Source organism: Perna viridis, chromosome 10, assembly GCF_037379345.1.
Source record: "Perna viridis isolate PV_CMFRI_1.1 ecotype Kerala chromosome 10, ASM3737934v1, whole genome shotgun sequence".
In the NCBI taxonomy this organism is placed as follows: domain Eukaryota; kingdom Metazoa; phylum Mollusca; class Bivalvia; order Mytilida; family Mytilidae; genus Perna; species Perna viridis.
In genome coordinates this window covers 4,848,592-4,910,976 of record NC_142454.1, presented here as the reverse complement: position 1 = coordinate 4,910,976, position 62,385 = coordinate 4,848,592, and the positions used below count along the sequence as shown (strand labels likewise).

At 33.5% G+C, this 62,385-nt stretch overlaps 4 protein-coding genes across 12 annotated transcripts; 3 read left to right on the top strand and 1 right to left on the bottom strand.

Annotated features, from left to right (window-relative positions):
- Positions 1–6,170: 6,170 nt before the first annotated feature.
- LOC148604238 (uncharacterized) lies at positions 6,171–20,543 on the top strand. 8 transcript variants are annotated; one of them, XM_088548217.1, is made up of 9 exons: positions 6,193–6,320; positions 6,907–7,032; positions 7,668–7,936; positions 8,809–8,898; positions 17,214–17,393; positions 17,932–18,066; positions 18,329–18,463; positions 19,133–19,306; positions 19,560–20,543. In XM_088548217.1, the coding sequence occupies exons 3-9, from the start codon at positions 7,704–7,706 to the stop codon at positions 19,678–19,680; spliced, it is 1,068 nt and encodes a 355-aa protein (XP_088404343.1). In that variant the 5' UTR covers positions 6,193–6,320; positions 6,907–7,032; positions 7,668–7,703; the 3' UTR covers positions 19,681–20,543. The 8 variants fall into 8 exon arrangements, with proteins under 8 accessions (XP_088404348.1, XP_088404341.1, XP_088404343.1 ...); XM_088548219.1 differs by having other exon boundaries at positions 6,907–7,054; positions 7,687–7,936; XM_088548216.1 differs by having other exon boundaries at positions 6,907–7,054.
- A 5,784-nt stretch (positions 20,544–26,327) lies between these two features.
- LOC148604237 (uncharacterized) lies at positions 26,328–40,209 on the top strand. The gene is made up of 16 exons (XM_088548214.1): positions 26,328–26,723; positions 28,841–28,911; positions 29,406–29,592; positions 29,952–30,026; positions 30,504–30,595; positions 31,375–31,448; positions 33,133–33,194; positions 33,905–33,988; positions 35,432–35,496; positions 35,946–36,023; positions 36,570–36,630; positions 37,085–37,229; positions 37,532–38,112; positions 38,611–38,661; positions 39,451–39,540; positions 39,969–40,209. The coding sequence occupies exons 1-16, from the start codon at positions 26,592–26,594 to the stop codon at positions 40,098–40,100; spliced, it is 1,980 nt and encodes a 659-aa protein (XP_088404340.1). The 5' UTR covers positions 26,328–26,591; the 3' UTR covers positions 40,101–40,209.
- LOC148604236 (uncharacterized) lies at positions 39,145–54,378 on the bottom strand. Of its 2 annotated transcripts, none has more exons than XM_088548212.1 (9): positions 53,624–54,378; positions 52,060–52,191; positions 51,315–51,503; positions 49,100–49,243; positions 47,418–47,522; positions 45,475–45,691; positions 42,988–43,098; positions 41,664–41,765; positions 39,145–40,622 (listed from the first exon to the last, which is right to left on the bottom strand). In XM_088548212.1, the coding sequence occupies exons 1-9, from the start codon at positions 54,334–54,336 to the stop codon at positions 40,311–40,313; spliced, it is 2,025 nt and encodes a 674-aa protein (XP_088404338.1). In that variant the 5' UTR covers positions 54,337–54,378; the 3' UTR covers positions 39,145–40,310. The 2 variants fall into 2 exon arrangements, with proteins under 2 accessions (XP_088404338.1, XP_088404339.1); XM_088548213.1 differs by having other exon boundaries at positions 52,060–52,193; positions 53,629–54,378.
- A 1,000-nt stretch (positions 54,379–55,378) lies between these two features.
- LOC148604235 (uncharacterized) lies at positions 55,379–56,541 on the top strand. Its single transcript, XM_088550137.1, has 2 exons — positions 55,379–55,734; positions 56,110–56,541. Exons 1-2 carry the CDS (start codon positions 55,429–55,431, stop codon positions 56,539–56,541), a joined length of 738 nt encoding a protein of 245 aa, XP_088406263.1. The 5' UTR covers positions 55,379–55,428.
- Positions 56,542–62,385: the final 5,844 nt, after the last annotated feature.

The window sequence follows — 62,385 nt, the reverse complement described above, 5'->3', positions numbered from 1 at the left end:
ATGATGAAATGAAAAGAGGGATGAGACACAAGAATAATAGAGTCGACAAATTTTGATTGCCACTAGAAAAAAGGAGGGATGGGTAGGGTCGGACAATTTAGCCACCTGTGCAAAGGTTCCTACTCCTATCGAATACCACAGCAGGGTTCTTTAACGAGCGAGGAACGTGGCATATTTCCCAACACGGTTCACCACAATGGTTTGCGGTCAGGTTTTTCGTATTAAAGCCTGACAACCCCAGCATGTAAGACGCCAGGGGTACCCCATTCCACCGCCTGGGGCACACATCCCAGTTGCTCTGTGGGCAGAACGCCTAGCCCCCGGCTAAGTTTCTGAGCACTATTTAGTCGCCTTTTACGACAAGCTTAGCGCTGCTGCAGGCCTATTCTTTTGACACCCGGAGCTGCACGGGGCCGATTTTTTTTTTTCAGAAAGCCATGCAAATCGTGTTTCTGGTACGAGACCACAATTATCTGCCCTTAGCTTTTCGTTGTATATAGTTCCTATAATAATTTGGGATTTTTCAAAATTTTTTTAGAAACACTTCCTTTCAGAATTTCTCATACTTTTTGTGCTCAAATGGAAGAGGAATAATGAAATTATTTTAGTAGATGTGTTGAAATGAGAAATTTGACATTTAGGTTGTGATTTGGTGAGGTCAAAAAGGTCAAGTTTGTGACATCCAGAAGCCATTTTGGGTCATTTTTTAGGGTATCTCTGTGTTTATGCATAAAATTTGAAAAAATAATGGTAATTTTTTAAATATTTTTTATATAAGTTGTTGGAAGGTTCAAATTAACATCCCTGAAAATCTGAATTGAATTGCGCCGGTGGAATTTTTTTAAATTACAGAAAGGCTATAAAGAAGACAGTGGGAAAATTAATTGTGGTTTCGTGCCTTCTGCATATCTATATTGACAACTGCTTGATCACGAATGCGTTTTAATAAGAGGATGCAACTCTAAATTCGTAACCGGGCATTATCACATTATGATATCGACTGGTAAAACTTTATACTGCAGATTAGTTAATACCACGTGTAAAAGTTTTATCCAATTGAAATTACTGATTTTGTACTGATATGAAATAAATATGAATGAGTGATGTCAGCGGGTTTAGGGAGCGAAGCTGGACTCAAAATCCTGAGTTAGGAGGATGACGTAATACATGTCTCTGTCTTTAAGTTTTCACGTTCTACTTTAGTCTATATTAAAATACTTATCGGTCTGGTGGTAGCAAACAACCATATTATCGATGGTTCGTTACTCAGTCTTTTCCTCAATTTGGTGAATATTGGAAGTCTACAATAATCAAACAGTAGAAAAATGCATTCCTTAATCCTGGTGGTGTAAAGCAAAATTACAAGCTGGTGTTATTTTTTTTTTCTTATCTTAACGACACTGACACTTAAACAGTTACTTAATATCCACAGCAATAAGACTTACTTGATAAAATACTTAAAATTTCTTTTGTCATATATACCCTCATTTTAAAAAAAGTGGGTGTTGGATGTCGTTTGTCCGTCCTCCGTTTACATCCTCATCCCCTCTAAAATCTATTGGATGGAAATCAATGAAACTTGCATCATCTTTATCACACGATGCCATTGCGCACCTCCTGTTCTTATATTGCATTTCAATCTAAACTGACTATATTGGGGTTTTCAAATATAGAACGTGGACTTCAGCATTCTTCGACCTAGAGGTAACCAATATTCAGAAACCGTTAAAAGAAGTTCTATAAAATTTTACAACTTCATCATAAAATGTCATTGCGTACCTCCTGTTTTGGTTTTATATCTGAATGACGTTTAGCGTTTCCTAGTACTGAACTTTGACTATGGCATTTGAATACAAAAAAAGTGAATTTTCCCTTCGTAAGAATCATACAAAATCTGAAAAATGATATACCTCCTCCCCCCCCAAAAAAAAGGCGACATATTTTTATTTTTGAAATTAAGTTGTTTATGGGTCTATATAATGAAATGTGTAATTATTCATTCCAATCTGTCTGCCCTTTGACGATAATCAATACTGAAAATTCAATAGATTCTATTGTATTTGAGTGTCATATACAAAATTATTTTCTTCAATTTTGAAATCTACAGTGCATTCTATGTAATTTTTATCTCCAAAAAGACGGGTTATATGAAAAATTGAATGTCAATTTCTGTTTACTATGGCAATTTAAACAAAATATCAAAAATAAAAATATGTAGGCGTTTCACATTTTGCATGATTCTTCCCTGGAGTGCTACTTAATTAGTTAGACTAGATTAGACTTGCACACCGTGAGGTCTTTAATTTTGAAACGAATGACAGTTTTAAGTAGGTCAATGCGTGTCAATGCTACATTAGTATTCAAAGACCCAGATGTAGCAAAAACATTGTCTACTATACATGACAAATATGTTGTCGTACCAGCAGACAAAGCCCAAAACCACATTGTTTGTCTACAAAACGTATTATATCCAATGTTTATTATCAGAGGTAGACGTAGGAAATAATAGCAGTGATAAGACCTATATGCTGCCACTACACTCTCCAAAGAAGAGATAGTAGAAAACCATAAATCCTGCTTTCCTCTTTGGGTTTCTCTACTAAAGACGATGATTGTAATTTACCGTCTATGTACTGGATTCCTAAACTCCACAAGAAACCGTACAAACAAGTTATATAGCTGGATCTACAAAATGTACCACCAAACCTCTTTCAAAACTTATAACTTGTATACTCACAGCTGTCAAAGAGGATCTGCAATCCTACCACAACACTTGTTACTCCCGTAGTGGTATTAATCCAATGTGGTTCCTGAAAAAAAAATCGGAAGCTCTTCTGGAGACCCTTTATTCAAGGTTATTGTCAGAATATAATATCATTAAAACCTATGATTTTCCAATACTATACTTTTATTTCCCATACTCACTTAAAATACATACTTAAAAACATTATACATGTATATTGTTGTTTCTCCACCAAGGTACAAATATATAGTTCTTGATAGAGATTCCCCATACTTTGTCGAAAAATAATTCCAAATCATCTCCAAAATAAACAGCAGGAGATGTTTTCAAAATGCTGGAATTTTTTATCTACAACATACTTGTCGAGTGTGGTAGACCCGTTTTTCAACAAACGGTCGGCATTCCAATGGGAACAAGTCGTGCTCCTCTGCTTGCTGACCTATTCCTTTACTCTTATGTGGCCGACTTCATAGCTGATCTGGCCCCAAAGAAAGAATATCATTTACCTAGATCCTTTAACCTCAGTTTCTGATATATAGATGACGTATTATCTTTAAATAATCCTAGTTTCGGGGATTTGATACATCGCATCTACCCAAAAGAACTTGAGATAAAGGATACTACAGACACTGTGAAGTCAGCCTCATATCTTGACCTACACTTACAGGTCACTGGTAAAGGAAAAATATTATCCAAACTTTACGAAAAACGTGATGACTTTTCGTTCAGAATTGTCAACTTTCCTTTCATCTGTGGAAACATCCCTTCAACACTTGCCTATTGAATTTTCATATCACAAATCATACGTTATGCCAGAGCTTGCCGTAACTACACAGACTTTTTGTATCGCGCTAGACCTCTTACAATTAGGCTTCTGGATCAGGGTTATGTTGCTACAAGATTGAAGTCATTACTACAGAAGTTTTATGGTCGTCATCATTACCTCGTTGGTCGTTACGGTGTATCCATCTGCTCCATGAAAATTGATTTGTTCAACGTGTCATATTTTTCCTATCCTCTTTTGTCTACCCCAGCTCGTCGGGTGTTTCCAAAAGAGCAGAGGACGCTTAACCTACCGATGCACCTGGTCCATTCTCACAGTTTTTAGTGAATTCCGAGTTGCTCATTTACTTTTGCTACTTTGTATGTATTATTTTAGTTACTTTATGCTTTTCGCTGTGATTGTCTGTTTTCCATGTCTGGTCTTTGTCCCTGGATTGCATTCTTTTATTTCCGCTAGAATCTTGGTTCTCTTGATTACTCTTCTATACATATTTCTTTTTTATCACTGTTTTATGACATGCAACAAGATTTATACACATGGTACCTTTGTGCACTTCATATTTTGCATTTCCATTCAATCACCTGTCGGAATCCCTGATTGAAATCATGGATTTAGTCATCGAGGACCAAGGGCGGACATTTTTCTCTGCAACTACATATCACAGCCACATGATATTTCGACAGAAATATCATTTATGTATATTATATCCGTAGGATTAGATTTCGGACTCCTGCTTGACGCCGATGTTTATATTTTGATCAAATGGGTTTTAGGGAGGAGAGTTTGGTGTCGGTGTACTATTACGTAAAAATAAGTCGTTAATTGGTGTTACAGTACAGTATTCTTTCTTGGTCATGTTACACCAAACTAAGGCCACTTGAACTGTAGTGACCGATCCTTTTCCTGGTAGTTTTGATGGTTTCGTCACTCTTTAATATGCTCTGAGCTTGATTTTAGTAACTGCGAACAAACTTAACTGGATATCTCATTCTGTCTATATGTTGTATGTTGAGGTTCAATGAAGGAGAATTGAAAGTAGTATTGGGTAAATTGTACTGTGTGTTTGTTGTTTCGATTCATTTTTAACCTCATACGTATTAAAGGGGTAGGTTATTGCTTTATAAAACAAGATTAACCCCACCACAAATTTCCTTGTGTTGGCCATTACTATTTGTTTGATTACGAGGCATTGTCATTGATCTGTTACCATGGATTTATAACACTTGTACGGATATGGCTTAGGACTTCCCGTTAAACAAGTAAGCTGTTTTTTTTCTTTATATGCTAGTATTCATTACACAACTGAATAAATATAGTTTTTATCGAGGCGACTAGATAAGGGTGGGCGTTGGAAAAAAATACGGATCGGCGTCAGGATTATCTAAACTAAACTTAAACATGTGCGAGATAGTCACGACTAAAATACGTGTATGGTCTATTATAGAAAAAAATGTTGCACAGAACCCTTTTCTGAAATCTCTTGAATAGCATTTCTAAGTGTTGCCGGTAACTCTAATTTTTCGGACGTGTTACGTTTTTGCGGACAGCCAATACAACCAACCAATAGGTAGACATGTCGTATTTAAAGTTGGTCTACACTGGACACGAGGAGGAATGCAATGTCGTAGTATGATTCTGACGAATGATTCATATCCTAGAACCGTCCCTTGATGTCCTCTGTAGACCGTAAATACTCAATGTCATATACCTTTAACAACATACGTTTACAGTTCTATGTTGTTTTGTATTATTACTGGTCGACATAGGACACGAGGAGGAATGTGATGGTTCTAGTGACTCATGTATATCCTTGAGCCCCACCCATGATGTCCATTGTGGACCGACAACACTCTCACAAAAGTCCTTTGATTAAACCAGAAAAGAAAAATAAGAAAACTATTATGACTATCCAAGACAGCTAGAATTCTGCACCTTGTCACTGGACAAATTTAATGTTAGAATTTTCACAACTTAAAACACCCAATTTTCTTAATTGTAAGATATCTCATCTCGCCTAGACTGCATGTATTGAGCTACATGAATAATATACAACGCGTTATATCTACCTATTGTATTATTGTGTAATTTCATCTGATAGATATTAATGTTGAATGTAAATGTTCCCTGAATAACCATAATTGGATTAATAAAAAATGAATTTGAATTTGAATTTAAGTTCTTTGCAATTTACTTTTCTCACCGCCTTGTGCATGGAAGGACAAGAAGTAGCGATCGTGTCAGAGGCGGATACAGGATCTCAATTTGGGGGGGGGGGGGGCGTACATACAATTTTTAGAAATTAGAAAATTTTGTGGGTACAAATTGTTAAAAACCAAGATTTTACGCACATTTTTTTTCAATTCTTGGGGGCGTATGTCCGGCACGTCCGTCCTTGGATCCGCGCCTGCGTGCACGAAAAAGTAACAGTATTAAGGGAGAATACTCTGTTTATATTAATATGTTCAAGTACAAATGGACAATCTAAGCGTGAACATAGTAACAAAGCTGCAGTCCTTTATACCAGATAAGCAAAATGTTTACATGTAAGAACATACTCCAGAAAACGGAAACACAATGGCTGCAATTCTTTATACCAGATATAATTCAGAATAAAATATTTTTACTTGTAAACACTGTATGTCAAAAAGGTACCCCAGAAGACTTTAACACAGTATAAACTATTTTTAGTTTTAAAAGGACTACATAGTTTTTTTAGTAGTAATGAGTCACTGGGATTTCCAATGGAACGAGGAAATTTAAATTTACATGTAGAATTATTTTCTTGATCAAAAGGTAAGAAGTCATAATCACCTAAACATTATGCGAATAAATGTATGATGTCACTTGATACGTTTAATTATACGCATTTGGTACACGTTTACACGTAAAACACATAGTTTTGAATAGTAACTAGATGTCGGTCATCCATATGCACTAGGAACGATGAAATGTAGAAAGTTAAAAGAGACGACATGAGCGAAACTTGTGGTCAAATACCGCACATTATACATTAGAAACAAACAACATGAGCGGATGCATATCTTGAAGTGTGTAATATATTTTACATACTTCAGATCATTTGTCAAATAAGCAAAATGATAAAAAAAAGTGGAAAATGAGTGAAATTTCATTATTGGTATTGTGTTTCGTATATATATTAATTTTTACTCAAATTTGTGACCCTCACTTTCTGACATGAAACACTGGAAGAACTTTCTGATATATCAGTCTGTAATGTTGCATCGTCACCTGATGTCTCTTCTCCTGAATTCATGAAAATTATTTATTTTATTTTATTTTATTTCATCGATGTGTAAATCTCATGTACACCATGCAAAGGCGGCCTGTCAACATTTTGTTCAGTATTTGTATTGGACAGGTGCTGACTGGACCATTTGCATCGTCACCTGGTGCATTCAGCAGGGAAGATACTTCAGATGACATTCAGACCGAAACTTATGAAACGCGAAATAAAACCAAAATCCCGTTATCTACAGGTGATATTGTGAGTTACAGTCTGTTAACAGGTAGATAACTGGGTATTGTTTAATTTGGCATGCCATACTAATAGATCATCACTAATATGAATTGAAAACAAGAACTTTCCTTCTTTAAAAAGAACAAAGGACTTTTCATTCGGAGGCTGTGTCTGTCAAACCATTATGAATTACTGTATATACAATACGTTCTGTGTGTGCATTAGTAGTCTGTATTCTTCATAGGTACTTGCCGTCAGTTTTTTTTGTTTTTGTTTTTTTTGTTTTGATAAAGAAAAAAAAACCCGAAATTATGTGTTATAACAGCAAATATTACACTTATACTATCCATATGAAGTTTTCTGATATATGGGGGGTCGACTGGTTTATTGGACGTAGCAGTTGACCCCACCCCATACATCAGAACACTTCATATGAATAGTATAGGTACAATACTTGCTGTTATAACAAAGAGAAAAAGAAATGCCGACCCCAAGTACCCGTGGCAATCTTTGAATCGACTATTTTCTTGTTGTAACCGTTGTATTTTGATGTTCACTCTGTACAATGACCCCCAGTGGACCACTGTTCGTGTTACATTGTTGTTTTTGTCTGTTAAATGCTGTCTATGTTTTTAGTTACCGAACGTTGATTCTAACTGCAGATTGTGACCTTATGTTTAGCGTTATGTTGAAGAAGGATGAATATTTCCAAGCCAAAAGATTTTAAACACAATCTACATGCTAGACCTGATAGATACTCTAGATCTGGTGATGTTCTCTGTGTAACTGAAAATCAGGCAGATACAACAAAAAGTGCAGCTGAGCTACAAATTTCATCTCCAACTAGTTTCCGACATAATCTGCATGCAACTCGGGATTCCAAAACAGGAGAGGTTGTACTACGAACACCGGTGGATGCAAACAAGTCCATGTAAAAATCTTTTCTATTTTGGTCTTTAAAATTTTTTGTATAACATCTTGCCGTCATTTCTATTATCTGTTACACATACATGTATGCTCGAATGAGATAGAGATACATGTACATTTGTATGATCCAGTTTTCATCAGATTGTGACCGGGGATCATTACAATATATTTTCCTTTACATAGAAAATGACATAGTAATGAACAAAGTAAGGAGTGTTATACGAAAATTATTACTTCAACTTGCTATCACATTCATATCATAAAATGACTTCAATATCGGTATCTGTAATTCAACGAGTATTATATTTGTTAGCCATCAAAACGATTACAGATCATCAAATATTCTTCCATGATTATTACTGGATTTCGTACACTATTGCCGTCACTTGGCGCCCGTCGTCGTCGACATTTTTTTCCCTAACTTCTCCTCTGAAACTACTGGACAGAATTGAATGAATCTTGGTACTAGGATTGTCCCTCTGAGAATCTCGCAAAAGGGTTATGTTTAGATTTTCGACCTGTCAAAAACATGGAAATATGTTCGTAAAAATCTGTTGACCATTATTACAAATGTGGGTGTTATTGCCCTTGTTATATTTTCTTTGCTATTTTGGTATTGGTGATTTTATTTTAAAGTTCAAATTATCTGAAATCACAAGTGTCAATATATGAAACTAGATTATGCAATGACTTCTTATATGTACAAACATTGTTTTTGTGTGTATGGCTCAGTGGGTAGCAAGGATGAAGTAAGTATTAGGCACTTCATTAAATAATAAACTTTTTTTCCAATAGATCAAATGATACGACTACACGATTTCAAAATCTCCAGGTGAGCGATTCAGTCTCTTAAGAGCCTCTAGTTTTATATTCCAGTGACAGTGATGGTAACGACGATACAAGTTATGAATGTAACAACTGTAACGGTCTGTATCAACTATGGAGACAGGATCAAATCAAAATCAAGTATCATCTTTAATTATAAATTTTATTTCACAGTTAAACCTAGTACATTTCACTGGCTACTTCATCTATTTATTAATAATAACCCTAGGCAAATACTAGTACTTCAGCGCACTGCTAAGGATTTTTATAATTTTAATTTGACAATGGAATGATAAATCAATATAAATTATGAATATCATTCTTTTCTAACTGAAAAGCAGTACAATTTTCTGCTATTTTCGATTGATTAGAGAAGGGGTCAAAGATCCATGGACCCCAGTACACCTCGATAAGTAATTTTAGGAGGTAGACTTAGGGTAAGGGACATAACTCTTGAAATCAGTGAAATGTTTGTATCACATTCAATTTCACTAAAACCTTTCAAGCTTTCATTTGAAACATATTGGAATATATCCAAGTTAACTTTCATGCTTACATGAAATTGATGTAAAATGCCGAATACAAACTTTCCAATGATTTGTAAGAGTTATATCCCTTACCTTAGGTCTACCTCCTTAACTGAAATCGTGCGTTGTAGGGATCGAGAAACAGATAACATGTAAAGGTCACATGTATAGAATTAAAAAAAAATGTAGAAAGAACTTTTTTTCTGGCAAAAGCTGACTATTTTATCATTGAATAAAAAATGACCCTAAAAGTGGTTGCATTTTAGTGCATTTTCAATGATTTAGAGATAATAAGACGCCGTAGAATATAAAAATATATCATATCTAAATATTCTGACGAGTGTACTGAATAACAAATAAAATCAACACAACGTTCTCGATTCGATCTGTAACATGAGTTTTGCAAAATGAATTTGAAGTTAAAATTTTTCACATATTTGAACTACTGATTGTAATATATCAATATTGTATAATACGGAATGTTTTTCCGGACAATTTGTCCAGTTTTCGGGCTGTTTTATGAACAGAGACACATGTTTAAAAGCATCGAAAGTACATGTATCTTACGTTCCCTTACGTTTTGGCGAAAGGACTTAAGGTTTTGTGATTTATTTTTGAACATTCAAAAACCATAATTTCCGGGAATTTGTCTTTATATGATTGAATTTCAGATTCAACCATGAATAAGAGATTCTCAAACAAGTAATGCGACTTGGGGGTTAATGAAAGGGATGAATTTCATAATAAATTTGATGATACATGTACTGTGAACTTGAAGCATGTGCATACATGTACATGTCGTCACAACATTAATGTCTTATGATGTCGTTCGGCATTATTTTAACTGAGTGACTGGCTAATAGCTGTAATGCAATATTCTCTAAATGAAATATACTAAACGAGTTAATAAAAACAAACCAGATTCCTTCTAAAGATTTCGACGCACAAAACTGTCGTTAAGGAACTTTTAAGAATTTTGTTTACTTTCAAAAAGACTCTATCTTCAATCGCCAAATGATTAGGACACATACATGTAATTGTTCTAGAATATAAGTTTATAGGAAATATTACTGTCCAGGGCAGGGGCGGATCAAGAATATTAGAAAAAGAAATGATGTCTAATAAAGACGTTTATCAGGTGTACAATCTGTCATTTGCTAATTATTGTCTATAAGTTGTCATAAACTAACTTTTTTCGGTGTTAACATACTTACATGTACACAGAGCAGATTTGGAAATTGGTTTAAGCTTTGAATTGATTAGTATATTAAGAAATATCGTCACTTCTGTCTTTTTTTTTGACAAGGTACAATACAATGTCATAATTGTAATTTTCGGACAGCCAATTAATCTGATTGGTTATATGCTACAAATATCAACCAAAATTATGCTTAATCTGGGATTTACCACATACAATTGTTAATGCATCTTCGCTAGCCAAGGTTTACGGTTCTGCACCCTCCATAGCTTCACGCAAAGGGGAAGCAGGACTGTAATCCTTGCTTAGCGAAGATGCTGTAAAGGCTATGGATTGGTAATAAGCCACTCATATATTAGAAACTTTTGATCGGTGTATATGATATTAAAGATCGATTTTATTTGAAATAATCCATTTACCAAAAAAAAAAAATCTTTGTATCGATTTTTCCATCGTCATATACAAGATGATTTTTTAAGAAATGTCAGAGTTGTCTTCAGTCGTTTAAATCCGGAATGACATCATATGTATGTATATAAGAACAGATCGACGGGCACATGTGGAAAACAGACAAAAGCGTTAAAACTATTTTGGCATCAAGACCGGGTTGCTCATTAATATTTTAATGTTATTCTTATGAATATTTTGTTTGTAATTTATGGTGCTTTGTCTTGGTTAAGGAAATCCTGTTCTTCGTTCCAATCTTCTCCCTGTTTTTTTTCCTCAAAATGAATATTATTGGATACTCAATTATTGAATAACTGAAAAAATTATGTCAAACTATTATTTATCAACTTTAAAATCTTTTTAAAATATTGATCATGTAAAAAAAAAGTTAGTTTAGATAATATTTGTGCTTGTCTGTTGTACCAACAGTTCGGAAACAGGACAGGTTGTCCGAAAAGTGGTTTCGTATTTTACAATTTTAGTATAATTAGTAGTTAAAATATGCGAATATTGGCAACTTCAAACTCATTTTGCAATGCCCATTTTGCAGATCGAATCGAGAAATGTGATATTCAAAAAAACTATATTGATTTATCTTTCCATTGACATATGATATAGCCGTATACCCTCTATGCCCACTAAACTCGAAAACTAAGGCACATTTTGCTACCTATCCGCAGCACTGAAGATACAATGTACATATATTTGGACAAATGTCAAGTACTAGAATCATATTATAAAACAACACGGAAATATCATCTAGCTTTCAGAAAATAGAATTCGACTAATATAACAAACAATGACAAATTCTCAAGAAAATTATTAAATAGCATAATTGTTCAAAATCAAAGTGCTGAGGCACTGAGTCAAGGAAGACTTCATAAACATTCATGTAACCAAATTGCAAGCTATATAAACCGATCAAAAACTTAGTCATTTTAAAGAGTAATCATCTGTTTTAATAAAATGCATAATATTATCAATACTACTTTGTTTCATGCTCAAGTAGTGTCCCAGCACAAAAAATAGTCCATTTTGCGTTTGCTTTCTTCTCACTACATCTAGTGAAACTTTATAAATGCAATATGTTACAATGTAAATGCATAAAAATATACATGTATTGTAACTACATGATATGGAAGTACAGAAACCTACTCTTGATGAGAAATATTCTTTCATGTACATATAATTGTGTACAAAATCAGGCAAAAATAGAGTTTGGGCGGTAATCATTGTCCCAGATTTTTACTGGTTTTTAAGCCACCCGGTCAATACTGGTCGATTGAAATTTTGGAAACAGTATTTCTGTTACATTATAATTTCTGTCTTACATTATAAAATAATAATACAATAAATATATACTACATTTTAATATTCTGAAATGTTATCCTTAAAATATCTCTATCAGCTATATTAACTAAGAAAAAACAAACACTTCTTTCTCTAAAATAATTCAAATTAATCTTAAATAAAACATAACAAACTTTACAAAAAAATTAGTATTTTTTATTTCAATAACTGTTAATAACAGGTAACATGAGTAAGAGTAGAGTAGGTTACTTTTCACCTGGCTGACAGGTGGTCATTGTTAAAACAACATCCCCTCATAACCATGGGGATCATTAAAGTGGTTTGAAGTGGTGAGTTTAAAACAATATATGAAAAGTCATTTCATGTACTAGACAAAAATCTTCTAAATACAGAAAACGGAAAGTTTACTAATGATATTGCTTTAGGGCTTCTCCCATGTTTGGTTTCTAGTTACCTGATGATTTATAATGATGTCTGGACCCCATTTCAAAATATCTGGATCCATGCCTGTATGCTGATTTATTTATGAGCAATTATTGGCACACTGTAAAGTAAATAACAAATTAGACACATGCATTATTATATTACAAATATCATAATTTCAAGCACGAAATCTTTAATTACCGGTAATACTGTACTGAATATGCCAGTATCCATAGTTAGAGTACATGCACATGTATTTTTGTAGTTTTCAGTATAAATTTCCTGTTCACAGACATACAAATGTAAACTGCAAATTTTGCTAAGAAATATGACAACTGTTCTACACTAGCAATGTTTACAGTAGACCTACAATGTATCACCAGTTCTGAAAATTTTAAATCATTGTGTACATTGGAAGTATATGAACAAACTTATGTATACCTTCATTTACCTGTATGAATGTCCCAGAAAATCAGCTCTTAAGAAAGATATACTTTTGGGTGCCTTGATATCCATCACATTTTCAACCCACTTTCATGGAAATAGAATATGTGACCTAATTGACTGTGTCTTTCATGTGTCATGAAACTCCTGTATCTAACTTATTGGTCTAGGGTGTGATATACATTTGTACATTATGCAATATAAGTCTAGGGGTATGCGAAATAGGTCTAGGGGTGTGATATACAGTATGAAATATAGGTCTAGTGTTGTGATATATGGTATTCAAATCACAGGTCAGCCACAAAGATAATGATTGAAAATTTCAGAATGGGACAATTTCTTATACAATCAAAATGTCATCAAATCATTTTTAACATGATTAGGAAAATTTCCAGCAGGCATGTCATAAGCATGGACTCTTTATGCCCTAAAGGTTTGTTTGGCTACATATAAATACTTAATAATTACTAGACATCCCCCTTTTTGATAGATCTACTGCTGAATGTGATAAATATGCCACATGGCCTCATTTCATCCCAATCGAATTTAGATTAGATTTTAATTGCTCCACATTTTTTCTTTGTCGCATGACTTCATGTTATATTGCCTTTCATTCTTACCTTTGAAACAGACATTGTTTATGTCTATGCTCTGAATCATACTAATTTAACATTTCCATGATTCGGGTATTTATTTTCTTGTTTAAATACTTCATTTTCAACACTGTATACTTCTATTCCCCATACTCAGTTAAAATCCCGACTTAAAAACATTATGCATCGTTGTTTTTCCAAAAAAGATGGTACACCTAGATACAAATATATAGTTCTTGGTAGAGATTCCCCATACTTTGTAAGAAATAATTCCAAATCATCCTCCAAATATACAGAGGAAGATGTTTACAAAATGCTGGAATTTTTAATCGACAACATATTTGTCCAGTGTGGTGGACGTGTTTTTCAACAAATGGTCGGCATTCCAATGGGAACAAATTGTGCTTTACTTGCTGACATATTCCTTCACTCTTATGAGGCTGACTTTATAGCTGATCTGATCAGAAAGAAAAAATATCGTTTGACTAGATCCTTCAATCTCAGTTTCCGCTATATAGATGACGTATTATTTTTAAACAATCCTAATTTCGGGGATTTGATACATCGCATCTACCCAAAAGAACTTGAGATAAAGGATACTACAGACACTGTGAAGTCAGCCTCATATCTTGACCTACACTTAGAAATCGATGGTAAAGGAAAACTATTGACCAAACTTTACGACAAACGTGATGACGTTTCATTCAGAATTGTCAACTTTCCTTTCATCTGTGGCAACATCCCTTCAGCACCTGCGTATGGCGTGTTCATATCACAACACATACGTTATGCCAGAGCTTGCCGAAACTACGCAGACTTTTTGTATCGCGCTAGAACTCTAACAAATAGGCTTCTGGAACAGGGTTATGTTGCTACAAGACTGAAGTCATCACTACAAAAGTTTTATGGTTGTTATCATGAACTCGTGGATCGTTATGGTGTATCCATCAGCACCATGAGAACTGATTTATTCAACGGGTCATGGTTTTCCTTCCCTCGTTTGTCTACCCCGGACTTGACTTTATGAGCAACTCGGAGGGGGTTTCAAGAAAAGCAGAGAACGCTTACCTTACCGGTACACCTGGTCCATGCTCCCAGTTTTTAGTGGAGTCCGAGTTGCTCATTTACTTTTGTTACTTTGTATGTATGATTTTAGTTACTTAATGTTCTTTGTTGTGTATGTCTGTTTTCCATGTCTGGTCTTTGTCCTTGGATTGCATTATTTTTATTACCGCTATAACCTTGGTTCCCTTGATTACTCTTTCATATTGTTTTGCTACATGTATGCTTATTCATGAACATGTACACATTGCTTGCATTTTAAATTCCTGGGATCAAATCAAACACACATGATATATATAGGATATACGTGTACATGTATTTAAAAGTACAAAATGTATAAAATATAAAACAACTTAAAAATTCTTAGCATGTGTAAAATTATTTTTTTATCAAAATTGTTTACAAAAATACCTGTAATTTACAAACAACACTAGAACACTTTCAAACCTTCAGGACCCATCTGGCAGGGGCGGATCTACACACTTTGAAAATGAGGGGTGACAGCTTTGGTTCCTCAGAAAAAAGGGGTGCCATTTTTGTCAATTTTACACATGAAAATTAGAAATTTTCCCATAAAATGGAGGTATGCTAACCCTCTGCACCCTTACTGTAATCATAAACATTAAAACTATACTTACATTTTTGTACATCACAAAAAGAGCATTGCAGCTCCGAAAATCCATTATTAGAAGCTCCCAACATTCTTAATAACAGGGTAAGATCAATGATATTTATAGTCATGATAGTAGTCTATACTTAACTCCTTGGTAAGATTGACAAAAAATTAACACTTTCAAACCTATAGGACCCATCTTGTAATCGTAGACATTAACAATATACTAACAACTCATTGAGTACATTGCAGGGAAAAAATCTGACATCTTCTTGTGATTGTTTGACCGGGTTGCTCGAATAACCAAAAACCTCAGTGGTAACGGAAAATCAGATTGAAAATCCGAAAACCTCAATAAAACACGTTTTTGGGTGGTATAATTGCTCACTGTGTTATTTAAACACACTTGCAAATATTTTTTTTATTAGTATTCCATCACTGTCTTGCTACATGTACCCAACGAAAGTCTGTAATAATCAATATGGCGTCAGTACTTTGAAATTAGTCTCGTGTCCTTCCGACGCCATATCGACTCTCGTTGGGTAGTTAGAAAATGTTGAAATATAAATAAAAGCATTTTTTCTTAAACGGCGGGTGTTTCTAGAAAAGCAGAGGATCTTACCCTACCAGTGCACCTGGTCCATGCTCCCTGTTTTTAGTGGAGTCCGAATTGCCCATTTGCTTTTGTTACTTTGTATGTATGATTTTAGTTACTTTATGTTCTTTGTTGAGTATGTCTGTTTTCCATGTCTGGTCTTTGTCCCTGGATTACAATCTTTTGATTACCGCTATTACCTTAGTTCCCTTGATTACTCTTTTACGAAAAAAACTTCATAATTGTATATTTAAATAATGTAAGAAGCAATTATACAAATTGAATACAAAAACATATTTTATTGAGGTTTTCAGATATATACACCTAGTTTTCGGTTTTTCCATGTAGTTTTCGGAAAAGAGACATGTTTTCGGCTATTGGAGATACCGTGTTTGACCTGCGTCAGATCAATTAGAAAAAATAGTCCTGCTCGCTAAGACAAAAATGAAATAGTATAAGCACATAATCATAGAAATATTGTAATTCAACAAATATTACAAAAGCTTTGATGTCATAATACCTTCATATCTTACGAAAAATAAAACATCACATATTAAACTTTACACGGGAGTGTGGATAATTGAATGATCGGCGGCGGATCGATATACTAACGTAAACTTTGCAAGGTGGAAAAAGGGGGAGGGTATAGATAACAGACCGCGGAATATTTAGGCGGTTCCATGTGGCAATATCCCACTTCCGGTTGAATCCCACTTGCAGACGATCTTTAAGTCAAGTTTAGGCGATAAATAGCCTTCCTTGACAAAAAGCAAACAGTTTCCGAAATTTGGTGAAAAGATCGATTTCAGATGCTGCCACATATGACGTAATAGTGGGTGTAACGGGCCCGCGGTAGTTAAATATGAAACATCCAGAAATATATATGAGTTACTCTAATGACATCTACAACTTTATCCTATATGATTCACTAAGGTTATGTAACTAGATACAATATTCAGTTTTTACATTTTGTCTAATCAGGTCATGTTTTGAAGCATCTCATTACTTAAATATAAAAGCTCCCGGGTTATTGTCTATGATTATAAAGACAGTCAGTAGATTCTGTTGGAGGGTGAGGCGTTAGCCGAATCCCTCCCACAGATCTACTGGCTGTCTAATAGAAATATTTCCTTATAAGGACACACATAAAATCGTTAAAACTTTTCCCCCTAGAAAGTATATTTTTATCGCTTTGTCCATCCTATTATATGCACAAAAGAATATTTTAGTACTTGAAATTCAGGGAACTCCAAGAGGAAACCCATTCCATGATGGCAATGGCAGCGAGACTGTACGTTAATGTGACTAAAGATTTCCATACCAATACTGGGGAAACAGAATTTCTTGGAAGTACAAACATGAAAGAGTTCAACGAAAGCATACTAATGATAGCTCATGCAGTCAAGGAATTCAAACAGGATATGTGCGTAATACTTATTAGCAATCAAGATCAGAGCCTTAGGCTGCAACGCACTTAAAGTTTGTTTTCATAATTTGGTAAACTATGTCTCTCCCACTTTGATACATGTAAGGAGACAAATTGTGTTTGCTCTGTCTGTCTGTCTGTCTGTCCGTCACACTTTTGTAATCTCAACTCCTTGGTAACTACACTGTACCAAATTTCATGAAACTTTGTACAACTGTATGTGCATGTAGTTAGTACATGACAGATACATGTTGTTGTGTATATTAACAAGAATTTTATGGTCCACTGAAGTTGAAGTTGTACCCCTTTGAACTTTATAGCGGGGAAGGTTGTTTTGATGTCAAAAAACTTAATTTTATTAGTACATGCCTTTGATGAGACTTTAAAATAAGTAAATAAAACATCTTTAACTTAGTTAAGTTTAAAGATAATAGTATTTAATTTACTTCGACATGACCATATATATTTGGCAGTATCGACTTCATTTTCAACATGTGCAAGTAAGTCGTAATTAAAGTTCGAATTTTTATTATAGATTATGGTATAATAGCACTATTCAAATGATGAAAGAAAACAGAAGAGAATTACAAAGTCGCATCAAAATGCTTCAGTGGCAATTAGACGAAACCAAAGAAAAAATTGTTCGGAACGAGAAAGTGTTTTATCGCAGGTACCTGTCATGTACATAAACTTTCTTTCGTCCATTCGAATTGTAAACTTGACATGTCCAAGCCGTCTTTTTTGAAGATGTTATTATATTCAATGCAAAACATGTACGTAACTACATATTGACATTATAGTAACATTTACAACAGTTACTGTAATTCACGTTAATTTAAGTTGGAGGAATTGGTGCAAGAGGGATTACTCTTACTAATATAAATATATAAAGAATTTCACATTTTTATACTTCTCATTGCTCATTAATTCAGGGCTGAAAGAGCAGATGAAGAATTGAAGTTACTGAAGATTAATATAAATGATTTACAGAGTGAAAATGAATCTCTGCGTCACAATTTAACAAATGCTGGAGTACTCTTTAGAGAATGGGAGGATACTAGTTCTAGGTATAAATTTAAATGGTTTATATGTTATGTATAATGTGAGAACTTTTCATATGTACAGTTTACAAGACATGTACAACGAATATCTCAAACACTGAGGGATGGTTGTGATGTTTTAACAGATACAAGCACTTAACGACTACAGTACATACACAGAAGGCATAATTTTACTTGTGTATAACAACATTTACATAGGATATTAGTATATATTTGTAGATCATACCTACAATGTATCACTGTTCGGACATTTTTAGGATGTAATGAAAGTTATACAGATATACAACTATTATTTGTTTTTAATAATAATTAACATTTTACTAATTTGCAAAGAAGTTTTGACCTACAAGTATGAATGGCAGTTTAACAATATAGTTATTATGCTAGAACACTATAGACTTTTTTTTCAATTAAGGTCCAGTTATCTCCAAATCAAGTTCTGCGACTTATAAATCTAAATTGGAAAATACATGTACATGTATGTTCGCCCGACATTACATCTGACGAAACAAAATTGAAAAATCTATCAACTGAAAATAGATTTGTACAAAATGTTTTAAAAGGTTAATTGTATAATTTTCCTTAAATGTAACTGAAAGTTTGATCTGTTACATTATAACAGCCGCAAATGAAGTTCTGTGAACTAAGAGGCAGTTTTCTAAATTAAATTTTCAGTGTTTCTACTGCCTTGAATCAGGACATGACCGTCAAAGACCTGAAGAAGGAAAATGAAATTTTAAAAAGGGAGTTAAGGCAACTAAATGAGGACAGACATAGACTACAAGTTGAGTACATCACAACGATGAACCAGCTTTTAAGGCCAAATGACCCCAGAAGTGTTGTTAACAGGTCTGTTTTGGTTCAAAGTTCATTTCACGAAATCATTGATGTTGATAGTATGTACAATGTTCTAAGCCTATTCCACTTTTTGCCTCATTACCCCCATAAAGTCTGATTGCTCTCTTATCAGCTTCTATTTATAAGGTCCAAAAGTCTATATGCAAGCTTCTAATATCGCAATTGGCTGTGTACAGAATCTGTAAATCCACCATTACATTGTTCCATTCTTTCAAATGTTTTTTTCTTCTATTTCTATTTTTAGTGAATCGCAAGGAAAGCATGTCAACTACAACATTCAGGCAAAATCTGTGAATTTTATGGAGAAATCAAATGTAACTTGTGAGAAGAGTTCCGAATCAGACAACTTACATGACGTTTTCTAGATAGAGAGAGGGTGTTAATTCAATTTTGCCTAAATTTACTAGTTTAAGCAATAACTTTAGTCATTGTTCAGTATAATTCTTTATTATTCACTTCCTTGCAATTCAAAGTGTTCATGTGTGAAATAAACTCATCTAACTTATACGAGACATGTAATTGTTATAACAAGACGTTATTGATAGCCTCAGACACAGTAGGTGTACAAGAGGACAACAAAAACAAATACAAACATGTACATACATATAAATAAGACAAATACAGAGACACAATACACAGAACAGTCAATATCCAAGCATGCTTCTTTTTGATAAGTGCTTTCAGGAGACACTAACTTGTTTTGCAAGAAATTAGTACATTTGTAACATTTTTTTTCACCTCGAAAAGAAATGAGGGTCAAGGTAATTTGATACTAGTAACATATCTTATGGCTAGAATCAACGTTCTGGACATGGTGATAAGAGTTCTATGGAAGGAAAAAATCTCAGACCGAATGCAAACTTCAATACATTTTGTACATTTTTACATTTAATTGAAATGAAAAGTGAAATAATTATTGTATTCAGTATTATCATTGTTAATTCAGTACACATTGTTACATATCATCGTAACATGTCAAGATTATTCTGATATCTAACAAGTACATGTAAAATGAACTTTCTAGAAAACGTTTTGTACATACACTTTTTTACATTTTATGTATATTAAATATAATACATGAGTAATGAAAATAAACAATTAAAACTACTGCACTTCCTCCTGCAGGATAAGACTTTATTCTTTATGTACATGTGTCTATGTTATGATGTAGGAAATACGTATGTATGTACTGCAGCTACAAAACGTGAAATAAATAATTGCCAAACTGTATGTTGTATTGATATCTATGTTTCCTATACATGTATACATGTGCAGTAATTACAAGTAAATCAGTTTGTAATCCTACGTGCGTGAGGGAGGGGTGTTAACTTATTCAGACTAAATACAGCTGTTTTGAATATCTGACAAAGCTTTCATCTGTAAAAATGTATAAGGCATTGATCCTTTATCACACCCCTTTATCACCCCCTACTCGGATTTCTCGCGGCATTTCTCGGTAATTTCCCAATTAGCAGATGCACAGTGTCCATAATGGATCGCTTGGAGGATGGTATCATGCAATTAAAGGGTCGAGTTCGAGACAATGATGACAAGGATGAGCAGGATGACTACCGGCGTTTTTTTTTTAGAGCAGATTGAAAACAGATCCAATTTAAGTACGAGAAAAACAAATTCATTTGTCTTTGCTCTGACCTCAGAGTGAACAGCGAGAGCTTCACGAAATCCTACCACAGGAGTAAGACCTGTTACTAGATTTTTCATGAAAGCTTAAAACGTTGTTGGGGGGTGGGGGGCGGAGCAACGGACCAGTGACACTCAGTGCAATGCAAGGCAATTTCGTCCTCTGGCTAATGTCGGTACCTCTGGATGATACGGCATATGAAACGGATTTTACCATGTATCTCTATCTATATACCAGATTAAAATATAAATCGTACCTGTAACATATCAAAAAAGAGAACTTTACGATCTTGCCTTATTGTCGGATTGGTAACTTTGACTTCCTGCAATGTTTCTTTTTAAAACGTCCGCATCCCTTTCTTAAATTCAGATTTCGGTAAATAGGGATTAACAATACTAACTACAATGAAAATGGGAAAAAATGCAGTGTAAAAACTTTCATTTGAAATGTTATTTATTTCAGTATTCATTTATATGAGTTCGTTTTTTTTTTAAATAGACAGGCATTTTTGATGAAACCACTCTTATCAAGTTTTCCCTCTGTTTTTGATCAAATTATTCTTTGGGTGCATCAATATTGTCAGGAGTTAGTGAAGTAACATACGTGCCAGTCATACAAACAAAAAGACACATAGTCCGAGCAATAGTTGTAAAGTACTTTAAACAAAATATTTCCTTCCAGCACAATTTGTGTAGACACAGTGTGCTTCAGTACTCAGTCTGACTGATAAAAACGTTTAATAAAAGTACACTAATTATACATCAGATTTAAATGACGGAAAAATATATGATTAAGAGTATTAATTCGAGGTTGTATTTCTGCACATTAACATTAAGATTACCATATTGTTTATGGAATTAAAATGTTCAAGATTAATCCTGTTGAGAAGGCCATTTATAAGTAAGACAACTTGTCGTACCGTGTTACCTATATTGTAAAGATTGGGAATTAGTTGGGTACAGCTTTTCATATAAACGATATTCCTCTCCTTATAGTTGAGTGATAGAAGAATTTTGCATCAATGGTTAGTGGTGGCTGGATATTTATAGAAGCGTTATTTTAGACAAATGGTAAGGACATTTACAGATTCTGTTTTCACTAGGTTTAAAATGAAGTTGCAAGTGGGAGAGTGCTTTACAACATGTCTCGGTTGTCAGACTTCACGTTGTCATCGGGTATTAGGGTGAGAAAACCTTTCGAAGTTTTCTTTGGAGCGACCAAAGAAGTTGGTTCGGTAAGGGCAAAATTTGGCCTCAAATTCATAGTCTAACTGAAGAAAATTTTATATTGTTTCTTCCGCTCTTTAATGTGTTTTATAGTTGATTTGATTGGTTTATGGTAATACTTTGACCATAGACAGTCATGTATGCGCTTCAAACTTGGCTGAGATTGGAAAAATCTCTTAAAAAGGCTGGAAAACACAAAATTTTGTGCAGTTTTTCACTGTTTTAACAATGGCCACATGCATGTTTATTCTCGTGCTTCATATATTTTGTGTATAATGGTTATTTACAACTCACGTAAAAATATATTGAATCAACAGATGTGCGACCACTTCCGTTCCACACAAAAACCAACTTAAAATTGCAGAAATGTTAAAAGTTAAAGGTTTTTGTAAAAGTTATATATATGCATACTGTTATTTCTATAATTACGTCATAAATCTCGTCTAAAACATCTTATACTCAATGTTTGCGACCATTTTACTCTACTACTACTACCTAGAAATCAGCTTTAATCAAATCTTCAAAAAATACCCAAATTATGAGGCCAAAAGGGTTCTTACCGAACTTTCTCCAGAATTTGGGGGTGTGGCTTAGGCTTGATTAAGGAAGTTGTAACCTGAGGACGAAGTCAAATAAATTAATATTTTTAAAAATAATAAGGCATTTTACAGTTTTAATTAACTACATGTAGGATTGTTTTTCTTCATAGTTTAAGACGTAAGCTATATACATTTATATGTCGTTAAAGATGCGAAAAGAAATGATCCTTCAGTTGCTTTATATATAACCCTTGCTATACTAGTGCTTCTAAGGTGAAATGATAAATTCGCATTTACTACCTTTTTTAGGACTTCATAGAGAACATAAAATAGTAATTTTGACTAAAGTGGCATTATCGAAATAATTAATACACGCAAATATATGTATTCAAGTAAATGTTCGTACCTGTACATGTATATCAGGGAGTGTACATTAGTAATAATATGAAGAACTGTGTATATGAACTAAATATGCCTTAACATAATTGACTGAAACCCTGTCCAAACAAATCATTTATTATTTAATACTGTAGGATCATTCCTTGCAAAAATGTTCAACCCTAGTTTGACCTAAAGTTAATAATTCATCACATTTGTTTTCAGGCTTTGGCAACATTAGATTTTAAGCAGCTATCTCACCATGCTTCGTTCAAGGCAAGAAATCGCATCAGAGAATCGTTCAGTGAGATACGAGCACACAATAGGGAACAATGGAAAGAGGCGATAGAGTTCAATAACAGGAACAGACTGGCAGTGAAGAGAAGGTTACAAGAGATGAAAAGAAAGAATACTAGAATAAAATCACGAATCATGCATGAATTGGTCCACGTTCCAAAAATGATATCAGCTTGGGGAAAACTAGTAACGGTAATGTGTTGAAGCATATTAAATAAAAAAAAACAAAAATTGAAAAATAAATAAATAAATGAAATAAATAAAACAAAACAAAACAAAATGACTGTCTGTATACAGATACAGATCCAGTGGGAGGTGTGGGTGCATGTCTTTGTATCCGTTTACGAAGTTGGAAATTAAAAATAAAGTTTTAAATACATGACGACTTCTCAGTAAGGAATATATTTTTTTTAATAAATAATCATGCAAAATCGGTACAGGATTGTTCACCTCCCACTTTTACAATCCTCTTGATCTACAACTGCAGTACAGTAACTCCATGTATATTAACGGCTAATGTCAGTTTTTTCTATGTAAATGTTTGTTGTACAGACATGACCCTTTATCCTAGTGAATATGTACATGAAACATGAAACTTCTAATGGCACTGTTCCCATTCCATCCAAGGAGATTGGTTCCAGCAGTCCTTTTCACAAAAATCGTACGTTTAGTAAAATAAAGTCGTAAGTTCTGACGTCAGAATAGATCTAAGTATAGTGACGTCATAACTTAATACGACTCATTTTCTAAAGGTAATTTGGCGTGGAAAAATACTTAAGCTTACTCCGATTAAATCTAATAAAGGACAGGGTTAACAAAATTTTGAGTTTCAAATTTACGTATACATGTACTTATAGAAATAGGAAGGGGGGAAAATTACCCCCCCCCCCCCAAAAAAAAAAAAAAAAAGTTATTATATAAAAATCCAAGTCTCTTTAAAATTTGCAATGTGGAGGTTTATCAAAGTCTTACAATTTTTATTGAGAACGTTGCTATTACAGGTATTAGTATAATTGATATGCATATGAATATTTAAATGTACTTATATCATTTGTTATTTTTATCACCATTTTCTTTTCTTTTATAATTCCAATATGTTATTATTGTATCTAATATGCTCATGTCTGATATGTCTGAGTTAACTTGAATAAATCATGTTAAATCTTGTTACCCTTACGATTTCTCGTAAAAATGACAACCCAAGAGTGAACCCAATAAACATTATTTTCCAACAAAACAGTCCTTCCGAATCCCCTCTTTCCGCCACTATCAAGTACAAATACTGAACATAATGTACACAAATGTACATGTAGTGAATGTTTACGCCGACGCCATTACAATTTGAAATGATGACCATCGGGCAAATTAGTTTTTTTTATACCGATACAAAATGATTACATGATATCTTAATTTCACATTCCCATATTCAACAAGTCGGTATATGTAACCAGTATTTGCAAAGGGTCATGAAAAGAAAATCATAAATTCTTTGTGTTTTATCCTGTTTGCATACTTCTTATTTCCCGTGGACTTACTTCAGTGGTCGTTTTGTAATCCAACAGGACAGACTGACGCTATTGTAAACTCGAGGGGTGCCTTTATACGAAGAAATCACGGAAAGCTGTCTCTTGGGAACCATACCGTGGGAGATACGGTTGCAACTATCAAAGGTTTTAAAAATGTTCAATAAAGTCCATTAGAAAGACACAGCGTTTCTCGATTTTCTTCAATATTTTATCAGTCGGAACGACGGATCCTGCGTTTATCAACTAAAATATGATATATTTTAATGTTTATAATTCATCAAGGATTCAGATTAATTCTTTACATTTGCATTTAGACTGTGTGCATTGTGCTAATCGAACATTTAATTTACAATAATACAACGAGAATCGTAGTTTCAAAGAGGAAGGAACCACACGGCAGGTATTAAAACGAGAAAACACTCATGGAAAAAACAAATAAAGCAGAAAGGGCAAAAGACGGAAAATAAGCCGCACAACACAAAGGAACTTAATAAGCAGATCGTCCTACATTAATTTTAGGTGTGAAATTACATGCCCCGGGCACCCGCTGTGCTGAAGGTCGTTGAAGGTCATGTCTGGTGAAAGTGGGGAATGGATTGCACATATCTATGAGACGCAGGCCTTTGTCATAGTGTAAACGAACAATTCATATCAGTCAACCTGATCATGGTGTGCAATTTGAAAATAATAACCTCGATGAAGTTGTTATAAAAGTAACTTTATTTGACTTGTTCGTATATTTTCCCACCATGTTAAGTAAACCAATGTTTCCATTTTACACAAAATACGAAAAATTCTAATGTTATATTCAGGCTTGCAGCGTTCTGTGGTATTTCATTAAATATTACGTTTGTCAGGCGTACGTTTCCTACCTACAAACTCAACATTCCTACCTCTACCATATTTAGTAGGCATTTCCCCCAATGAAAATAACATTCCCTATTTGCATACTGTCATTTCAAAGAATAGCTGTTCTAGTTACAGTCGCACTTTGATATTTTCTTCTCATTAACTCTATGCATTGTAATTCGCTATAGCCAGAGAAATGACTGTTTGATATTGGTTTAAGAATAAAACATTTTTATTCTTCAAACAATTGGATCAATACTAAAATTAAGATATTCTATATAGTCTAGATTTGTATGCTTAAACTTTAATCAAATACTACAGAGTATAAAGCAAATGTCTTTATCGTTACAATTTATTGTGTTTTGTCATACAATGATGGCAGAACTGTGGTTTTAAATCTGTTTAAACACACAACCCCAAGTGTCCTTCTCTTGTCAACTTTATTAAAATCTTTAATGGTTGTTTCAATGTCTTGCTTTGCCTGAATGAATTGTTCTTAAAGTTATGACGAAAATCATTTGTTTTAAAGTTTAAAATGTTACATTAATGTTGATATTGTAGCAGACTGAATGGGTTTAGAATTTTTTGTCTTGATGGAGACAGATGATATCCATTGAGATTGTTTTTACATTGTAATTATCGGTAATATTATGGAATCAACTGCTTTGTATTCATCTGTTGCATGTGCAGTTTCAATAATTGCATTAAGTTTGTGATATATTGATTTCTGTTTGTGGGAATTAGTACAAAAGCCAGAAAAGTGTTTTGACGATATTTTGTCATAAGACTAATTGTTAACTTAGTAAACGTGTAAATGTTATGGATGACATTGAGTTAATTCGGCTCGACACACCTACTAAAGATTTATGGCCTCCAAAACATCCGGACGATGATATAGATGAAGATGAAGAGGAATCTGATGAGGAGGACGAACCAGAAGAAGAGGAACAGGTAACAAGAGGATTGATTTACCCTGTGTATTGATGATTAACTTGCATGTTTTATATAACAGTACAAACCGCTTGCCCTGAGGTCTATATGTCAGTAAAAGGGAGATTTTTGTGAAAACTTTTTATTTAATTTATCGTTATTTTGCTGTCGCTGTTGTTTTATAGTTGTGATAGTATTAAAGAGTAAATGAGTTGAACATTACTGATTTTGACGATTGTCAACTCTTCTTTGTCTAGTCAGTCAACGCACTATTAGTTTGTATTATAAACATTATGAACGAAAATTAATTGTACCAAAGACAGTATAGGCTATGGAATTTTATAGTGTATTAGAAAATTGTGTAATAAAGAGAGTCTTCAGTATATTTTTCTGTTTTTTTTTTTGTTTTTTTTTTTTGTTTTTTTTTTTTATTGTCAATGTCATTGTTTACTTTAGTTGTCGTAATTCACTGTGTTTACCGGTTTATCAGTACTTCATAATTTCGTTGGCTTTATGTACACAGTTCTGTTAGCCATTATTATGTTAGTGTGTTAGCTACATCCTGTCCTGTGTCGTGAGGGTTTCTTTGTCGTTCATTGAAGACTCTTTGGTTGCCTTGAGCTAACATTATGCATCGCGGTGGGGATGTTGTTTCTTTGACATATTCACCATACCCATTCTCCTTTTCCGATGTACAAAATACATTTTACATGTATATGAAGTAGAAGTTTTCTTGTCACATTGGTCAGGCATATACATGTACTATTAAATTTAGCGATGTATACACACTGATCATATTTCAACTAATAATGTTTCCATGGAGGAACTCAAATATCTACTGATGATATTGTAATCTCTCTCTCTCTCTCTCTCTCTCTCTCTCTCTCTCCCTCCCCTCACTCTCCCTCCCCCTCTCTCTCCCCCCTCTCTCTCTCCCCTCTCTCCCTCCCTCTCCCCCTCTCTCTCTCTCTCTCTCCCTCTCTCTCTCTCTTGGTTTCTATAGATATTGATTATCTTACTTCAGGACGCAGGTGCGCAAATTTTTAAAGTACGCTGATTTCAAATACTCTAAAAGATTAAAACATGAAGTGTGAATGACCTTAATCTTCTGATCATATTACACCATTAAATACATACTTTTGTAAACTTAGTGGATGTGATTTAAGGTATCAAGTAATAAATCCCTATTGTTCTAACAAATTAAATATTAAAGTTAAAGATTAAGCAAGTTATATACGGTGTGTTATACAACTATTTCCTATATAAAAGCCACTTGATGTAAGCTTACAAGCTGTCATTTTTTTTATCCTACAAGTATAACGTACGAGTATATGTAACTAGTTTTTGAACAATAAAAAAGTCATGCTCATAACACAACGTAAAAGGTCAAGATGACACAAACATCAGTATGACTCAGAAATATAATTATATCACCATCAAACTAATCCAACCCCATCACATCATTTGAGTCTATCCAAAGTCATGGACCTCTAGCTATTAGTATCCAAAGTCGTGAACATCTAGCTATTAGTATCCAAAGTCATGGACCTCTAGCTATTAGTATCCGAAGTCATGGACCTCTAGCTATTAGTATCCAAAGTCATGAACCTCTAGCTATTAGTATCCAAAGTCATGGACCTCTAGCTATTAGTATCCAAAGTCATGAACCTCTAGTTATTAGTAATCGTCTTTGATTTTGAATTTTCTTTACCTTGTAATTTTTAGATTAGCGCAATGCTCATTTCGCAACCAACATAATTCTTTCAGGGCCAGTCGAATGCAGCTTCCGGGTGAGGAATATTTCTCGTCGTTCACTGAAGTCCCACATCCACTTTGGCTGTTTTTTCACAGTCGGATAGGGTTGTTGTCTCTTTGTTAAATTTCCCGTTTCTTCTTCCTTCTCCTTGGATCAAATTGGTCCAATCACCTGCCTTAAAGATTTCCATATACATGCATATACATTGTACAGCGTTTAAAATGGATAGACTTTCTTGGTGACAAATCCCGTCAGTAAATAAAGAATGATCACTTAAATATTGTAACTTCCGGATTTTTTCACATGTTCCAACTTTTCTCTAGATCTTATAGATTGTGTTTTTTTCATACGAATATTAAAGCATTTTTGTTTTGCTTTGCAGCCGTATGTCAAGTTCCGGAGGTTGGCAAGAGCTGTGAAAATGTTGATTCATGTCTGCCATGTCTGTAAAAGGTATGCTAACACAGACAAAATACTGTAAGTTATTTACAGATATGAAAAAATAAGGGGGCTAGGAAATGATTTCATGATTTTTTTTCTTTGGCAGGTTGGGAGGTTGACGTAAAATCCCGGTTTTATTGTTTCTGCATAGTTGTTCAAGAGTTGATCGTGTATATAGTTGAATGACTATGTAGTTTATATGTATGCATGTGTTTAAAACTGCATTTAGTTTATTTGAAACTATGGAGTTTACATACTTTTTTTTCTCTTATCGCCAAACTAAATTAAGTACTAGTTCGACTCAAAATTGCATAATCGGTGTTAAGTACATTTAACAATATTGACAGAAAACAATTGATCCAATCTTTATAATTTGTGCTGACATTAATGTGTTTACAAAATATTACTAGCATCAAGTAAACTAGTATTTAGTCATTCTCTATGACCTGTACTGATGCTCAGCGTTATATTATTTTGTTAAAACCTACTAATAATCATTTTTTCAGTCTTTTGGTCAACTCTGTGGCTCAGGAGTCTTGGTTCGCATTGTTGGATAACTTGATAGCAGTAACAACACTACAACAATCTCAGAAAAAAGGCCGGGAATTTGTGCGTTTGGCACCGAACGGTCAGGGTAAATTCGTTCAACTAACCTTTGACCTAAATGACTATAAACAGCAGAAACAAACTGAGGTAAGGTGAAGAGAAGGTATGAGAAGAAATCAAAAATAAAAGGAGTATTTGCAATCTCCGCTTCGGGTACATACATGTACATGTTATTATGATTATTATTGATCTTTTTTTTAGCTGTTTCAGCAAGAAAGAAAGAGATAACGTGTTTCGTGCATTTATTGTGAAACAAAATATATTGCTTGTATAAGACCTTTTGAATTAAAAAAAAATCATAAATGTGTATCACAACGTACGAGGAATCTTCGGAGCAATTCTATATTAAGATATAATGTCTCTTTTTATTCTTCCATTCTGTGTTGTTTAAGTTCGATGTTTTTGTTTTTGTTTTTACATGTATGTTTGCAAAATCATTTTTGCAGGGACTTTTTACAGATGAAATCCGTGAAATAATGCTTCAGAGGCCTGGCACTAGAAAATCCGATAAAATTGATGAGGTATGGCAAAGTAAAAAATTGGTGTATAAAGTTGACCTAAAAAAAACAAACCTCATAATTCAAGAGACAATGGTGGAACGATGAAATAAATAAGTTAGTAAAATGTTCACAACCCTATGCTTGGTTATATTGTTGCTAAAAAGTTATTGTATTGTAATTAATTGAAAAAGATAAAGAGTAAGTTTATTCTTTCCATTAAGCTTTTCTACGTAGTACTTCGCTACTCACCGTAAAATCTTAAAGTTGTAATTGTCTTTGATTCATTCCATACATAATAAACCTTAGCTATTTATGAATTATGATTTACGACGTTTACCGAGCAATTACATCGATTAGCGCTTATTTTTGTAATTTTCCTTTCATTAATTGACATGTTAAATGCTTTGGTAAAAAATCTTGCTCTTGAAGTTGGGACCGGTACAGCCGATAATACTGTAAAAATGAAGATAGTCTAGAATCTGCATGTGTATTTACTAGGTTGTGAAATGTCTGAAGAGTATGAGCAAACAGTTTAGGGAATACCCGTTCCCTATTCAGAGGAAAATTGTACAACACTCATTCTACGACAAGTAAGTGCTACATGTACATGTATTATTACGTGGTTTACTTTCACTTTTATTTAGTTACAGTTTGGGTAAAAAAAATATATATATAAGTACTCGACCAAACATGCACACCATGTAAACGAAGATGTATTTCACGGATGATTGCTATAAATAATGTTTCAAAAACAAAATTTTGAATTAAAAAAAAAAAAAAAACAAGCATGCGTAATGTAGTATCATCACGATACCGTTCAAATAAATGTTCAAAATTTGATTTTTTTCACTGGATGCGTGCTATTTAGAAAAATGGATATTCTTAGGATGAAAGACACTTATACAGTATAAATAAGCGAGACATATATTAAAATAAACATAAAGTTTTGCATTTAATTGCAAGTTAATCGAAATCACAGAGCAATTTTCAGACTATAAAAATTCAAGGTAGTCTGTTGACTGATAATGTAACTTCTGTATGCTCAGCATTAACTACATGTAGTAGTTAATTATGAATTCAAATTATATAATTTGGTATTTCGTAAGTGTTACATGAAATTTAAGTGGTGTTTGCCTCTTAACTGTAAAGCGATCAGTTTTGGTTTAATACAGATGGAAAGATTTATGCTGGTACGGCTCCAGAAGAGTTCAAATGGTTGGAAACCCCATTTTTGTTGAAACATTTGATTAGTTCATGGCAATCTGTGGGTACAATTTAACCATTTATAGTCTGGAACTTCTTTTGTCTGGAATTTCCTCTCTGGATCCGCTATGAATAGGCTTTAAAGCCGTCTTTTACCTTATTTCAGATATAAACATAACAGGGTAATTTTAAGAGAAGGTCTAGCACCGGATGGGATATACTTCAACATAAGTGGAACATGTGAGTATTGTAAGGATTAATGTAAGGGTCTTTTTGACGGACTATTCTAGAAATCGACAGTTACACTGTAACAAATGTGAAACTGTGCGTTGGCGCACTATAAACTAATGGTTTATTACATATACATGTATATGGTTTTCAGTATATTACATTTCTTTGTCTAGAGGAGGCGCCGTGCAGGTCCGGGTATCAAAAGATTAGGCCTGCAGCAGCGCTAAGCTTGTGGTAAAAGGCGACTAAATAGTGCTCAAAAACCTAGCCGGAGGCTAGGCGCTCTGCCCACAGAGCAACTGGGATGTGTGCCCCAGGTGGTGGAATGGGATACCTCTGGCATGTTACATGCTGGGGTTTGTCAGGCTATAATACGGAAAACCTGACCGCAAACCATAGTGGTGCACCGTGTTGGGAAAAATGCCACGTTTCTCGCACGTTAAAGAACCCTGCTGTGGTATTCGATAGGAGTAGGAACCTTTGCGCTCCATTGCGGGAGGTTAAATTGTCCGACCTTACCCATCCCTCCCTTTTATCTTGTGGCAATCAAAATTTATTGACCCTATTATCCTTGTGCCCCATCCCTTTTTTCATTTCATCATCATCATTTCATGTTCATTTTATCACTCCTTTCATGTTCATTGCCTGAATATAGATGAAATACTGCTGCTCGGGCGTTAAAACCCCAACAATCAATCAATCAATCTTCGTCTAAAGAAAGAAGATTATATGCAATCTGTCAAGTTGTTGGCAAATCAATAAGGAAATTGTTTAAAATTCTCGACACATGTCTTTTGAAACAAATGTTTAAAAAAATAATTGCTGTTAAACGAGAATTGCCATTTTCCTACACTATGGGTACATAAAAGACATTTGTGTAAGCGTTTCTGTGCCTGTTTCTATTAAATTGACATTTTGTTGACATTTCTTTGATACGAGATAGTAAACTCCTGGAGCGTTTATACTTACATTTAGCTGCCAATTTGTACTGAAAAATGCAGAAAGCTTATTGTTACTACTGTTACATAAACATTGCCCTGCTGTCAAGGGAAATAATGCTTATAGATTTAAATTAAAAGTGAAATAAAATTGTCGATAAATCATTGGATTTATACCGTTCAATGCAGATCAATACCGAGACAGTTCACCTTTTAAACTGTTTAGTCTAAGACACCGAAGTCAAATACCAATAATCTCTGGTTAAAATGGACTAAATTGAACAATTTGTCACAATTGTAAACATATCACGTTACGTATGCAATGACATCCCGGGAAATCAAGCTGAGTTCAGAAAAGACATGTAAAACATATATAGCGGTTGTTATAAAGCAAAGAACTACAAAATCCATTAGACTACAATTTTATATTATCATCGTTTTCAACAGTTTAATTTAAAATCCAAAAATTAAACGATCCAAGGTTCTCCGTGCTTTATATCTTACATACGTGTATACAATACTCATTTTCACTGTCACAAAGACAGTATTAACTGATACCGAACCTGTAATTACAGAATATCTTTGTTGGATTTTATATTCTTTTATACTATGTTAAAATTGTACATGCACGCAATATATCCATTGAAGGATTTTTATTAGGTCGACATAATGTATTGCAGCCTTCTACTCTGCTACCTTAATGTCATGTAGTAATCATTAACGTTAATTGAGTGATATATGTGTTGATGTTATAGTGATCACAAAACCTGAAGGCAAGAGAAACACGGAGGAAATACATCCTGGAGATAAATTCGGGGTAAGAGACATCTGTCCATTTGCAAGTCGTCGAAAAAAAGCTTACATTTTCTAGATGTAAGATACATGTACTATATTTGTCAGTTTTACATGTATATGCTTATTCTGTTTTTACATTGTGTACATGTAATTGGATCATCTTTGTTTCCCGTTGTCATGTGTCAACCATGTCTATGGATTTTGAAGCTTCGGTATTATTTGCTAATGATAATGATTAATCTGTATAGTAACAAATTAAATAAATACCTTTTTCCATAATAAATTTATTACCAATCCTGATAAGATATGTTAATGGTTCAAATTCATAGGATACATGTACCGATCATTTTTCTCCTCAGAGGGCCTTAGGATTTGATGTCGGGTACTAATTTTTCTTTTTCGGGCAAGCGCAAAATTTTTATATCTTTTTTTCAATAACAACCAAAATCTGAATCTTTTTTAATTTGAAAATCTACTTTTTAAAGTAATGGTAAAATACAGAACCATAATTTTTTATTCTTTTTCAATGTAAGAGTAATTTGTGTTTCCATAATTTGGAGCATTTATTTTTTATTTTAAAAAAAATCTCATCCCCCCGCTAATAAAATGGTCAGTGCCCTAAAAGGATTCAATGCTTACCAAAATAGTTACCACGATGAACGACATCTATTCTACGCGGGATTTTTCTTTACCATAAGTGATGATAGTTACATGTAAGCTTGTTCTTTGTAGGAAGAGGATTTAATTTGTGGTTGTGCCAGACGAGCCACTGTAATTACCCGTCACGAAGTTGAGCTTCTCTTTCTTCATAGATTTGTAAGTATTCGTTCTGTTACATTTATATTTCTTCAGTGATCCATCGATATTTATTTCTTCATTTACAGTATGAATTGTGCTTGTGATTTAATTAGTCCTTTTAATCGGACATTTTTTATATTGCTAATACGCAAACGTTAAAATAAACATTTTCATAAAGTTCGTCTATAATGTTCATAATCATGATCAAAATCGTTTGATATATCTTATCACCAAGAATTCGCTAAGTCCTAACAGTTTTTCTTTTATCTACAAAAATCTATAAACTTGTGACTTTATTGCATAAACAATATCCCACTTGTGATCATTTTTCAAAATCAAGCAAGTGTTTTGTTTGTACAATATTTCTGTTCACTCGGCATGATCTTTTAAGATTCAAAAGGGAATTTGTTTATCTTAAGTACAATACGTGTTAGAAACTACACGTACATGCATTAACAAGGAGGTTCTCTTACATGTATATATACATGTATGTAGGCCTAATCCCGTTTTTTGGTCATCATATTATTTTGCAAAACAAGGTAAGCATACATGTACCGGTAGCTTAGGAGTAATAGGTGAGAATCATGATGTTGAAAAGTTCAAAATAATTCACATTCTCCCAAGGCAAACTTATGTTGATTTTCCTTTATCTTGATCTCGATTCTTTGTTTTTGTACTTTAAAGAATATTTTCTTAGTTTCATTTTTTGTTTTCATTTCTCATGCAGTTCGTTGTACTTTTGTTATACCATCTTAACGGTCTTTATTTACTTTTATTAATTTAAATGCTCGGTCAGGTTTTAAATTTTAATTAATTTTGCTATTTGATATACATTTTCAAACTGACCATTTAGACGAAATAACAATGCTATAGTGTCTGGCTTAGTTTATTAAGTAAGGGTTGAACATCATGATTCCAGTCCATTTTTGTCTCAAAGAGAAAAAAAAAATGTTTACAAGAAGTATTTTTGTCCTTCGCCCTATTTCTCGTTATTTGTAACTGTGTGATATACATTTGACAACCATTCAGGCTATTGAATCAGTAACTTTAAAGTTTCTATACACGTTTCCGTGAGATATTTGTCAATTAAATCTTATAAATTAATAAACTTAGCTTTATTTGCATGCAAAGGTTCACCATTGTTAAGTATTTATTGAGTGGTTCAAAATGGTGTAAATGAAGATAATTCGCCATTATTTATTCATTCCGTAGATTCTTGTGAATGTTCATTTCTACATATACACGTGTAATTAAAAGGTAGTATCAAATAGATGTTCAATTCAAAATACGAACAATTCATTTGTATTGTTGGTCGATATATCCTAAAGAAGGAAAGTCTCCTCTTTGTGTCTTATACCAAAGTAGACTATAATGTAATAAAACATTCTCTACTCTGTTCGTATCGCGATTGTAGATTAGACATGTACATGTAGCAACTAATTTTTGAATTTTTATCTTCAGGATTACATGGACATATTTGACATGTCTGCTGACTCTAATGATGAGAAGAACCTGGACATCTGCAAGTAGGTGCATAGTAATTATTGTGACATACTTGGGACTTTTGTCCTATTCTATCTTTCCACAATCAAGCGAAAGTTAATCGTCTTATAATATGTTATTTCAGACATCGTTGCGTATGAGTTTACTTTTAAAAATCGATTGTCCACTCATGTAATTTGTGTTTTTTTTTCTTACATTGTAAAAGCATGTCTAATAAGTCCCAAGCACTCAAACTAATTTTCTCGGATTTATTATTATATATTTAATTTCACAGAAAACCAGTGCGCTGGACAGACTATAAATTTTCAAAACAAAAAAAACAAAAAAATAAAAATAAAAATAAATAAATAAAAAAAATGCAAGCCCTCGACTATTTATTCACACGCTTTCTAAGTTAATCGGACTAATTCAGTTTCGGTAACTGTAAACCGGAGGAAAAAAACCTTAGCGACACGATTTTACTAATTATTAGGAAAAACGAAGTATTGAGGCATTTCCCTCTTGAAAAACTGGCAGAAAACCCCGGAACATGGAGTGTTCTCAAGTATAAGTGAGTACAGATGGTATTAATTATTTGTGTTGTCTTCATAATGTGCAGATTTTTGACACTTATAATATATAACTTATAATATAATTGTACTCAGAATTATTATAAATTCTGATTTAGTTCAATTACATGTGGACGATTGCTTGTATATATTAACTATACACACAGTGTACACCGACCGATTCTCTTTATTTCCTCTGCGTGGCATACGCTGAGCCCATAAATCTGACGCCATCGTTCTTATACCACCAAACATAGCTAGATGTTTTATTTGAAACATACATGTACATGTAGAATAAACTCTAAAAAATAGAGGGAGACCTACGTAATAAAATTATGGGCTAACACAAACATTAAAGGTACGGTTTAAAAAAACAGATTAGATCGACATTTTTGTATTTTCTTAAAGAATATTTTTTTTTCTACATTTATTTGTTTCTGTTTTTACTTATTATTTATCAAAAATGGAGTTCTATTCATATAATAAAAAAGTCATAATGATAAAAAAAAAAAAAAAAAACCAACTGAGTGTATTCATTATAATCAAAGATACGGAAGACTGATGGTGAAAGACAGTAACGATGTCGAGTGGATTTATGTCATAAAATCGGTGAGTTTATGTTATTTAAGGAATGTTCTTATCATAGTGAAATGAGCATTTGTAGCCGCACTTTTTTGACAAATGCATTACATTAGGATAATAATAAACGGCCGTCGTTATATAGTGCATTTTATACGTCGATGTCGTAATAATTCATTATGAATCATATTAGTATTTGGTGGATAAATATGAAAAAAAAACCAATGTTTTTTAATAATTGTAGTCATACATTATTGGCTCAAATATATATTTTAGTTGACTTTCTATTTGATGTTTTTATTATGTCTTATTAATCAAAGACACCGGCGCATTTTCTGTTGACAGATTAAACATATACCGTGACGTTGGATTTACAGGAAGAATATTATCAAATCACAAGACTTGCTATTAACTTTGATGATAACATTATAATTCCTTAATTTAAATCATAAGTTAACATTACAAAATAGCTGACTTTTTGTAGGGTGAAGCAAGAGTCTTGTCATATTTAAAACCGGAAGTTATTGATATAAACAAGAGGCGACGAGATATACAGAAAATGATGCAGATGGAATCTCCCTTCTACAGGAAAAAGAAGCTTCTGAATTTTATTGGTGGCCGAGACTCAAGTAAAACTTCGTTAGCGTATTAAAAAATAATGCACAACAATTACTGAATTGATGATTATGTTGTATATGTATTTAAACATTGCATCAGCACGTTGGTTAAAATATATAACATAGTATGTATGTTACTATCTGTAATTGATTTCTTCATGTACATTTATTAAAAAACAGCGTAAATTCGTATAAATGAAAGTCAACTTCAAAATGCACGACTAAGCAGAAATGTAAAATACCCTTAATTCTTAAAGAAATGTAGCTATATCTGCAACATTATAAACCCATATATAATTGTTAAATTATTTCAGCGGAATCAGCATACAAAGCTTCGAACTATCATCCCAGCCAGAGAAGAGGAGCATTGTCTGCACCACCTACCTACGGACATAGGAAGTGCCTCGATGATATTGCATACAGGACTTTCCCGGAAACACCAAGACATCATCAAACATTAGAAGCTGTCATAGGCAAACGGGAATCTGTAAAGCCTGTATCAAAGGAGGGCAAACTGCCAAAACTTGCCGTTGTTAGTTCAGCTAAATCAAAACGTAGTGTGGATATAGATGATGATCTTGTAGATGAGGACAATCCAAGTCCACGAGAAACAAATGAGGACAAGAAAGAGACTGTGACTATTGAAGAAATTAAACCAATAACTGAATCTAAACCATCATTTTATCAAAAGACTGGAGTTAACAATCTCTCAGTTCTTAGACCTCATTCTGAGATGTCAAGCTTAAAAAGTAGAACAGGCTCTAGAATGAAAAATGACAGAACACGATATGAATCAAATTCAAAAAACATTTCTGAAAAGAGAAAAACTGTTGGAAGGAAAGCAGAGTTACCCCCCTTCGTACAAGTAGAAGTTCTTCATCCAGGACAATCGTTTGTATGTACCGAAATGACATGGGTTAATTTTGGAACAATTGCTGTTAAAAATATGATACATGTATAAGTGAAGAAACAATTAAAAAATCAACTTATTTGGAAGCTCTTAAGCTTGCTTATTTTCGGTTCCTATCATATAGCAAACAAGTATTGTATATGTACAAAGATATAAAGCAACAAGAAAGAAAAAAAGGAGTCCTGGATTAAAATATATGTTGTGTTTCCTATTTGCAAATTATTTATTTGAAAATACATTTGCAGAATCAAGTTTAAGTGAACGCCAATGTGATCCGAACGCCAATGTGTAAAAAGAAACGCAGAAATAGAACCATTTCATTTACACGTACAACGTTATTATTTTTATTCTTTTGATAAACGTACCAATCTAAACCCAATAATTCAGCACGTAAATACATGTATACGATGCTTTACATAAATATAAAGCACAATTTAAATGTAACATGAAACATAAAATGACTTAAATACGTTTTGTTTGTAGGGACTGCTTTCGCTATTGGAACCATCCCAAAGAGGCCCATCCGTAAGTTTGGTAAGTTTCATTACTCGCATGTAAAGTTTTCTTCAAGACTTGATAATCAGATACTGTATGGTTATAAATCTTTCTTTATCTTGCATATTATTTTGATTTTAATCAATCTTTAGTAATTTCAAACTACATATTCAAATACAAAGTTCCATTTTTTTTATTTTGTAAATTTCTGTACTACCCCTCAACAAGTAGGGGTATAAAGTGATTCGTCGTTACAGCATGCGTTTGATTTCCTGTGAGATATACTTCAAGAACTCTTTTCCAAATATTTTGTCATGTTTTTGACCAAAACAAACAAGGTAAACGATTATGGTTGATATATGGCATGACAGGGGCGTCTTTGAGCACCAAGTCAATTTTATATTCCAAAACAAACCACAACAATATACTTTCCCAAGAACAAGACAATCATTTTACTATAAACCATTAAGAATGCTGGTATAATTGTCTAAATAAAGAAAATATATAAAATGACAAAAGTAACACAATATCGGTCATGTTTATTTAGTTAAAATACAACCGATCAACATACAAATATACATGCACATGAGAAAGAATTATATATCTGATATTTGCATTTGCAAAAAAATAAGACTTAAACTTAAAATCAATCTGGTACAGTCACTACTGTTAGCAGAGGTGGATTAACAGTAAAATGACAATATCATCAAGTAACAGAGAATGTATTTGAAATTAATGCATTCGTCATTAATCTTAATAAAAGTCAAAATCTTCAGTGTAAATCTGTATCATCAACTTGTATATACACGCATTACTGTTTATGTACAGGTCAGCGGTGAATGTGAAGTTCTTGCAATCAATAAAAAGTTCTTTGGTAAAAATTGTGACGATGCCATGAAAAGTCTTATAATTCTGAAGGTAAGATAATGTAAAATTCAGTCATGTTTTAGTCATAAATTATCAGTTTTATTGCACGTTAAGAAGGTAAACATGTCATATTATTTTTTTTTAAATAATGCAAAATAATGATAATGATGTTGTAAGAACTAAAAACGTTATGATTTTTTTTTTAGAAAACTTAAAACCCACGAATTTAAGAATCCACGAACTTGTGTTTCTTCCCTCATCCACAACAATTGGTATCCACGAATTAAAGTACTTTGACAGTATGATGCAAAATAAACATTTTCCCCATTATAACCAAAAACAAGCTCACAAATTGTTTTTAATCCGGATCTGCAAATGTAATTTTGGTTTAAATAATCACATAACTTAAAACAATGTTGGTATTAAGTAGACGAAACTGATACGTAAAAACTGATATCTAATGTATGGATTACTTGCAGGAAAAACCGTTTCCACCACAACAAGAACTAGTTGACAGACTGGATATATCGATGCAGTGGGATGAATTCAAACAAGATACTGTTAAAGAATTCATTGACACTTTAGCCAGGTTAAAAGAAATAAAACGTTAGAATGTAACAAAATATGTGGCATTAATATTATCTTTACTAATACGTCTTTCATTTGCTGACTCTAGTTTGAGAATTATTTCATAATAAAAGTATTGAACAATGACATAAATCCAGTATAATATCAAACTGAGAGGAGTTGAGTGCCATTCCCCCAAAAAATAAAAAAAAGAGAACGAAAAAAAAAAACAAAAAACAACAACACTATTCTGATTACTGGGAATAAGCCTGAACAACTCCTTTGTAGAGTAATGGACCTCCTTTGTAAAGATACAGTGCTGGCCAAACTACAAACTTCACCCTGTCTCCCTTCTGTACAAACTCCTTATATGTTGTTCTATCGAATATCGAGTCCTTCTCAAGGTCTTCTTCCAAGTACATCATAGGGTCTTGGATCACCATATACCAACATAGTAGGATACATTTTTCAAAGTATGGAGTATCCATCAATTTGTGCATAAGCTGTACATCCTTCACTGGATAGTCCCAATTCTGATATGCTTGTTCTATACCACCGCATAATCTCTGAACAAAACAAAACAAAATGTTAGTGCAACTAAAAAAGTGAAAACAAGAAACAGGAAATTCATAGTGAAAGGACCAAGAAGACAAACAAAACACCATAGATGTACAGATTAATTTAACGAAAACAAATAGCTACTAAAAATAAATGAGCAGCCCGGACTCCACTAAAACGTGGAACTACAGACCAAGTGCAAAAGGCGGGATCATCGTCATCTGCATTTCTATAGAACAAGTTGCGATGTAAAATCCGGATTAAAATGTAGGAATCGGAAAATATTTGATAACCCTTGTGTCCCATCCCATTTTCCATTTCACACTCATTTCATATTCATTTTATCATCCATTTTATGTTCGTCGCCTGGATATAGCTGAAATATTGCAGCTCGGGCGTTAAACACCAACAATCAATAAAGCAATTAAAATCAGTATAAATCGTTCGTACAAACGGTTTCTACGTGGTCTCGACTTCTCCCTTACATATATAGTTTTGTATGATTCTGCATGTAAATTATTCTTTGCATATGTCTTATTTTTTGTGCCTCAGTTTCACACATTTCCAATTAAGAGGACGACCTTGGATTTTACCTTACATTAACCCAGCGTATATAATATATATCTATGCTGCGTTTAGTGATATCACAAAGACAGTCAATTCTCCAAGAGGTGGTTGTACAAGAGCAAACATGACGAAGTCTTTAATATATTGTAATACTATTCAAAGCTGTATATTGCGGTGAACAAGTTGAGGAGGGGTAAACAATTTTTATGACAGTCAGTAACTAAGAATGACCAAATGACATGGCAATTAATAATGTGTCCATGATGGACACGATTCAATGGGAAATACTTCTTAAAATATAGACAGAAACCATCATATATATATTGCAGTTGTAAACTGACACAAACCCTTTATTAACATGTATTTACAAAACAGTCAAATCGTTCATTTAAGAAGAAGTTGCTATATAAGTTGGGGCACAAAGCACAGATCATATATACTTCTTTATAGGGAAAAGAGTAAGATGGCTGAAGTAAGAGTACCTTATTTTTAAAAAGCCACTCAGCAAAAAACGCAGATCTAACTCGCCGTGTCTTATGGAAGTCGCTTTTACTTATTCCAATCCCAACTTCATCACAAACTTCCTGTTTTAAAAAAAAAAACGGATTTTCGAATCATACATAATAAGCTTGCAAAATTCCAAACGCATCGTGTGAAATGTTAAGTCGGACATTTCAAACTGGTTCATTTTGTAGTGTATGAAAATTGTTGAAGAATGGCTATAGATTAATTGATTGATTGTCCATAGGACGATAGCCAAAGCAGTCAAGTAGTCCAGGTCGAGAATAGTGACAAGTCGAACAGACTCATAGCAGCTGTGTACAAAAGACACATTATTCTGAATCCGAGCCAAGCAGTCTATCTTTTACTTCAAGGCTTTGAGCACGCTTACACGAAACCACCGAAGCGGTTTAAAAAAACTAAATAAAAACATAGTTCTCGTTTGTTGTATTAGAATTAAAAAGTTCTATATTATATGTGAATAAATATGTAATTTCATATTGGCCCTGTTATAAGTTTGAGATCTGTCATAATGGTCGAGGCGGTCGTATTGTTCCCGAGGCATCGCCGAGGGCCAATACGGTTGTCGAGGCCAATATGATTGACCGAAACCTATAACAGGGCAATATGAAATTACATATTTATAGAAAATTTTATTAACCAACTCATCCAGATGATTTGCAGAACAGTTGTTTTCTTGATTTACAAAAAACATGTAGGTTTATTTGCATTAATCAGTCTTAAATATCCTTTTTGTATAAAATGGAAGAATTTTTTGTGTTTCTGCGGCTTTTAGTCAAAATTGCAGTGTCAACGACCGGAAGTTGTGATGCCGTATTGCTCCTGGTTTCATCCATATTAGCCCTCTTTTTTCATATTGGCCTCGTATAGATGCCCGGTTTCAATTCATATCAATTGGTCAGTTTTTGAGATATTTTAACGTATTTTGGGTATTTGGTTAATAAGATAACTTTTATGTAACCCTTGCGAATGCCGACAAACCCTTCAAATAATTCAAGACTTGAAATGTTTTTACGTTTAAACACCATTCACTGATATTCCAGAAGCACTTTAAATTAGTGTGGTTTTATAATGTACATGTAGGTGTATGGCATCGCGTCATTCAAAAAGAATATCAAAGCAACTTTACGTTTTGAAGGTTAGAAAGGAAAATGTTTTATATACATGTACATGTATGAAGTATAAGAATGATAGAAGTTAAAAGTCGAAACGGATTGATTCAGTTAGGCAACTCCTTAATCTTAGTACTTAATATATTAATAACAGTAGTATAGGAGTACGTACAATAGGTTTTACATCTAAGAATTCCGAGCCAGATTTATCTACTATACCACTTGTGTATCCAAAGGCTTCGAGTTGGTTTGTGGAAATATTTTTGCATTCTCTATAACACTCCTGAAAGCAAAGTTAACGTATTAAATACAGATATACCACCGTGTGTAGAGAAGTTTGAATTACACATTGATCAAGTTGACAAGTTAATTCGCTAAAATGTTGTTTTGATGTATATATGAGTTTTTTGCCTGTTTTTACAAAAAATTAATGTATGCATTTTAAAGAAAGAATATAGGGGAAAATGGAAGAGTTTAAAATATGATAACCATGCATAAACATCGGCAAATGACATTTTTCGATAGGACAGAAAAATAGTACAGTTTAAAAAGGACTTCCAGACTCATGTTATGGAATATATGAAGTATAGAATAGAAAAATACGGTATAATCAAAGCCGTTGGTTGGGAGGATCGACAGTACACACCCCTTAACTCATCAAATTCAAAATGATTTTAGGTACCTGCATCCTCCCATTCAACTTTTTTAATGGTACACTTTTTTTAGGCAAAATTTTACCTTTACCGGGCTTACACCTGTGGTATCATTCGATATATACTATAGTTTTATAGAATGAAACAAAGAGAACGTTTTGTGATTATTATAATTATAAAACTGTAAAAAGTAAAATTTTCAGAATTTCAGATTTTCTTCAATTTTACCAGTTTTTGTCGATTTGTCAAAATATCGTAGTTTAAACCAGTTCTTATATGATAAAGTACCTTCATATAGGGTCTAAAGTTTTCAAATAAACCCAAGTTATGAATATATTTACTTTATCTTAAAAAGGGGACCTTAATATTATCTTCAATTTCACCTGCAGTTGGCATTTTTTCTTCAAATACTGTACTTAAAACAAATATTTTTCGGTGGAGTAGAGGTACATATATTGCATATAACTATATAACCGGAATTTTCGTGGTACCGTTCAAAGCAGAGACATTGGACTGCCTGTTGATACCTGTAAATGTTAAATAACGCTCTTTTTGCTGAAAGGAAAAGTTGAAAGAGTAATCAAGGGAACCAAGGTTATAGCGGTAATCAAAAGAATGTAATAAAGGGACGAAGACCAGACATGGAAAACAGACATACACAACAAAGAACATAAAGTAACTAAAATCATACATACGAGGTAACAAAAGCAAATGAGCAACTCGGACTCCACTAAAAACTGGGAGCATGGACCAGGTGCACCGGTAGGGTAAGCCTACTCTGCTTTTCTAAAGACACCCGCCGAGTTGACGAATCACAAAAAAAAAAAAAAACAGTTTAGGATTTTTGTCTCAACAGAGTATAACAAGAGGCTTCCAGGAGCATGGATCGCTCACCTGGTTCAAGTTTGTTTTTCAAAGGCAATAAATTTAATAAGGAGTTGTCCAACAATTTTGACTCATCTTTCAAGGCAATACTTCTTACAGGAAGCCGCCTGGCAACTTTTGAACGCCTTATAAAATGAATCATTTCTTCAGTTAAATGAGTTTGGCTGAACCTAACGGTTTTGGAGATATATGCGAAAAACTACAATATGATCCTTATGTTCTATATTTTGTAACAGCGCCCATGTTTTACGACGGATAAAAAAATCCCCACATCGGTTCTATGTAGGATATCCTAAGAAACATTCATACTAAGTTAGGTTCCAATTGGTCAAGTAGTCTAAGGGGAGAAGATTTCTGAAATAAATAACATTAAATATAGCAAAAAACGTCGAAAATGGGGAATAACTCCAACATGGCACAACAGATTACATTAAAAATTTGACCACAGATAGATGTTATCATGCTTAACACCACTTTCAATTGGTCAGAATTTGGATAAACCTAACGGTTTTGGAGATATATGTGAAAAACTACTGTCTTATCCTTATGTTCTATTTTTAGTCACAGCAGCCAGGTTTTTCGACGGATCAAAAATTCCTACATCAGTTCTATGCAAGATACCCTAAAAAAACATTCATACCAAGATTGGTTCCAATTGGACAAATAATTTCAGAGTAGAAATTGTTAAATGACAGACGACGACGACGAACGACGACGACGAGGACGGACGCCAAGTGATGGCAATAGTTCACATGGCCTTTGCCAGGTGAGCTAAAAAGAGAAAAAAAATAAACAGTTTACTATTTGGCCAGAATGGGAAGTATTAGGGTACCCGAAAATCATATTGGGGTTAATGAGTTTGGGATGCACGAGAGGGTGTCTCAGACCGAGACAAATACACGTGCAAGTGTATAAGGCAGAAAAAATGGGAAAGTTTTGCATCTGCATCCAAGATTACAATCAGCGAAAGATATTCAATGCAATTATATGATGTCGTGCTTATGAGTAATATTATATCAGTTTACACAAAAAATAAGTTTTTTTATATAAACGACAGTCCTTTAAAATCAACAGACACAATTTGTTGAAAAATTCAATAAGTCATCTCATAAATATCTTACAATTATAAGTTTACACAGATGCTGAACTACTACTTCATCGTGGTCGAAATTTGGAAGTAAATGTGTTACTTCGTTTGCTAATTCCATACCATCCGTCCATTCGTTATCATAAAGCTCTCCATATTTCTCACCGATTTTCATAGGTCTGTTCGGGTCACTCAGGTCTGTTATTGCAGGATTTCCTTTTGTGAGTTGTTCACCAGCTAACGTACTTAGTCTGTACAATGTATGCAAAATAGAAAAAAAAAGAAATTGAAATATAGGCTAATGAAACAAGTGACTTTTATTCGACTTTTAAACCTTCCGACCGGAATATGAAAACTAGTATTGTCGCTAGGGAGATTCGAGTTCTCATGCGCTGATTGGCCAATAAAGAAATTAGAGTGGTTGTTGTGTGGTTGTATGACATTGTCTATAAATTCTCACTAAAGAGACAATGATATTCTTATATGTAGGTTTAGCCATTTGAGACACGCAACGTTAGTGACGTCACAATTTCGACAAGCAGAGCGTTCTGAATTGGCGTATTAATATCAAAAGCAATTTTTAAAGTGAGAAAAAGAATCAAACGCCAACTTAAGAAGCAAGACAAGAAAATCTCAGATAGCCAAGATAAGATTTTTCTAGTCCTCTTACGAGGCTATTTCGATTAACAGAACTTGGAATCTTGCCTTTCGATGTCTGAGTATTTTTGTCTTGCATTTTCGCTGGTGTTAGATTCTTAATTTGATTCCATTGGTCGAAAGCGACGTCGTAACTTTTCCATCGTTGTTCTCTCGTTACAGTTGTTGACGTCATAGGCATACGATAGCTAGAATTTAGCCCCGACATAGATGATGAATGACGTTTAAGATTTCGTTTTGAAAAAAAAATGAGAGAAAAAGAGTCTACGTTGATTAAAAACAATTTTCACATCTCAAGAAATAAATTTCATAGTTTTAGTATCAAGACAAACCTTGATATTAAAACCATGAAAGTGTATTTCTCTCGATGTAAAAAATGTTCATAACGAACTCGCTATCCATGTAGATTCTACATTTTCTTTATCGCGGTAAATTCATAACCAACAACTAACTTAAATAAACTTAGTGCAAGTAGTGAACAAAAAGTGAGTCGTGAGAACTTTCACTGGAAAATGGCATGCACTAGACAACTCTGAATGGTATACTGGATCATTCAATGACAGGAGAAATATTCAAAATGAAAATAAACTTAAGAACTTACAGGCAATACAAAAATAGTGTAGAAATGATAACTTATGTCAAAGTGAGCATTTCGAGATTGGAAAGACGAACGATTGCCCTATTTAGAGCTGACTCTCTACCACTTGCCTACGAGACAGGTAGATGTTCCAGGCCACCAGTTCCATTTGACGAAAGACTATGCTTAGCATGTGACAAGTGGCCCGTTAAATCAGAAAGAAACCCTTTCTTATGGAATGTCCGTTATATATAGTTACTTGCGATATGCCTTTTTTCGGAAAGTTCATTACCATGATTTTTTACGCACTTGACATCAATGATAAGTTTTAGGTTAAATATCCAGTGTGGTATGTATACTGTTCCATTTTTATGCCAGTTGAAATTATTTTTATGTTGATTTTTTTCATATTCAATGGTTGTCTTTAATTATTGCAAGGTTTTTATGCAGATTGAATATTTGTAGAAAATCGGCCTTTTACATTGATTTTTAACGACTTTATTGTACTGGAATTATGGAATTACCAGAACTTCTACAAAAAAAAAAAAAAAAAAAAAAAAAAAAAAAATTTGGTAGCATGAACTACATATATTTACTTTCACCATGTATCATCCCCATTCCAAATCGAAATTTCCAATTTCCTACAGATTCCTCATATAATCATGATTGCAGTTTTTCTTCATTATATTACTACATTATCGATGTTTTTTTCAGGTGTGTAAAGTAGATTTAAAATGACTTACCTAGTTTGAAGTTCTTCCTTTTCTTGCTTTGTCTTTTCAAGTGAATATTCTTTGTCGATAAGGGTATTAACAAGATATGACTTTGCTTTTTTAGCATCTTTTACTCTAAAATAAACACAAAAGGGTATGAACTTAACTTCATTAATTTATTATACAATGATTAGATAAAAACTATTAAGCTGTCGAACCTGATGTCGAAATACCGATACAGTTTTATGGTGCTTTTTGTTCCTGAATGTAAATTTGTCAAATGGTATGGAAACCTTTTTTTCAAGCAGGAGGAGAATGTAATAGGGTTGATTTTTATTAGTATAAGCAATCATAGCGTGTATTGCAATTATCAATTCACTAATTGATAATCACTTATGTATTGTCCATTTAAACCATTTAAGTGACCTCAAACTAACTTGACTTGACTATATTATTGATTTATTGATTTTACTGCATGTATAGGTATAGAGTGAACATGCATTGGTCATGTGACTTATATAGGTTCATTATATCTATGACGTAATTTTACTGTTAAGTGTGACATAAGATTGTATGTCTGAGGGAGTGATCTGATAGGTTAGATCCAGTATGTGAGTGATGTCAGAGCTAGCTTTGAGATGTGATGTAGTGGTGTCTGAGAGTTGTCATTGGTTGTATGGGTCATAAGGTGTGAGAAGCCTTAATTATTGGTTGAAGTATTGGAGGGAATTTAGATTCTTTCATTGTGTTTTGGTAATATTGATCATTGATATTTTCTTATATTTTGTGGAACATATCTACACATCATTGCTTGGATTTATGTTATTTGGAATCCAGTTGTTCCATCAAGGAAAGGTATTTATATTTTACTTTTCAAGATACTTATTTGTGTAAATTTGTGGAGTTATGAAGTATATTGTTTTGTACTATGAGAAATTATGCAAATGGGAACTTGTTCCTTTTTAAATCGTTGACTGATTGCCTTGTTTTTTAAAGCTTGAGTCATAAAGTTAATCATTAAGATAAAGGTTAATGTGACAATTATGATTTTATTAATTTTTTTCCCATTTTGTGCTATTATTGTATATTGTTCTTACATAGGTATAGTATATGCATATTTTATTATAACGCATATCCATAATATTTCAGATGTACATACCTGTTTTCCATAGTGATTAAGACGGTTGCATTGTATAACCTTAGTCCCATAGACAGGCACTTAGTTCATATTTTTGTATTTATGTTATACTTAGATTAATTATCTTGCATCGAGTTATTCATGTTAGTATTTATATGATAATGCTTAAATCATGGTTCACATGTTTGTGATGCTTAACATTATTCATACATTGTCCTTATTACTAATACTTAGGGTATCTATACCGTTATAGTACTTTGATACATTACTGTGATAATATCTATTATACCTATAGAACATTTTTACTATTGTATTATAATCATAATATGATTTAGTTGTTTTACTATTCGTAATTTGTATTTATTGTTATTATTGTTTTATTAAAACATTTTGTATTGTTTGCTGTTCACAATAAACAACTACTGGGAAAACTATAATTATTTTCTAGAATCACTCCTGGTTACATTATAATGCACGTAGATGTTGACTATCCGTTAAGTGTCCATACAACTTTGTAATTTGATTTCATTAACTTAATGATTTATGTATTCTCTTGAAATAGTCTGATACTTACTGCTTTATTAAGATGTCTGTCATGTTGTCAACTGAAGATTCTTTGGACCACAAAATGCTACTGAAAAAACCTCTTGATTGCGAGTGCTCCTTGTACAATTGAATTTCGGTTTCTTTCCATCCAAGCTCCTCTTCCAACTTCAACCTAAAAAAGTCATATACGCCTTAACGGCTTTACACCCCAACGAACTTGACACTTAAAAGCTACAGTAGTCTAGCCTCTTAACAAACGTGTCAGAAAATCAATTTAGCTACATGTAGGCCTTATGATTAACAACGATGTACACACGTGTTCTCCATTGTAAGCTTTTGTTCAGACTTCAGATCAACTATTGAGCGGTTCGAGAGTTGGGTTGTGTTATATATTCAGATGATTCTTCCATATTTTGTCTGTATTGGACGATTGTCCATTATTTTCATAGTATTTACATCACGAAACTGTTAAATTAAACGATATTGTCCAGGTGCAATTGGATTTACTCCATTGTTATTGGTTGGAACTCTTTATAACACCGCTTTGACAGAGTATGTCATGGAGTTACATGTACATATTATTGTAACTAGACTTAGACCGGATATTACTCACTTTCAATGTGACGGGTAACGCTGGTGGGGCAGAGCATACCTACCCTTCCGGAGCAATTGATATTTGGAAAAGTTCATATACATGGTAATTGCTAGTGCATGTTTTTTTGTTTGCTTGCTTTGTTTGTTGTTTTTCCTTTTTGTTCGATGTTTTATTTTCATTATCTTCCTTTATATAATTTTGTAATTGTGGTTAAGAATTTCCACTACATGTACATTATGTTTCCTTCTTTCATATTAATGCAATTGGATTGACGATTGACGATTCAGTATTTTTACCTGTATGTAGTGTAAGATACAATTTTTAAAATTTTATGTACGAAAAGCCCTGAAGTACTTGTAAGTATAGTTGTAGCCAATAATATTGTATTTATTTTCTAACTAAAAGTCAAACAATCAAGAATACGAGTAGTTCCCAGAAACGATTTATCTGAAACTTGACAATACTCTGAGTTGCATTTAATTTCTAAATATATTCGGTGCCTTTGAAATTGTCACCATATAACTGAGATATACGTTGGCGTCTTTTTTTATCACAACTTATTTGTACCAGTAATCATTTGCTCCAGCCACTTTTACAAAAACATAAATTAATTGCGCCGATAGTTATTGTATTTAACTGCAACATTTTAAATGAAGTATGGTGAACTTTTGAACATTTTGGAAGTAAAATTATTATTACTTCCCTCACCCTATAACCATTCTTGCCAAACTAAAACCATTAGAAAAAGGTTGTGGCACAAATGATATTTCTTAAATATGTATTACCAGGAACATGTAATTAGCACAAAATTACAGATGTATAAATCAAGGCCTACAGTTGATTTCTATAGAGCAATGATATATGGACACCCGCTTTTGTGCGCATTACAAAAATATGAAAAAGGAAAAAAAGACACACGCAAAAATTGTTATAAGCACAAAGAAAAAATAGTGTGCGTACACAATGTTTGCAGTAGACACAGTTTAATGAATGATGTTCGTAAGATCGTACATGTATGAGGGTACACTTATATGTGTTACAGTAAACATCTAAAATTCGTACAAAGACCAGACAAACACAACAAAGAACATAAAATACTAAAACAATTCATACAGGTACAAAGTAACAAAAGTAAATGAGCAACTCGGACTCCACCAAAAACTGGGAGCATGGACCAGGTGCATCGGTAGGGTAAACGTCCTCTGCTTTTCTAGAAACACCCGTCGAGTTGCTCATAAAAAGTCAAGTCCTGGTAGAAGAAAGAGAAAAGGGAAACTATGACGTGTTGAACAAATCAGTTTTCATGGTGCAGATTGATGCATCGTAACTATCCACGAGTTGACGTCTTTAATAGAAAATACATATATCGTCCTTACTACGCTTACTACTTTTTGTCTAATTAACTATACTCTATAGATACTGAGCATTCTGCAGAATCCATTCTAACCACTCTTTTCCGGGCAGTTCTAATACAGAACAATTTGCGATATTTATAGGTGAGAAAGATTCCGGACTATTCAGTTCTAATCCATGTAAATTGTAATTTTCCTGGCTAATAGAACAGTGAACTTATCCTTATCCATTCCATATGTTTGTACGTAGATGTTCATTGGATGAAAATTAATATGAAAAGAAGAAAATGACTTACATTTTGTTCTTCATCTTAATGATATAATTGTAGATCAGCTCTATGCGGTCCGTGAATGTATCTACAGTTTTATTTCCTCTCCTCGGAAGTCGTATTGTGTCACAGGGTAAACGAAGTTGATCTAAATTTGACATTAATTCTGGTAAACAGTCAGTGACCTTTAGCATATATTTGTTTTCGTATTCGAAACTGAAAAGAAACACGTTTAAAATGCGTAAATTCATGCATCCAAATCAAATAACTATGTAAAAACCCACGGCTATTGGGGAAGTTAAAAAACACCATACCTTTCAAACATTGAAAACTGAATATGTTGCTGTACGTGCATGTATAATATGCATATTTGTTGCCATAAAAATGCGTTGTATTTTATTGTACAATATAGCAAGAGGTTTCCAACTACATGTGCTTGAAGGATCATTGTACATTGTACTTATGCGCTATGAAAACTGATTTGTTCAACGTGTCTTAGTTTTCCTTTCCTCTTTCGTCTACCCCAGACTTGACTGCTTACCCTACCGGCGCACCTGGTCCATACTCCCAGTTTTTAGTGGAGTCCGAGTTGCTCATTTGCTTTTGTTACTTTGTATGTATGAGTTTAGTTACTTTATGTTCTTTGTTGTGTATGTCTGTTTTCCATGTCTTGTCTTTGTCCATGGATTACATTTTTTTATTATCGCTATAACATTGGTTCCCTTGATTACTCCTTAAGATTATCACAATTTGTGCTATTTGATCCCACCACCTTTCGTCAAGTATGCCATCTATCTGGGTTCCTGTAGACCTCGTCTTGGCTTCGTTGTCATTGGTATTACTGATTCGCATTACAGAATCAATGTTCCACGTGCTTTTTTCATCTGCTTCATTACTCGACGTTCTAAAATGTTAGATGTAAAATCCATTAAAAGGTTCAATGTCATGCTGTCACAAAATCTACAATCAAATACATGTAGTGCACAAGCTAACAAAATCTTGCCATACCATGAGCCACGATTCAATGTATCTTAATTTGTGTGTTTAAATTATACATTTTGAATGCACAAAATTTAGTAAAACTGATTGCCGAATCTATTTTCTTGCGATTATATCGTCATGCTACCGAATCGTAAGTAACTAAGTTTTTTTGAAATAAACACCAAACATTGATCTATCATCAATTAACAAAGAAATATACATACATACATACATACATACATACATAAACAAGTACAGGTACAATCAATATCAATGCAAATATAAAATATGTGTTGTAATATCAATGTAATATAAAATATGTGTTGTAATATCCCAGCTGAGGAATTTAGTAATCTATCATGGACCATTTTTAGCACTATTATAAAAAATTCTAAACACAAAATCATGCAATATAAATACAAAGGTTAAATGTTTTGTTTATATTCTTGATTGACAGTATACATTCTGTTTATACCAGAGATTATAACTTTAGAGACATCTAAACCCTCAACAAAAATAAATTGATCTTCTTCAGACATTGAAGAAAATGAGGGAACTGTATCTAAAATATTTTCAAAGAGTTCACCCCGTTCCTTTATTAATTTAACACATTTCATTATAAAATGAAATTCGTTTTCAATATCTTCATGATATAACTGACATGTCCTTTTTTCAACAGGTAAATTTACATAGCGACCCTTTTTAATGTTACGATTACAAATACTTATATGAATGCGGGTATAGTTAGATAAACTCTGTCAACGTCTGTGTAAAAATATTGCTCCCTCTTGCAGTCGTTTTTAAATTTACGATAAGTTCTTTACTTGTTCCCTCCCACAGCTCTATCAAAGTGAATGCCAAAATTTGCAATATCTGTCTTGTAGCTTGTTTTGAATAGCAATCAAAGTTCTCTTCTTAGAAAAAGTTTCTTGATTTTCCCATGTATGACCAAATCCATTTTTATACAATAATCATTTAATTTTATTTAGAAAAATATCCTTCATTGACATATTAACCTTATGTGCCTTAGATATCAAATTGTTACGATTTGCTTTCAAAACATGTCGCCAATATTCAATACTAGATTGAATTGCTATAATAGACAAGGGAAATAATCCAAGATCACCCAGGACTGCCAAATTGGAGGCAGATTTATGAACACCAAGAACATACTTGGACATTTTCAATTGAATTCTATTGGGAACAAACTTATAAAAATTACACTCAAACTCATCCATATTATTTTCCTTCAATAATTGAGGCAATGCCCAAATTTCGCTACAATATAACAATCGTGACTAATTTAAAAAAACAAGATCAAACTAAATCTTATTACTGATCACATCTTAACTTACCTTGTTGTACCATTCCCATCAAGTTGGAAAGTCCATTTGTCACCTTCAGTTTGTCGCTTCTGGTAAAGATCAAGGGATTCATTGACAGATGTTGTTATACCCTTTGGGTTTTTCCATTTCCTAACAAAAAATATAGGGTTTTTCTCCTCTCTTATGTGTTCCAAATTTGATATAGCGTCATCCAATTGGCATTTAAGAACTTTAAAATCCGCAAGTAAAGCTGTTGTTCCATTGTTCCCATTGTCTAAAACGTCATATTTGTCACCTCCTAAGCACTGAGTCTCCATATTTTCATCACACCCTTCTTCTTTGCGTGATGTTGTCTTTTCATCCAATAAGAAATCTAATGTACTTCCAATGTTCGTAGTTAGCCTTTCAATTTTCTCAACATAGTCATTTATCATTACTTGTTTAATATCTTTGAATGCGCTTTGTAAAGTGACAACATTTGGTTGACACAATTCATGTGATTGAACTCTGCAATCTTTACAAACAACTGCATTGCACGAAAAACAGAAACCGTTTACAAAAGCATTGTGATCTTTGCAGATATGTAACGTTAGTACCTTAACTTTCTTGCATGATTCAAAGTGAAACTGAAAACAATCCCCGCAAAGGCATAATCCACATTCTTCACATTTGGCATACTTCAGCTTAGCCCGGTTCACAGCAAGAGGATCACAAAAGAGACAACACACGTCCGTAACGGACATTTTCTATTCATTTCACTTCCTGGTTTGATCGCAGGAAGATATTTCTGTCGCTCAACGGTGACCAGGGGTTCCTCGCCTAATCACGACCTCTTTTAATACGCAAAATATAGTTCGGTGCAAATGAAAATGAAAGTAGGGAAAAAGATAAACATAACAGTGTATACATAATACATTTTACAACAGTAGCAATAACAACAAAATATACAGATTATAAAAAAGCAAAACAATTTTGTTTTTACAGACAAACAGAAGCTGTGCTTGTAGTTAAACGTTAAATATATTACTGAATGATTATGATATCATTTGTTGGCTGATTTCGGAAGATTAGCCTGTTAAGTGCAGCTCCGCAGTTGGATTTTACTTTTGAAACATACATGGTTAATTTTCAATTTTTCTTAACTTTCTTAATTGACAATAAAATATATAAAATAAATGTTACATTCATTTACCAATGATCCATACGAAAATACATATAAATATAACCTCCGTGCACCCCTACTAACCAACCAAAATTTTCAGGTACCATTAGTCCTCTCATTTACAAATCATTTTATTTCCAAAAAATAAACTGAAATTTTTTTGTATTTTGTGGGCCTGTGTGTACCTCGTAGGGGCAAAAAGCCATTGTTTTTGTTTTTTTTATTCTTCTAACTTCTACATGTACTTCGTTCAAAACGAAGACAGCCAAATATATTACTTTTCCATTTGTACCACAAAAGTTGCAATTAAAAAAATATGTACCTCTACCCCATCGAAAAATCGCTTAAATTTTTCCATGTTAAGTTTTTATACTTCAGTAAAAAATGGCTTATTTAGTATTTTCTGTTTAATACTATCATAATTAATACTTCTGGAGCTCTTTGGGTGACTTGTGGCGATTTTCAAAGTCAGAATTGATCAAAAATTGCAAAAAGGATATTCGATTTTTTTACTATAACCTTCTAGGTATTTCTTACACAGTTCAACAGTTTGAAACAGTTCAACCACCTGAAGTTGATCGATGGAGTCCTTCACAGAGTGACAGTAACTGATGAAGAAGAGAAGCACCAACTTGTACTTCCACTGAAGCATGTACCAGTTATTTTAGAAGCAATGCACTACGACATGGGTCATTCTGGTAGAGACCGAACAACAACATTGGTCAGAGATCGCTTCTACTGGACCGGAATGCACCAGGATATTACAACATGGATAGAGGAATGTGGTCGTTGTATCAGGAGAAAGTCATCAACCATCCAAAGAGCACCCCTGGTCAACATAACAACAACTTCACCACTGGAACATGTATGTATGGATTTTTTTACCTTGGAACCATCAAAAAGGAATTTTCAGCACATACTAGTAATAACAGACCACTTCACCAAATTTGCCATGGCCATCCCAACCAAGAATCAACTTGCAAGAACAGTAGCAGATGCCTTCAACAGCAACTTCATTCTTCACTACGGTATACCAGAACGCATCCATTCAGACCAAAGTGCCAACTTTGAAAGTACCATCATTAAAGAGCTCTGCAGCATTATGGGAATGACCAAGTCAAGAACCACCAGTTACCATCCTATGGGCAATGGACAGTGCGAACGCTTCAACCGGACGCTTTGTGATATGCTTGGATCTCTGGATTCCCACAAGAAAACCAACTGGAAGAGTTATGTCAGCCCGCTTGTGTTTGCTTACAACTCAACTAAACATGAGACTACTGGACAGTCACCCTTTATGTTGATGTTTAGTAGAAATCCTCGTCTACCCGTTGATGCAACACTAGGACTTCAGGAAAACCATCAAGATATCAGCACCAAGTATATAACCGAGTTGAAAGACAGAATAACACAGGCCCATGATCTTGCAACAGCAGCAGCACAAGATGCCAAAACCAAACAGAAGTACAATTATGACAGCAAGGTCCGTGGTGGAACCTTACGAGTTGGAGACCGCGTGTTAGTTAAAGTTGTCAGATTTGAGGGAAAACACAAGCTAGCAGACAGATGGGAACATGACCCCTGCACAGTGTTGAGCCAACCGAACAAAGACATACCAGTGTTCAAGGTCAAGAAGGAGAATGGACAAGGACGTACGAGGACGCTCCTCCGTAACCTCTTGTTACCGATTGGCTTCATCAGCGACACACCAACACCGCTTCCCAGAACACCAAGACCGAGACAAAGACCTGCCAAGAAGACGGAGGAAGAACTGGTTCCAAACTAGACTGACAACTTGGAGGAATCTGAAGAGGAGTCAGAATTGGGAGGAAGAGTAGTCAGCATAGAGACTGGTAGCAGTGGTTCATCCATCACTGGAAATTTACCAACCCAAGATGCTGATGAGGATAACCAGGATGCAGATGAGGCTCATGGGGACGCCCAGTCTTCTGAGGGTACTCTGAGTATCTCAGAGAAGTTTCACCTGTACCACCAAGAAGCGCTTCACCAGATAGGAGTCGCGAACAGGATCATCAACCTGACGAAGCAGAGATTCCTAGTTCAGATGATGACACCGACCAACCAGTTATTTGTCGTTCGACCAGAGAGTGAAGAGTTCCTCTTCGCTACAGGTCTGGTGAGTTCGACATGGCCAGATCTATCCAGACACCAGCATCTGATTGGGAAAGGAGGGTGCGATGCAATACTTCCTTGTCATGTTCACCATTTATGGAGGGATTACAGTCTGAGGCAAGAAGAACTGTTCTCAAGATTTTGGAATCCTCTTCACATTCTCCTTCGTGAAATGACGGGACGTCATTTTCCAGGTGGGGGAGTATGTGGAAGAGTGAATTTTATAATGAATGTACAGATAATTTTATTTTCAGAATTTCCATGATTTAAGATGAGATTTATTAATGAAATATTATTTGAAAATCCTAATTTGACATGATCTTTTTAAATATTGAACAGTCAGAACTCATTCAGAAATAAAATCAATGAGTTACCTTATGTTTATATTTTCATATTTAAATTAAGTAAATGACCTTAGTTCATGAATATGACCTTGGATTGTTACCTTATTTGGAATTTCAGTAGTATTGATTGTTTGGATTATTGGATATTTAATTGGTAGAAAGTCACATGCATTTTTGGAGGGAAATCCGTTTGTTCTTGTTGTCACTCTCTATACATTTAAAATCTCATCTTAAATCATTGAAATTCCGAAAATAAAATTATCTGTATATTCATTATAACATTCACTCTTCCACATAGACAATGATCATCATAAATACAATGTACATATGTGTGGCAGAAACATATTTTACAGAAGGGGAGCCTAGGGTGTCCCAAAATGATGTAAAAATGGGTAAATGACAGAAATGATAAAAAATACACCAAGTCGGTAAACAGCGACTGACCTGAAATCGCATTCCATGATATGTGAACCAAATATCTTGTGGCTGTGATTTATAGTTGTTAGGAAAAAAGTTACGAAAATATTCTCACCGAAAACTGCCATTCACCATTTTATAAGCCAATTTGCACGAGTGCAACCCGACCAAAATATACATCGTATTTAATGGATTTTATAATACATGTGAAGGTCCCCTTACACTATAACGAATTTAGCAAAGGAGCATCTAACAGATTGAAAAAAAGGTCACCTGTCAATCACCTATCAGACGAAGAGTTAATGTTTTGAACGAAGTTAAAAACGAATATGCACCTAGTATAGCGCATTCAGAACACTTTTTAACGGATGAAGAACGAACACGAAAGCGAATGCGGATCTGTATATGCATCGTGAACGATCTAAACGCATTAAAAACGGGTAGCTAACGAATGGAATGAACGCATGGCACAGGGATAACGAATCTAATTAATTTCATTGAATTTGGGAATAGAATGCATAAATATCAGTACGTAAAAAAATGAAGCAGTATTAAAGGAAGGAAACAGCAGCACTGTTTTTTTCTTATGAAATGTGAATAATGTCATGGAAGGTGCAGGACCTTCAATGCATGTCGCGCGAAATCTTAAAAATGAATGGTTATCTATTACTAGTATACTGGATTGTTGTATGGTTTCCTGTCGTTTAAATTTGATATATTTTGGTGATAAATGTAAGAGCTTGTCTGATAACAAAGAGTCCTACTACATGTTGATGGCTTTACACGGCCTTTTAATTGACACGTCACAGCTTGTTTCTTTCCATAAACTTTTCTCTTAAGTCATCTTGTTGCATATAAAACTCGATTGCGGGAGTTTTAATTGATACTTTGGCTTTCATTTCCTATAATAATATTATCGTTACAATTCTACCATATCAGACACTTACATACATGTACATACATCAGCGTTAAAAAAAAATCAGTTTTCAGACTTAAATTATTTTACGGCTATCATAAATAAGATCATGATGTGGCAACTAGACTTACCCAACTCTTGAATAGAATAGTACATGTATATGATAGCTCTCTTCCTTTCTCGAGTTCCGATATATATTGATTCTCCAACATTAACTTTTGCATATACTACATAGTTGATCTACTTTAATTTAATTCGCATTGTTAATCTTCATATACTTGAAAAATGAAATGGTAAATCAAAGGCCATATTAACCAAACTTTAATTTGAAGTCAATTTATCATAAAGTTCGTTAGTTTATTGCCGCTTTTAGTCTCACCAAAGTGGTAAAGCGGTAAGTAAATTTCATTGTTTTCTTTTTCGTTTTGTTAAAATCTCTAATGATATCATGAGAGATCTGCAGATAGCCATAGTCAAAATCAGCTTTTATTTAAATTTTGTGGTTGCTTTCGATAATTCAAATAAAAATACTAATGTATCGAGATTTGTAAAAGACTTAGCTTGAACAAAAAAGTTCATTTCAGTGGTAAAGTGTTTTTTTTTATATTAAAATAAAGATACTGGAAGCAGCCCATATATTTCTAAAATTATTTTTAAAGATGGGAACGAATGTTAACCGTGCAGAAAGCGCTCTGGAAAAAAAACCAAAAAAAAAAACAAAAAAAAAAACGTTTTGATATAATTGCAAAACGATCACTGAACGTTCTTCGGCGTTCGTTGCAACGTTCTCAAACGAATAACAGCGAATAAGAACGAGTGAAAAAACGAATCGAATGCTAGACGAGCGTTTAACAAAATTGAAGTTCGTTCCCAGATTGTTGACCAATTAAAGCACCTTAACGAACTTGCATGAATCTTTATAGAACTATACTACTTTTTAAGAGTATTTCATTATATAAATCTAAGTACACAGCATTCAATCAAAGTACTCATGTACTGAATCAATTTATATCTATCCTTTGAAATTTTACGCCTCAAATAATATGGGATCATAAGAAAGTCCAGAGATCGAATTCAAGCGTATCTAAACACACGTTTATTGTTTTAAATGGTTAATATTGAACTCTGTTTTGAATATACCATCCTGATTACAAAGGACATTACAAAAAAAAAACACACAAAAAAACACAAACACTAATTCATGATGCATGTTGCGCCAGTTTGCGTGATATTCAAGTTCGATGTCGATACATCAGGAAGCAGTAAACTAAGCTGGAATAAACTCCCTATGCATCCGGAACCTCTGGGTTATTTGACGCAAAAACTTGCTTTCTAGTTGCTGGTGTATGTTTGCTGACACTTAAATCTACATGAATAAAAGTCCTTTTTGGTGGAAAATTTGAAAAATATGGAAATTTATACCAAAATGTTCAGGGTTGATATATTTCCTTAAGGTTTAATAGAGTTTGGAATTTGTCACACCACAAAAGAAGTGACTGAGGATGAAATGTTCACCAAAAATCTATTCTATAGTTGTCACAACCTTGTTATGAACTACATCGGTGTCTAGTTAAAAAAAATATGGCAGGTGATATCAATTCTAGATGGTGAGCAGGTGTCATGGGCGGTAGCATAACGATAACAATAAATTAAATAGAATATCCGCCTCCAAAAGTTTTACAGGATTTTTTTTTCTTTTCTGATTTCCAAATTAGTGTTGATCGGGTTTTCCCATTTAAAAAAAAAACGGGTCACCACACTCCATTTCAAGTGACTTGATAACTTGATAACATCCCGATGAGAGTTGGAATATAATGTTTTTCATGCATAAACGTTAACCTTGAAATTGATGCAAAATGCTTTCCCCCCTTTACACTCAGACAGGATTCCAAGTGTATTTTCGTGTTAAACACTGGTAGGACATTTAAAACTTTTGTAGTACAAATGTATTGATAAAAATGATATATAAAGAATTTATTCTAAAATTTTAATTCAAATTAGTTATGTTATTAACAATAATACTTTACTTTACTGATTTCATGCTTTAAACCATTTCTAAGAGTATTTCTAATACATTAGATAGAGCACACACTTTTTATTGCATATATAAAGGACATTAACTTTTTTTTTTGTAACTTTAAAAGATTTTTTTATTAGAATATGCATCGGACCAATCCCCACAACCGATGAGTATAAATATTCGAACGAATATATTAATTAAAGATAATTTTACTTCTTATCGGATGTAAGGAATCACGGTGTTTATCCTGGATGGAGAACCACCATTTTGGATTGGAAAGCGTGTAGAATTATTTGCAATTGATGAAAGTTTAATGCCCATTCCCATAACATAAGTGTTCTCTCCAAGTGGGCAGCATGCTGTAAATCTCAAAAGAATCGAACCTGAAAAATTGTATAGGAAATACATCGATCTATCCATTTGCAATCGATTGACACCAAGTTTGAAAAAAAATTCTCTCACATGATGTACCGGTACATTTAAGAGGGGGTCGGTCCTCCAAACGGTCTTGGTTGTTCCACCTGGCATTGTATCCACTTGCGTAACAATATCTTCGTATAGCATGTATAACATGAATTGCATCCAATAAAATTAACTTAACGGAAATGTTGATGACGGTTTGGCTAGGAATATATCTATGGATCAAGGGCACGTTATCAAGAAATATGTCGTTCAATTATCATATGATCGTATAAATCTTGCAAATTCTAGTTTTTTTTTCCAACTTAAACACCCACATGCACCACTAATTAAATCTTATTCAAGAAATATGGTTTTATCAGCTTCAGTTGATTAACAGCCAGTGATTTATTGATATACTTAGACAGTAATATACATTGTAAGAAGAGGCAGACATTATACATATTTTTATCCGTATATACAATATTAATGTAGATATATCTTGACTGATTCACTAAAATAATTAAATTGTAGAATTTACAAAACGAAATGTTTTCTCGAAGATATCTTAAAATATTTTGAGTCTCTTCGAGACTTAGCAACTAAGAAGGTTTGCAGACTCAGAACTATACGAATATCGAAACTGGTAGATAATGAGGTATAGAAGGAAAAAAAAACAAAAAAACAAAAAAACAAAAAAACAGCAGAATAATCATTATGTAAGAATAAAAAAAATTGGCGATGAATCGAAAGTTCTAGTCTTTTCTCGGCGAAAACCGTATCTAAAATCATTGAAATATATTCAAATTTTTGAACCTCAGATTTCAACCAAGAAGCCATTTGGTTTTCATAAACTTTTTGATTTGATAACATTGATTATAAGCAGAACTTTCCTCTTTCATCATGTTATGTAATTACTTAATTTGTCGGTTTGATACAGTAAAATAAGGTCATAGGGATGTTTCCTGGGTGCGGAGCCATTACAGAATTTAAACTTATGCAGAATCACTTTTTTGTTAACTTATGGCGACCGTTTCATTGCTCAGTTATCAATCATGACACAAATGAAAAAAATATCGGCTTACTTTTCAAAGTATCGGTTGTTTTATTTGAAAAGTAAGCCAATAGAAATATCCCTATTATGAGAAGAACCGGCACTGATATATGTCACAGCCACCAACATAACATTAATATATACAATATTTTTTACCATTATGGGATTAAAAAGTGTCGTACTCATATATTTTCTGAAAATATGTCATTTTTTAAGAATAAGGACTGAAATATATTTGCCATCACCACTGTCATGATATCAAAATTGACAATTTTTATAGTCGACTTGCTCATAAGATCTTTACACAAAAAACTAGTACACAATATTAAAAAGCAGCTTTCGCCAGG

Excerpts from the sequence above, each read along its gene's own strand:
- LOC148604238 (XM_088548215.1), top strand. The coding sequence starts at position 7,704 with ATGAATATTTCCAAGCCAAAAGATTTTAAACACAATCTACATGCTAGA. Across the intron at positions 7,937-8,808 it reads GTGGATGCAAACAAGTCCAT|TGACAGTGATGGTAACGACG; the intron begins GTAAAAATCTTT and ends TTTATATTCCAG. Across the intron at positions 17,394-17,931 it reads AAGGAATTCAAACAGGATAT|ATTATGGTATAATAGCACTA; the intron begins GTGCGTAATACT and ends TTTTTATTATAG.
- LOC148604237 (XM_088548214.1), top strand. The coding sequence starts at position 26,592 with ATGGATGACATTGAGTTAATTCGGCTCGACACACCTACTAAAGATTTA. Across the intron at positions 26,724-28,840 it reads AACCAGAAGAAGAGGAACAG|CCGTATGTCAAGTTCCGGAG; the intron begins GTAACAAGAGGA and ends TTTGCTTTGCAG. Across the intron at positions 33,195-33,904 it reads ATCCTGGAGATAAATTCGGG|GAAGAGGATTTAATTTGTGG; the intron begins GTAAGAGACATC and ends TGTTCTTTGTAG.
- LOC148604236 (XM_088548212.1), bottom strand. The coding sequence starts at position 54,336 with ATGTCCGTTACGGACGTGTGTTGTCTCTTTTGTGATCCTCTTGCTGTG. Across the intron at positions 49,244-51,314 it reads ATTAAGATGAAGAACAAAAT|GTTGAAGTTGGAAGAGGAGC; the intron begins GTAAGTCATTTT and ends TGACTTTTTTAG. Across the intron at positions 47,523-49,099 it reads ACAGACATCTTAATAAAGCA|AGTAAAAGATGCTAAAAAAG; the intron begins GTAAGTATCAGA and ends TGTTTATTTTAG.
- LOC148604235 (XM_088550137.1), top strand. The coding sequence starts at position 55,429 with ATGCACTACGACATGGGTCATTCTGGTAGAGACCGAACAACAACATTG. Across the intron at positions 55,735-56,109 it reads TCCCAACCAAGAATCAACTT|GAAAACCATCAAGATATCAG; the intron begins GCAAGAACAGTA and ends CTAGGACTTCAG.